Source organism: Engraulis encrasicolus, chromosome 17, assembly GCF_034702125.1.
Source record: "Engraulis encrasicolus isolate BLACKSEA-1 chromosome 17, IST_EnEncr_1.0, whole genome shotgun sequence".
NCBI lineage: Eukaryota > Metazoa > Chordata > Actinopteri > Clupeiformes > Engraulidae > Engraulis > Engraulis encrasicolus.
Genome location: NC_085873.1, coordinates 22875261 through 22940260, shown reverse-complemented (window position 1 = coordinate 22940260; position 65000 = coordinate 22875261). Strand labels below are relative to the sequence as shown.

At 43.7% G+C, this 65000-nt stretch overlaps 5 protein-coding genes across 6 annotated transcripts in view; 4 read left to right on the top strand and 1 right to left on the bottom strand.

Annotated features, from left to right (window-relative positions):
* The window catches only part of LOC134467972 (integrin beta-3-like), a 70299-nt gene extending 68029 nt beyond the window's left edge, over positions 1–2270 (top strand). For both annotated transcript variants that reach the window (XM_063221995.1, XM_063221996.1), the window contains one exon: positions 1509–2270. In XM_063221995.1, the coding sequence (XP_063078065.1) occupies positions 1509–1580 (72 nt within the window). In that variant the 3' untranslated portion in view covers positions 1581–2270. The remainder of the gene's footprint in view (positions 1–1508) is intronic.
* Positions 2271–11206: 8936 nt separating this feature from the next.
* On the top strand, positions 11207–17146 carry mettl9 (methyltransferase 9, His-X-His N1-histidine). Its single transcript, XM_063221228.1, has 6 exons — positions 11207–11352; positions 11518–11676; positions 12838–13028; positions 13297–13506; positions 15316–15500; positions 16916–17146. Exons 1-6 carry the CDS (start codon positions 11335–11337, stop codon positions 17128–17130), a joined length of 978 nt encoding a protein of 325 aa, XP_063077298.1. The 5' UTR covers positions 11207–11334; the 3' UTR covers positions 17131–17146.
* Positions 17147–21489: 4343 nt separating this feature from the next.
* Positions 21490–33744, top strand: kdelr2b (KDEL endoplasmic reticulum protein retention receptor 2b). The gene is made up of 5 exons (XM_063221994.1): positions 21490–21757; positions 24339–24439; positions 27231–27389; positions 30532–30784; positions 31667–33744. The coding sequence occupies exons 1-5, from the start codon at positions 21667–21669 to the stop codon at positions 31699–31701; spliced, it is 639 nt and encodes a 212-aa protein (XP_063078064.1). The 5' UTR covers positions 21490–21666; the 3' UTR covers positions 31702–33744.
* A 493-nt stretch (positions 33745–34237) lies between these two features.
* Positions 34238–51773, top strand: daglb (diacylglycerol lipase, beta). The gene is made up of 15 exons (XM_063221227.1): positions 34238–34864; positions 35039–35190; positions 35884–36058; positions 38046–38325; positions 39271–39393; positions 42781–42908; positions 44127–44253; positions 45056–45139; positions 45663–45740; positions 46243–46323; positions 48451–48575; positions 49376–49444; positions 49666–49738; positions 50408–50661; positions 51521–51773. The coding sequence occupies exons 1-15, from the start codon at positions 34770–34772 to the stop codon at positions 51714–51716; spliced, it is 2040 nt and encodes a 679-aa protein (XP_063077297.1). The 5' UTR covers positions 34238–34769; the 3' UTR covers positions 51717–51773.
* A 5173-nt stretch (positions 51774–56946) lies between these two features.
* On the bottom strand, positions 56947–62813 carry tha1 (threonine aldolase 1). The gene is made up of 7 exons (XM_063221226.1): positions 62439–62813; positions 61326–61409; positions 60325–60413; positions 59762–59947; positions 59204–59341; positions 58272–58464; positions 56947–57606 (listed from the first exon to the last, which is right to left on the bottom strand). The coding sequence occupies exons 1-7, from the start codon at positions 62713–62715 to the stop codon at positions 57293–57295; spliced, it is 1281 nt and encodes a 426-aa protein (XP_063077296.1). The 5' UTR covers positions 62716–62813; the 3' UTR covers positions 56947–57292.
* Between the last annotated feature and the right edge of the window lie 2187 nt (positions 62814–65000).

Here is a 65000-nt window from a genome sequence, read left to right as displayed (position 1 = left end):
GACAGACAGACACACCCTCATATAAACGCACGCATGCGGACACAGACACACCCGCAGACTCACACACAGTATGGTACACAAGCAAACACATAAATACAGAGCACAGTACAGAACTCAGACACAGAGGTGTGTCAAATAGGTGTGTCACCACCACCAGCACCTTGGCAGCTTTTTACCCCATGTTTACTTACTTTTCCAATCCACTTAGCAAACTCTGAGCAAGTCTTTCTTTGGATTTGCAGAGGGACTGCACATTGTTTTTGTGCGGTGTGTGTGTGTGTGTGTGTTTATCCCTGTTTGCTTTTTGTTTGTTTACTTTTGAGTTAGTTTTGGGCAGTGTGCTGTGCTGTTCTCCCCTCCTACGCTGACGAAGGCAAGCCACCCTGTCTCAGTGGAGGGGTTGTGTGTGTGTGTGTATGTGTGCGTGCGTGCCTGCGTGCGTGTGTTTGTGTGTGTGCACACATTCGCGTGCGTGCGTGCGTGGGTGTGTGTGTGTGTGCGTGCGGACACGCGTACTACGGCACCACACACCGCCCTCTCCCAGGAGCATGCTTTTGTTTTGAAATGTTTTGAATTGTTTTGAAGTCCCAGGAGATACACAAACACACACGAACACAGATGTGTGCACGCACACACGCACACACACACACACACACACACACACACACACACACACACACACACACACACACACACACACACACACACACACACACACACACACACACACACACACACACACAGGCGGACACACACATACACATACACACACACAGGCAGATACACACAGGCGGACACTCTCTCACACACACACACACACACACACACACACACACACACACACACACACACACACACACACACACACACACACACACACACACACACACCAGCTGGTCTGTAGGAGGGGCCATACGGTATCTCAGTAGTTCAATAAAGAGGTAATTCCGCCTCCAACCTGCAGGGGAAAATAAAGAAGAAAATGACCTTTGGGTGACATGCGTAATGTCAGAGCGAACCAGATGAAGCAATTGCGAAACGCGTTGTTCACCAAATAAACTACCAGCAACGATACCAGTGTGCGGTGATTCATCCTTCATTTACAAAGAAGAAAATGACTTAGTGTGGCTTTACTGTAACTTGCAGAAGGCCACCCTGCCTTGCAATTCAACATTCCATCCATGCACATTATTTATAACTCTTATTATATTATTATATGCTTACATTTTTCGAAATGTCACATTTACGAACAAATAAAGCAACCCATCATCATCACTTTGGACCATTACTGTAATAGAACTATCGCACACTAACTAGTCACTTAAGTTGAAAAACCTCAAAACATTTCTGACTGCCTTTCCCCCCTCTCTCTCTCTCTCTCTCTCTCTCTCTGTCTCCCCCTCTCTCACTCCCGTTCTCCCCCTCCCTCTTCTCTCTCTCTCTCTCTCTCTCTCTCTCTCTCTCTCTCTCTCTCTCTCTCTCTCTCTCTCTCTCTCTCTCCTTTACAGGGCCACAACCCACTCTACAAAGGAGCTACCTCCACCTTCAAGAACATCACATATCGAGGCAATAAGGACTAATAATGGAGGCCGATTACCATGAGGGAATAGCTTGGACAATTTACCATTTCCGCAGCATTTGGGAGAATGGACCTGTTCAGAGAGGGAGACATCCATACATGATGGATGGAGAGATGGATGGATGATGGATGGATGGATGAAAGATATGAGATTGATGGATGGATGGATGGACTTGTGGATGGATTGATGTGTGGATGTATGATGGATGGATGGATGGATGGATGGATGGATGGATGGATGGATGGATGGATGGATGGATGGATGGAAGATATGAGATGAATGCATGGATGGATGAAGGGATGTGTGGATGGATGGATGGGTGGATGGATGGATGAATGAAAGATATGAGATGGATGGATGGATGGATGGATTTAAGATATGAGATGAATGGATGGATGGATGGATGGATGGATGGATGGATGGACGGATGGATGGATGGATGGATGGATGGATTTAAGATATGAGATGAATGCATGGATGGATGGATGGACGGATGGAAGTGTTGTAGTATCTGCCACTCAGACAGACCAACCTGTGCAGGCCCTACTGTTGTAGGAGGAGGATCATTTGTGTGCCATCACTGTAAATACAAGACACTGAACATTTTATGTTTTTTTTTATTTTCAATGTTGCTTTATTCATTCCCGATGCCTGCTCCCTTCAGATTGCTCTCTCTGTCTGTCTGTCTGTCTGTCTGTCTGTCTGTCTGTCTGTCTCTCTCTCTCTCTCTCTCTCTCTCTCTCTCTCTCTCTCTCTCTCTCTCTCACACACACACACACACACACACACACACACACACACACACACAGAGCCCAATTCCTCTCGTACTCTCTTTCATTCTCTGTTTCCCATAAATTCTTTGATTGTCCACTCTAAATGCCAAAACAATCTGGTGTGTGTAGTCATTCTCGTCTGCACAGAGCCTTAGATGGAAGAGGAGAGGGCCTTGTAAACAGGCTCAGGGCTTCTCTTTTTTCAAATGCCCATTTTTCTCAACCTTTTTCTTCCTCATCTCTCCTTTTTTTCATTTTGAACACACAATCGCTCTCTCTCTCTCTCTCTCTCTCTCTCTCTCTCTCTCTCTCTCTCTCTCTCTCTCTCTCTCTCTCTCTCTCTCGCCTAAGGTGATGGCTAATCATACTCAGCTGAGCCAGCATGACACTTCCTCCTCTCCCCTTCTCCTCTCCTCTCCTCTTCTCCTCCTCTCCTCTTCTCCCCCTCTCTTCTTCTCTTCCTCTTCTCCTCTCTTCTGCTACTCCCCTAACCTCATCTTCCCTTCCTCCTCTCCTTTTCTTCTGCTCTCCTCTTCTCATCCTCTCCCCTCTCTTCCTCTCCTCCTCTCCTCCTCTCCTCCTCTCCTCTCATCCTCTCCTGTTCTTCTCCTCCTCTCTTCTTCCTGTGGCTGTCACTCCGTCGTCCTGTTGAGCGAGAGCCTCTCGGCATGAAAGACAAAGCAAGAGCGGGCCGTAATTTGATGTGGCAGCTAGCCACCCTCCCACATGAAATGAGGATCCTTTTTCAGAGGTTACATCTCAAGCACTGATCGTTACACATGCCAACTAATGCAAACTAATAAAACACAAGTTGTAGCTTCCTGACGCAACAGAGTTGATTTGTCAACATGTCCCAGGCACTATCTTTACGCATATGTTTGTGCTAACTTTACTGTGTTGATCCCCTTGGAGGACCAGTGACTGTAATGTCAACTATAAAAGCACATGGAGTTACAGACAACGACTGCCACATACACAAGAGTTTTGTGGACATTTTATAAGCATATAGTTACACATGCTGTTGACACTGCTTTATTTTATACTTTTACTGTGTAGATTCATTAGAGGACAAACAGTTCATGTCAACATTAAAAGCACAAGTGACAACTGGAGTTGAAGCCATCCACTCCCACACAGGCTAACAAAACTCAGTCCAAAGCACTTATCGTTACACATGCTGTTGACTTGCTATCTTTACGGTGGTGTAGATTCCCTAGAGCACAACAGTTAGCCTAATGTCAATTTTAAAAGTACAAACTGCAATTGCAGCCATCCATGTTGCTGTAACACAGTTTTGTAGACATATTCCAAGCACGTAGGCCTATCGTTACACATGAGTTTACAGGTTTTGATAGCTTTACTGTCTTCATTCAAGAAGAGAGGAAACCAGCCAACCGTACAAGCACAAGGCATAGCTGGAGTTAAAACCTTCCATTTCTACAAATAACAGAGCTTTTCAACATCTCCATGTGAAACGGACTCAAGCAGGCACAGGAGGCGGACTTTCTTTGGACGGCAGTTTATTTCCTTGACAGAGCAAAAGGGCATTACTGCAGCATCCGAGCCAGGGAATCGCTTTTCTGACTCCAAACATTTTAACACAGCAATGAAACAAAATACAATTCACAACTGGAGACATACCTTGACAGAGCAAAAGGGCATTACTGCAGCATCTGTACAATAAAAATAAAAGTAACATTCAGTTTCACGAAGGACCGTATGCAGCGTCATATTTCCAGAGAGGGAGAGAGGCAAGCAGAAGGCTCAGGCATGGAATCATTGCGGTTCGGAAAACCGATCAAACATTCGGAATTCTAAAGTACCATGCCACCAGAATACATGCATATACAGTGCCATATAACAGTGATACATAGTAGACGTAAAAATGATGTGAATTCTCATGCATACTTGCATAATTCATCCACAAAACGAACACTATGCTAACGCATCTACTGCAGGTGTAGGAAGATGCTAATCTCCCAAAAGATCCTCGTGGTTAATAGAAAATGTAAATAACTTTCTTTACAACTTAGTACATTTCTTACATATCCCAACAGCGTGTACACAATTACATCATTAATGAGATACATCAAGTAGACAGTTTACATTGCATTTTACGAAGAGGAAACAATAATTGCAAACAGAGCACATTAAATAGTAAACTTACCCGAGCCAGGGAATCGCTTTTCTGACTCGGCTACGGGAACCCAGAGGGTCAAAACGCAACAGACCTGCAGTTCTCCGAAGTGCCACAAGGTGTCTCCAACGAACAATATTCTGCTCAATAATGGCAAAACTCATAAAACTATATATTTCTCAACAGCATTTTCAACTCTGTTACACATGTAAGCAGTTGTCAGGTCGAGACTTGACTGTTGATGTGTTTATTTGCTAACAGGATAGCACTTAGGCTAATGTCCACCAGTTTTTAGGTTTTTAAAAAAAGTTTAGGACAAAAGCACAAGTTGAACTGGACTTGTAGTCAGGGTTGTGCAGTGACACATAACAGAAATTGTTTATTTGATCAACTCCAGAGTTACATGTGCTGTTGATGCTGCCTGACTTTTTAGGTTTTTTGTTTTTTTATAACAGTCTTTATCAGCTCCAGAGTTGCTGACTGCTGACAGGTTTTTTTTTAATGTATGACTTTATTGTGCACATTCCTTTAGATGACAACCATTAATGTCAACCAGCTTTAATGTTTAGGATAAAAGTTGGGGCCATCCATTCTCTTCCCACAGAGCTTGACAACATGCGTATCCCTGACTCCAAATGGTAGCCCTTATCAGCTCTGAACGTTATACACATCGTTGACTGTTTTTTATTTTTGTACATTCCTTTCAGGACATCCGGCTCATGTCAAAGAGTTTGAATCTTTGGGATAAAACCACAAGTTTTAGCTGGAATTGTCTGTGGGTTTTTTTTTGCATCCCCACAGAGCAGCAATGGACATGTGGCAATAGTCCCTCAAGTGGCCGTCTTTATCAGCTGAGACAGTTCTACACATTGTTGACTGCTGACACTTGCGGATATCTTTACAGTGTGCAAACATTACTCAATGGACCATCCACGCCAACTATAGCTTTCAAAATGGATCATTTCTGTTTCATGTTTTTTGTTCTGTGATGTGTTCATCTGTGTTTTTACAGGGTGTAGTATCAACAAGTCGTCTTTGTCAGCATTATGTTAGAGAACTTTGACCATACTGCACTTGTTTTGACTAGGCGTTGGTAATTACATGTGTTGAAAATTAGACAGCAAAACTGACGGGACCGCAACACTGGGACGATAATGACGTGGTTGGCTGTGGAGGACAGGCCATTGTTGGTGGTTTGCTACATCACACACAAAAGGGAGTACAAAAATATTCTAATGTGTTTTCCATGTCGTCTGTGCTTGTTTTTAAATTATGTTCTGTGTTCTTTTTAAATTGTTTTTATTTTTTTTCCTTGAAGCATAAAACTGATTGAATGATTATGATGTTTGCCGCTTTTGGAAAATAAGTGAATCATCAGAAGAGCTTCTGACAAAAAATAAAATATTTTGTATATAATGTTTTCTTTCTGTTGTCGCAATTGTGTATGCGTTTATTGTGGTAAAGACTGCATGCCATTTCAATGAGCAAAAGAAAAAAATTAAAGAGTAGAGTGGTTCAATGGGGGATGAGTGGTCTGGATACAAAGACTACAAGAATGCAAATGCTCAAAGACACAGGTGTGTTAAATTATTTAAAAGAAATACGTTCACCGCACACTTGTTTGACCTTTTGATCATTTATTCAGAGCAAACAATGCGTTCCGCTTCTGTTTGTCATCATCTTAAAGGGGTATGCCACTATTTTGGGGCTTAATACAGTTAAAATCGTTGGCTGGGGTGTATAAAAGTGGTAAAGTATCTTATTTTTCATGTTAAGCGTTGTCTTGCTTTAAGACAAGTTAAAAGAGGGAATATGTCGCTAAGCTAGTGAAAGTCAATGGATCCGTGTAGCATGCTACAATGCTACATGGATCCATTGACTTTCACTAGTTTAGTGAAAAAAAACATTAACTACATCATCACAGCATTGCTATGGCAATAATGACATGACAAGAGTCCCAGGGGACATATTAAATAATCCTTACCATTTTAGTGACTGAAGCTTATAACAGTTGCACTAAGCCACTTAGCAAAATAGACACGGGGCCCTTTTGAATTATTTTTGCTGGCATTTACCATGACAGGGCCATGACTGTTGTGGGCCCTACATGCAGTTTTGGTGGGGCCCTAATAGTCTCGTCTATGACAAAAAACGGCTCTGTTAAGTGTGTAAGCTTAAAAGAGTAGATCATATGATCGATAGATAGATATTATATATAGATAGATAGACTTTATTGTCCCTAAGGGGATATTCATTCTCACCACCATAGCGGTCTTGTCACAGCCTATATCAAGCATAGGCCTACATAAGGCATCCATAATAGACATCAATACATTAAACACCATTGAATATTGACATATTAGACATGATACATGTATGAACACAACAAAACATTCCTAGAAAAAATGTTTCACTCACTATAGCCATTTTATCAGATTTTCCCCCAGTGTTCACTTCACATAGGCCTACATACATAGTAAAAGCCCTTGCATTTAGGGCAGGGGGGGTTGAGGGTTACAGTTATGGATATGGGTGGTGTAACATATTAACACGCATGCCCAGAGATGGAAAAAAAACTGGACTGACAGAGTAAAGTCCTTGGTTTTCCTTCTGCTTGTGCTCTCAGCACAAGTCATTTGACTAAACCATAGTCAACAACTATAGGCCAATTAGTATCCTGCCTGCTAGGGTTGCACAATTAATCGAAAATAGTCAAAAATCGTGATTTAATCGTGATATTGAAGTCGTGATTTCAATCGTGATTTAATCGTGGCAATAGTGACCTACCTTCGAGCATCCTTGAAGCCAGAATACACTGACAAATTGGTGTTTCTGGCCAGAAATCTGTCCACGTAAGTTTCATGATATCCCCTTTTACATAATTATTACAATTTAGTTTTATTTTGTTCGTCGTGTATATAATTTATTCTTTGTTATATTTCATTTTTTAACAATTTTAGATAAAATTCTGAAAAAAATAATAATTGTGATTAATAATCGTGATTCCAATTTTGACCCAAATAATCGTGATTATGATTTTTTTCCATAATCGTGCAGCCGTGCCTGCCCTATCTAAGATCCTGGAAAAGGATGTTGCCACCCAGCGTATGGAACACCTTGAAGGTAACAAACATCTACACCCACTGCAATTTGGATTTAGAACCAAATAGTCCACAGAGAGGGCTTTCAGGGCAGGCCAACGAGAATGGAGCCGGTGCCCACACCAGTTATGTTCGGCACTAAAGAGGTTATCTGCGAACCGCCCGTGTTCATACTGGACTCTGAACTTTTTCCGCAAGTGACTGTGTTACCCGGATGATCCTGCTGACGGCCACACTGTCATCACGGTTCGCGGAGAAAGACCCAGTATTTTGCGGTTCGCACTGTGAACCAACTTTCTGGTTCGTGAACGCTAAAATCTATGGCGTGAACACGACGGTCGGTTTGCGATTAGGTGCGGGAATGGCACCGGCACGGTTCTCAGTCGGCCTGAATGTGCTAAGAGACTGCAAATTGCTTCCTTATAGAACAGATAAAAGCATCAATAGATAAAGGTAACCTGGTAGGGGTGGTATTTTTAGATCTTATAAAAGCCTTTGACACAGTAAATCACAGCATACTGATCCCCAAACTTGAAAATTACAATCTAACAGAAAAACAGTGGCATGGTTTAAGTCTTACCTCTCAAATCGTGAACAATGTTACTATCAGCAATGCAAGGGCTACAATGCAGGAAACACACACAATAGGCATTCCACAGGGATCGGTGTTAGGACCGATTCTGTTCAGTATGTTTATTAACTGCCTCCCAGGTTGTTGTCAAGAGTCTGGGTTTCAAATGTATGCACATGATGCAGTGTGATATGTCCATGGTAAAACCGCTGTTCCAGTCTCCCAAAAATTAAATGACGAACTGGAGGCTGTAGCTCTTTGGCAGAATAGGTCATGTTTGGCACTAAATGTAAATAAAACTGTGCTTCTCCTCTGGGAGGCACCCCATATCAACCACTTTAAATATCAAAATTAGCAACAAACCAATCAGTCAGGTCACCGAAGTCAAATATTTAGGATTGGTGCTGAATGAGCACCTCAAATTTGACAAACATATAAAGAAAATCAATAAAATAATCAGACTCAATTCATACACTTTTAGATTAATTAGAGATTGTTTGTCATTTGATGTAGCCAAAATATATCTCCACTCCATGGTTTTCTCACACATTGGTTATTGTGTTACAGCATGGTCACAAGCAAGTCTCTCAGTAGTTAAACCTCTGGAGAGACTACAACTGCATTAAATATCCAGGTAAGCAGTCCATAAGAGCGGGACCTGAACGTGTTAAGCTTTCATAACTACATAGCCTTATCTAATGTCATAGTTCACATGTTTGCATGGTCAAGCCCCTCAGTTGCTCTGTGATAACATCCAACCAATACAGGTTGGGCGGTCCACTAGGAGCGCTGTAGCGGGCAACTGGTGCCACACCGCAAAACTGTCTTTGGCCAGTCTTCATTTTTTATCAAAGGAACTAATAAATGGAATAGCTTGCCATCTGATATTGATTGATTGATTGGTTGCTTTATTGACAACACATCAGTTTTTTTTCCTTTACAGCAACACTGTTCTTCCTGTGACCAAGAAAATCATATAGGCCTATTATTGATATTGATATCAAGGCTATTCATAATCATGAGCAGTTTAAAACTCATCTGAAGGAGTTCCTAAAAAGCAACCAGGTATGTGTGAGTGTGCTTATTGGGTGGGGATTGCTGATTCATGTGTGTGTGTGTGTGTGTGTGTGTGTGTGTGTGTGTGTGTGTGTGTGTGTGTGTGTGTGTCTGTGTGTGTGTCTGTGTGTGTGTGTGTGTGTGTGTGTGTGTGTGTGTGTGTGTGTGTGTGTGTGTGTGTGTGTGTGTGTTGGGGGGGGGGAATAGTTGTGTGTTGGTGTGCGCATGTGTGTATGTGTGTGTGTGTGTGTGTGTGTGTGTGGGGTGGGGGGTGGTAGTTGATTTGGTATGTGTCTGGGGGGGGGGGGGGTAGGCCTAGTTGATTTCATGTGTGTGTGTGTGTGTGTGTGGGATAATGTGTAAGAATACATAACAGTAAGTTATGATTGATAGATTTCAAGGAGGAATGATTGGACTGAATGATAGGCTGTTTTAATGATAATATTATTTTATTGTTATTGCTGATAGAGTGTATTGTTTTAAAAAGCCCTTCTAGGGACAGGCAATGGAAATTAACTATTGGCTATAAATGCTATGATGCTTGCTGTTTGGTTGTTATGCAACCTACATGTTATGTATCTGTCCATATCAAATAAACTAAACTAAACTTAACAAAATTAAACTAAACTAAACTAAACTAATTACTGTAGGTCATCAGCGTGGAAATTACGATAAATTGGTGTATTGAATTGGCTGATGGGAAAATGTGGCAGCGTTTTTAAGTGAAGTGAAGTGAAAGCCCAACTGGTCCTCTGACTTGGTCCTTGCCATTCTGGTAACAGCAAATGTATAACTCTGTGTCTTAAAGGGTTAAACTTCAACTGAAGCCCCTGCGCTGTATTTGTTTATTATTTTATTGATATTACGAGGCGCCAAGGCTGTATGTTTTGTCGCCCCACTGTAGCATTTCATGCATGAGATTCCAACAGTTTGTTATTTTATTAATATTGTGAGGCCTCAGACTGCTGACTGACTGCTGTGCTCCCCCCTTGAAGAACCAATGGAAACTTCACATGTCTCTAGTCAGAGCCTGATATCCACAGCTTTGGTTTAAGATGGTCAAGTGCGCCCTCTGCTGTATTTAATGAGAACAAAAACTAGGCTACTGAGGTCCCAACATATTTTAGTCAAATTTTGTCACTTTAATTACAAAACACTTACACTTGCTGTTGTTGTTGTTGTTGTTGTTGTTGTTGTTGTTGTTGTTGTTGTTGTTGTTGTTGTTGTTGTTGTCGTGTGTGTGTGTGTGTGTGTGTGTGTGTGTGTGTGTGTGTGTGTGTGTGTGTGTGTGTGTGTGTGTGTGTGTGTGTGTGTGTGAGTGTGTGTGTCAGTCATCAAAGTGCTTTATTAATATCTCAAATTAATATCTCTGCTGTAGCAACATGAGGACTGATGCGTACTTGAGGGGAGGGCCAGGTCAAAATCATCGACAGTCCACCTGGCAAATGCTGATGGCCAAGATAATGGTTGGTGTAGCCTATGCATGGTTGGGTCAAAGACGTCCAACATGAAATTGCCATTCAGTGCAACAGATAGTTTTGCTTAGGCTACTGTAACTGCAAAAAGCACGATTAAATTTTTATCTTTTTACGAATTGGCTTTCATGCATTCACTTGAAAAATAATAATAAAAAATAAATAAAAAATAAAATCAAATAAATTACAATTACAGTAAGCAAAAAGTATCTGTTGCATTGAATGACAATTTCATGTTGGACGTCTCTGACCCGGTTATTCTGTGTGTGCTGTGCATGACAGGTTTTGTGTATCTGAGTTGCTGTCTATATATATGCGTGCAAGCGCCAATTTTTTGTTATTTTTTTACGTGATATGAACAAGTGACAGCATGTACGTAAATGAATAGACCATGTGTGTGTGTGAACTTACAGGCTGTGGGTAATTGGCAGTCCAAACATACCACTCCAGACCACTTGGTGGCGCTGGACAGTTTGTATGCAGCTATTCAGTGCAGTAAATCTGGAGGAGTCAGTCATATGAGTAGGCTGTAAAGAACACCCGGCGGCCAGTGGCCCTGTAAGCTGATGAATCTCTCTGTGTTTTAAAGTATTTATCTTAAGGATTCTCCGGTCTCTAGCGCCAGTCATGTTATCTCCAAAATGTCACCACACCCTCAGGTTTGTTTGCTCTCTCGTTTCTCTATGAATGCCTTCTATCTTCTGCTGCTGTCCCAAATCTCAATCGACACATCAGCTCTGCACAGGTCAACAGCGTGAGCTCCTTTCCTTCCTTCCTAGACTATAAGTGACTTGCCTAAAAAAACTGGTATGTGTCACCTACAGATGAGGACGCTGGTTTTTGGAGCGTGGGTGGTGTTCTACATTGCTTTCTTGCTTGCTATGCGAAGAATGTGGACAGGGAAATACGTCCGCAGTCCTCTCGCCAGAGCGCTTATCAGCAATATGGTGTCCGACACGGAGTCGTCGAGTTATGACCAGGAGGTAAGTAATTGTCAGTAAGTAGTCCACCTGTCGTGCCATAGCCTAGGGGAAATTATTCACACATAAAAGGCAATGAAACTGTCAGGGAGACGAATTGCTGGCAAGGACCTCATGGGCTCCACAAAGTCCAACGAGACAGGATAGGTTTGGCTGGGCGACTAAAAAGATTTGTCAGGGGAAGTCAAAGACAAAAATCGATTGATTTGTCTGCAGGCTTCCAGGTCTTCATTTAAGACTTACAGGCTGTCTTCTCACTTTTCTTCACAGCTGTTGGTCTATAGGGAAACTTATTTGAAAGGGTTGTTTTGGTCTATCCGCCTTCAATTGGTAGGTCTATTTGCCATTTTCAAGACACAATTAGTTTTCATGGCAAGCAGTTTGACAACAGCTGTTGCCAACACCATCAGCTTCCATAAGCGTGATATAAAACCTTTTACAAAAAGCTAGTTGACCCGGTTGGGATGGATTATTCATGTGACTTCATTAATTCATATGAGTTCAAGGGAACAGGTGTCCTCAACCCCAGCTGGTTAAAGTTACCTGTCTAAGTTATATCTGTGTGTGTGTGTGTGTGTGTGTGTGTGTGTGTGTGTGTGTGTGTGTGTGTGTGTGTGTGTGTGTGTGTGTGTGTGTGTGTGTGTGGTCTTACTAAAACAAAGAAAAGGGACCACATCACTCCAGTGAGATTTAGAATTGACTTTAAAACTCTTCTAATAGTCTATAAGTCACGAAATGGCTTAGACCCTAAATATATTGTAAATATGCTTGAGCAATATCATCTATTCCAAATAGATGTCTGAGATGTCTTCAGTATCTCCTCTACTGGTGTTGCCTAGGGTCAAGTCTAGACAAGGTGAAATTGAATTTAGTCATTATGCTGCAAAATACTGGAACCAATTTCCTGTCCAAATTAGAACTGCCCCAACAGTATCTGGTTTTGAAAATGAATTAAAACAGCTTTATTCTCATCTGCCTTTGGTTATATCTATAACACAGTATAATTTATTTTTCTTCCCTTTTGTCTTTCTCTACTCCTAAGCACATTGCTTGACAATTATGTATGATGTGCGATATAAGTCATGTTGTGTGTGTGTGTGTGTGTGTGCGTGTGCGTGTGTGCGTGTGCGTGCGCGTGTGTGTGTACTACTCCTCCTCCCCCAGTGGTACCGGTGCTGTCCAGATTTGTTGGGGGAGTCGTTACGGCCACTGTTCGTGCAGAGCCACCTGGACCCGGACACACAGGCTTTCCTGAAGCGGAGCGAGGAGAAGTCCAGCTGGATGTTCACACAGCTCTACCACTCCTTCTTCTCCACCGTGTTCAGTCCCATCATGTCCAGAACATCCATCAATGGGTGAGATTTGGCTTGGAAAGTGGTGGGGCGGCTTTGAGTGCCAAGAAAAGATGTACAATTTTCAGTTGGCCTACAGTAAAATGCACCAGGAGCTCTAGCCCGGGGCTTAAGTTATTGGGCTAAAGTTCCTGGGCGGGACAATGGCCCGCAGTATAAATGGGGCTATTACTGTATATGACCCCTCTTTTCTATTCACTGGCTGTAGCTTCCTTGGGCGTGTTTTGTTTTTTCAACTTTTACTTTGACACCTCTGGTCTTCGCTCTGCAGCTTCCTGGGTCGTGGTTCCATGTTCGTGTTCTCCGGTGATCAGTTCCGCAGCCTGCTCGGCGTGGGAGCGGAGTGGCGAGCGGAACGGCTGCTGGACCTGGGCGCTGGAGACGGGGGCGTGACCGACGTCATGGGGGCACACTTCAGGGAGATCTACGCCACGGAGGTCTCCACACCCATGAAGTGGCAGCTGCAGAGGAAGAACTACAAGTAGGTTATAGAGCTCGCAAGTCACCTGGAAGAAGTACCAGTAGGTTCTTGGGTCAGCCGTGGCCTAGTGGTTAGGGCCAGGTGGACTTCAGATCAGAGGGTTGCAGGTTCAAATCCCACCATTACTTCTCCCTGCACCTCTATCCATGGTTGAAGTGCCCTTGAGCAAGGCACCTAACTCCACATTGCACCAGGGACTGTAACCAATACTCTGTATCTACAGGGGTTGGACAAAATAATGGAAACACCTGTCATTTTGCATCCACAGCCATTTTGCATCTGTCATTTTGCATCCACAGTTAATCCTGTTGGATGTGGTTCATCCCTTTTGGTGGCGTGCAGACATGACCTTGGATACTTGCTGTCTCGGTCAAAGACGCAACAGTTACATGCGCACCAAGAATTTCTCTTTCTTTGATATGTCACCCATAATGTTGCGTGTGCATTGCAAGATTTTGAGCAAAACTGTGGTCTTACCCTGCTAATTGAATCTTCACACTTCACCTTATTGGTGCAATGTGCAATTAATGAAAATTGGCCATCAGGCTGGTCCACTTGAGCTTTACACTCTAAAATGACAGGTGCCTCAGTTATTTTGTCCAACCCCTGTAAATAGCTGTGCTTTGGATAAAAAATGTCAGCTAAGTGTAATGTAATGTAATGTAATGTAATGTTCTTACAGAGTTCAGGCCCTGCCGCGGTGGCACTGCTACAATGCCCCTTTATGCTGCATTTGTTTATGCTCTGTGTTCAAGATAGATCCGAAACAGCTCATTTTGAAGATGTTTGTGGGCCTTTTTCCTTTGTTGTGACGGGACAGTGAAGATAGACAGGACGGTAGTGGAAGAGAGAGGCATTGGTAAATGACCTGAGTCCGGAATCGAACCCGGGTCCCCATATGCTGTATATATGGAATGGCACCTTAGCCCACTGAGCCACTGCGCCCCAAAACGACTCACTTTCAGTGTTGCCAGATTGGGCGGTTTCCCGCCCAATTGGGCTGCTCAGGATGACCATTTTTGGGTATAAATGGCACTTGGGCAGGTTTTTCTGCCGAAAATTCTCATAGAAATTGATACAGTTTCGTTCAAATTGGGCGGGATTTAGTGCTTCCAGGCGGGTTTTTAGTATTTTTTGGGCTGGAAATCTTCGGTCTCATCTGGCAACCCTGCTCACTTTTAAGTCAGTAGGAAGGAAGGTGTTAGAGGCATTAGTGTTAGTATTTTGTGTTGCCACACTACCTCCTTGGCTCTTCGAGACAAACGGTTAAACAAATACTGCTCCAGCGAATAGCTCTGCCACTTGGAATCCTGCCTTGTATTGTGTATTATGAATTCTTAGACATCTGAAAAGTTGTTTGTCATGATTTCTTTGGCCCGAGATCAGTCGCGCCACATGTGATCGTTATAGTAGTTTCCACCACAGCGTAGTTTCCAAATGGGACTATTTGCTTGTTCAGTCTGGAGGGCTCTTTTTATGGATAATTTTTATGTCATATAACTTAGTGAAGCCTATGACTTGGGTCAGCCTGTCAATCAGTCTATTACCTACAGTTGATTTTATATGGGGTTTATCGTTCTTTCTCTCGCTCTCTCTCTATCTCTCGCTCTCGCTCTCTCTCTCTCTCTCTCTCTCTCTCTCTCTCTCTCTCTCATTATTTCTATCCTGTCTTGTTCATCTCTCTGTTCTTCTGTCTCTCCTCGTCCCCTTGCCCTCTCTCTCTCTCTCTCTCTCTCTCTCTCTCTCTCTCTCTCTCTCTCTCTCTCTCTCTCTCTCTCTCTCTCTCTCTCTCTCTCTCTCTCTTTCCAGGCTGTTGGCGATAGACGAGTGGCATAGGACTGGTTTCCACTATGACGTCATCAGCTGCCTGAATCTGCTGGACCGTATCGACCAGCCGCTGGACCTCCTGAGGGACATCAGACAGGCCCTCGTCCCCGGCACAGGCAGAATCATCCTGGCAGCCGTACTCCCCTTCCAACCCTGGATAGAATCAGGTATGGGTGTAAATAATAATTGGAATGTATCAATGTATCGGCCGGCGATTTAATCGAATCACATCGTATCGTAGGGCATTCCTATGTATCTAAAATGATCGAATCGCTGGCCCCTGTCCAATGCCCTGGCTCCATAACATCATAGAAGTGGAAAAGTAATTGGAAATAATCCAATCGTATCGTATCGTTCGGAATTCTTAAGTATCGAAAATAATCAAAACCCTGCTTTCAGAAATTGATACTGTATTGTATCGTCATGGAGGCTGTGATTTACACCCCTAGAATCAGGTATATACATATAGAGTGTGTGTGGGGGTGTGTGGGTGTGTGTGTGGACATGGGGGTGAGGGCTGGTAGTGGATGATTGGGGTTCATTCAGGCCATCAGTTACCTTTGTTCTCTTTAAAAACTATAAAATTAAATTAGCTTTTTCCCGTTTGTATGTTTTGTATTGCGTTATGTTTTTTGTGTGGTGCTACTGGCTATAACTGGAAAATGTTTGATCAAGGAGGAATTTGGAAATGTGCAGATCTGGTGTGCAGGTGTGCATGCTGTATTTGACTTGATGGTGTTGTGAGGATGCGGGACGTTGAAAGAAGGTCATTATCATCACCAGCAGCAACAACAATGCAACAGCTGTTTGCTGAATACAGAAATATGCACTGTCTGGTGTTTTGCCATTTAAGCATTTAATTAAAAGTTAGGCTGTACACAGAAACGAGGACATATGGTAGGCTGTCTACTACACAGGATGCCAAAGCGTACTTCACCTATTGGGAATAAAGACACAAGCTGCCTTTACAACATGTAGCTGATGCTTAAGTAGTTATTTTAGGTTACAGAGGTCCCTAGAGCAACGTGGACTTGGACGCCTTGCCCAAGGGCACTTCAGCCATGGATGAGCGTGCACAACAAGGGCATCCCTACTGTCCTATTCGTTCTCACTGTTTTGGCAGTCAGGCTGCACCCCCCACTCCCCAAGCCACTGTCTGCATCTTAATTCATTTGTCCTTGACCCAAATATGCAGTGTATTCATCCAATGCCAAAGATATGAATTTGACATCTAAAGGGGAAAAACGTCAGTTACAACCTGAACCGCTTGCTCCTGCGTGTTATTATTTTTTTTACCTCCGCCAAGAAGGTTATGTTTTCGGTCGTTGGTTTGTCTTCACTTGAACCTGAAGATCTACATGGATGGATGGATGAATGAATGAATGAATGAATGAATGATGCAACCAACTACGTGTACTGTATGTATTCATATTGCCTGTATGATTTGGACTCTGTCTCGCCACAGGTGGGCCTTGGGAGCGTCCCAAGCAGCACCTGAAGATCAAAACAAACAAACATACACACAAATAAAAGAAGCAACTACATGTACTGTATGTATTCATCTATTGCTCTGTCTCCACAGGGGGCAGGTGGGAGCGTCCAAAGCAGCACCTGAAGATTAAAGGTAAGAGCTGGGAGGAGCAGGTGACTCGCCTGTCCAGCGAGGTGTTCCACCAGGTAGGGCTGGAGGTGGAGGCGGTGACCAGGCTGCCGTACCTGTGCGAAGGAGACATGTACAAGGACTACTATGTGCTGGACGACGCCGTGTTCGTCCTCAAGGCTACTCAAGAGAACTGAAGGCAGCTGTCATGAAGGGTATACCAAGAAGCTGGTTCAGGAGTAAACCCGGTTAAGTTGAAAGGTAAATCGTCTAATAGAAGACTCTGGACTCTGAGGACTCTAGCCTCTTCTATGAGATGATTTACCTCTTAACTTAACCTGGTTTACTCCTGAACCTGCTTCTTAGTATAGGCTCTTGTTCTCCAGAGGCCTGTATTTGTCCTGAAGGCGACTCGGAGAACTGAAGGGAGCTAAGACGTTGTCTTTGTTCTTCAGAGGTTGGTCGCATCAAGCACGTTCATATCAGGACCCCGTTTATGAAATGAGCCGTTGCTAACCAGTTAGCAACTTGGTTGGTCGCCAATGGGAAATTGCATTGCAACCAAGTAAGTTGCTAGCTAAGTTAGCCACAACAATGTTGAGAAACGCACCTTAGATGGTTTGGATCATGTGCTGCTTCTCCTGAAGAAGGAGCGGATAAATAATGCTGGTAGTAAAGGTGCACTGTGTAATAACTTTTTTGCCGTTTTTATTGACTGTATTTTGGTCATAATAGTTAATATTAGTGTATTATTATTTAGTACATATTCATGAAAAGATCTAATTTGACAATAGGCAGGACAGTTTGAATGAGCAGCATGGTTGCAATACCCTCTCTGGCCACCATCTTACACAGTGCGCCTTTAAGAGACGATAATATAATAATATGAAGATGAATAATGCTGGTATTACTGTGTTATTGTTGAGCCTGTTTACTGGAGTCAGTATTATGGAGCCCTTGAAATGACATGTGTGACTACAAAAAACCCTGAAGGGTGTCTTGCGTGCACCTTAACCTTTTTAGATGTGTCCTAGCATCTCTATAAGAGGGTCGGTCCATCGGTCTGTCTGTCAGTCAGTTCGTCGGTCCGTCTGAAACGCATTCTTAAAATTGCAATTTCCTCCTGTGTCCACAACGCGGCAGTGCATAGACGAATGCATCTTTGTCCGCCTGTCAGACTTGTTTTTTTCCCTAAAGATATTATTTGGGGCTCTTAAGCCAAGATTTGGACAGACGAGTGAGAGAATGAGACGGGAGAGTGAATGGGGAAAGATTTGTAAATGACAATTTGGGTTGGGTTGGAAATCGAATTGGGTTGGAATCGAACGGCACCTTAGTCCACTGATCCATGACGCCCCCATCACCTGAAACTTTCTCGTGCGTCCTGCAAGTTTCTGGTGAGAGTTTCTGGTGCTCATAAGATTGTTTTGCGCTTCAGGTGCACATCAGAAACCCTTCAGAGGGTTCTTTCTTTCAGCCACACATGTCATTTTAGTGGCTCTGAACAGTATCATGACTGATACATCGAAAGCACAACACACTCAAGTCTAAAATCTTTTTGTATTATTATTGTTATTATTGTTGTTTGGCAGTACAATGTGTCCTGATTCCAAGTGGTCAGCTAAGATGCATTTCAGTAATTCAATATGCATCTCAGCTGAACACTTGTAAATTCTGAAAAAAAAGGTCTTGCAAGTCTCTTGGTTTATCATAGTTTTTCTCAACGTGGGTGGTACAGCCCCCCCAGGTGGCATTGGGGAGCAGTAGGTGGGCGTTAAGAAGGATACAGCTGACTGGGTGTGGCGCTTATTGCCATTGGGGTCATTAGTCCATTTCATTTTTTAATGCTAAGGGGGGCGTTGGCAGAGGTTAGTTGGGCGTTGGGAGGCTTATGATGAGGTTCGGGGGTGAGAAACGCTGGTCTATTGTGTTCTGGTCAAATATTAACAGTGATTGGTTCAGATTCAGAGGCTATAATCCAGGATTCAGAAGCCACAATCCAGTGCCACATATTCCAAACTACCTCGTTTTACTTTTCCAATTCAACCAGGTGTTTGCCGAATTGGACAGGTTAAACTGTAGTGCATCAGTGCAGCGCACTGGCACTGATTTTGAGGATGTGTGGGTAGAGGGTTGTCCATCAAGTGTTATTTACAGTTATTTGTAGAGTATTGGTTACAGTCCCCGGAGCAGTGTGGGGTTAGGTGCCTTGCTCAAGGGTACTTCAGCAATTGATGATGGTGTAGGGAGAGTTAAGTCTGGGATTCAAACCTGCAACCCTCTGATCTAAAGACCATCTCCCTAACCATTAGGTCATGACTGCCCCAAGCATACTATTTAGAGATCATTGCCACTGCTCAGCAATAGTCAGCTTTACCCAAAAGATATAAGCACGGTTGCATACCAAATTGTCCTGTGCAAAATGCATTGTTTTGTTACATAATGCATTGTGTTGTGAACAGATGAGAAGATTTCGATTGGCTAGTGTGAACAGGTTATTTTTGTCTATATGAGGTTGCTGTTAGCAACTGAAATCTACTGTAAACAAATCTCTGGGTGCCTTCTAATATGCGGACTCCTGTCCTCCACTTGTGCCCCACTTGTATTTGTGGCCTCGCATTTTACTGACGCCCCGCCTCCGTGGAGAAAATAAAGTGTCCCCGCTGTCGCAACAACTTTTGGGGGACTGTTCTTCATTCACCATCCCAATTGCAAATGAGAAAATGACATTAGAATTGTGCTTTTGCAAGATAATGAATTAATTTTCTGTCACCGGTGACGTCATCGCGAGGTCACAAGCAGGCAAGTGAGAAAGGGAGGACGGGAGTCCGCATATTGGAATCCACCCTCTGTGAAGTGATTTGGTTTAACAGATCAAAGCTTTATCCGCTGATTAAAGACTTGTGTTGATGAAGCAGATTCTGTGAAACACAGAAGTTGTTTCATTGTGCCATGTTTTGTTTTTTTGACAAAAGATGGTATGTTTTTGTGTACTGTCAATTGACCCCCCTATTCATAAGTGTCAAATGTAAAGTTTTGTTTTCTGTCTGTTCAGATCATTGTCTTAAAGTAGTGCCTTTTTTAAGTTTTATATATATAAAGCAAATAGAATCACTTTTTATTACTGAAGTAATGTCACCTAGTAGAAGACTATGCTGTTGCTGTCTTGGGTGACTATCTTATGCAAGGGATTAGTTGGGAATAACAAATTGTGCTGTCTGAAACCGAATCATACTTTCATTTTTTTTTAAAAGAGATATAATTAATTGCTTCTTGTACGTTTAACTGGTGGTTAGTCGGTCCCAATATTATGTTCAACATGTCATTCAATGGCGTGTAAATAAAACATACCATGTTTTAAAATATACTTCTGTAATCATTTCATTTTTAGGGTGAGAATTTGACACCGCACGCACACACACGCACACGCACACAGGTTTGATTCTCAATGGTTCCAATGCATTATTGAGGGTAAAAAAAACCTGATGTCATTTTGCTAAAGCAACACATTGAAAGCAATTCACAACTGTACACAACACAGTATTATTTTCCTGTTTGCATGAAAGTCTCTGGTGCGAATCTTGACAGGTCTAGTTCTAGACTAGAGTCTTGCAGGCGTGTCTGTCTTGACTCTGGCCCTGCGAACGCCAGCCCACTTCCAACTCGCATTGGGCGGATGCAGATGTGGCCACGCCCCAACCACGCCCACTTCCAACTCGCATTGAGGCAGTCGGTTCATATGCAAAATAGGGAGGCGGAGCACTCGGAGGGTCACAGCAGTCATGACTCTGGTCACAGGCAGCCTCAAAATGAATGGCAGTGAACGAGAAGCCAGCGTATTGAAGGATAAAACTCGCTGTTTTGAACTTGTAATCGCCCGGGGAAACTTCCTTCAAAGTTCACCGCCTGCCTCGTGAATTCAAGGAAATGACAAAAAAGTGGGACAAGCATACGTACATCCAGATGACCACGAGCACTTGTAGAATCCACAATCCCCCCCTATCAGCTCAGTGTGACAGCTGTCAAGACACTCTCGGCGAAGTTCTATTACGAGACGTTCCACTCGCCAGGTACTGCACTGTAGGGGCGCCAACGGAGGACTGCAGACTACATTCAGAATGAATGGGCTGCGCTCCCGTCTCGACAGCGCCCCTAACTGCAGGCATGGCTTAAATAGCGAGAAGGCTGTAAATAGTGTACCCTCCGAATGCCCCGCTCGCTGGGTGCGTTCTGACAGCTGTCACACTGAGCTGATAGGGGGGGACTGTGGATTCTACAGGTGCTCGTGGTCATCTGGATGTACGTATGATTATCCCACTTTTTTGTCATTTCCCTGAATTCACGAGGCAGGCTGTGAACTTTGAAGGAAGTTTTCCCGGACGATTATTAGTTCAAAACACCGAGTTTTATCCTTCAATACGCTGGCTCATCGTTCACTGCCATTCATTTTGAGGCTGCCTGTGACCCTCCGAGTGCTCCGCCTCCCTATTTTGCATGTGAACCGACTGCCTCAATTGGGCGGCCCCATCCTTAGTCGCGCCCCTGGCCACGTCGCGCTCTGGACTCGCCATTTTTCAACCGGGCGTAGGGTAGCCGCTGATAAAGGTGTCGGTCAAGCCTTCAAACGACTGTCTGACTTTATCAAGAGTTGCAGTCTGACCGATTCAATCAAAGTACACCGGGTCTCATCTGACAGAGAGAGGAGCTAGAAGTGCTCTGTCTGCGGTAGGAAAATGAACATATTCCGCCTCACCGGGGACCTTTCCCATTTAGCGGCTATCATCATCCTGCTGCTTAAAATATGGAACAGCAGATCATGTGCCGGTAAGTCAGCAAGCTAAATTTAATTCCACCAACGGCGAATCTTCATTTTTAACACCTTGAATGACTTGGCTTGCGAAGCATGCAAAGCAATGTGAAGTTGCACTGCAGAAGTTGCAGTATCACAGCCTGTGATTTGGTAGTGGGTGACATGTTAGCATGCTACAGCAGCTGAGGAATCCGCTGTTCCAGCGTGCGAGGCCTTGGTTAGCGCACAGCTGACTGACAACCAATGGAGACTCTGTAGCTAGCTGGCTAATGTTAGCCTTTCAGTCAAGTCACAATGGATTGTCAGAAGTAAATATGGTTGGTTGCGGTGCTGATTTTTCTCGGGCATGAGTTTGACGGCAGTATTAAGTGGTCTGTCCTAATAGGCCAAAGGACGTCTGGTCCATATAAAATGGGAGACATGTAGCGCAATCTTCAAAATCATAATAGAAGTTCACAGGGTCACTCAACTAGTGATGATGGCTCACTAGCAAATGTTAGCTGGCTTAGCAGAATGACTGTCAACCTCCTGCCCTAATACCTGAAATCTCGGTACATGTCAAAAGGTCATGAATGATATTAAATCTTCAAAGGCCATTCTACAAGGTTTAATACACTCTGGAGTGGACACACACACCAATTTGTTGATCAGTTCTTGGAACTGGTAGTGCTGAAGTTCTGTGCTTTTGGTGGGATTGAAACGAGCTTAATTTGGTGGCATGAAGGCTAAGACACGTGTCATTTGAGGGCGTTTATTGTACGTGAGAGCAAACTGTCAAAGTAATCGAGCTATCATGTGAATTCATTCATTCGCGAGCAGGTTCCACGTAAAATCTCCTTTCCAGACCGACCTCTGACGTGGCAGCTCGGCGTGAGAAGGCGGATATATTGGTGCAAGGAAGTAAAGATAAAAGCACGGTCACCTATTTAAGAAGTCGATTTCGAACCTTGCAGTGACGCCTAACTAGTTTTTCGCCCACTATTTCCAATCTCGTTTTATCATCTGTTGTTTTCCTTTTGAACCTCTTCAGCTGTCACAGGCATGCCCTTTGAGCAAACTCGTCCACGTCAGTTTGGATTGATAACACGCCTAGCCGGAGTACACTCTGTTTATATTGTGGTGCTAATGGTATCTCTACTATCAGTGATGAACAACGACTTAACCTCTGAGTAACACAATCATGGAAGAATAGTCAATGGACGTCTGAGCTGTCATAACTAAGTCATCGGATCTCAATGGAATTTGACATTTGAATTCCAGCAGCAGCAGCAGCACTCAGGGCATGCTTCCACGTGTGTCAAAACCTCCCGACGGCCAATATATAGATTAGTTTTCTCCACGCCTTTCTTCTACATCTCCAAATGAAGCCGCAGAACCAGCCCTGTGTGCAAACAGTGCGCTATTCCCAGAAATATATTGACAGCAGCACCGTTTGCTGCATGTACGTGGAAGTTTTGCGTCCTGTCTCTCTTCTAGACCAATCAGGGTGCTCAGAGTGGCAGACAGGCATTCTGATTGGCTGTCTAGAGTCAGATGTTAGTACACTTCAAGGGGCACACAATCAACTGAACACACTTTTTGCCACTTTGATCTTGTGCACAAAGCTCCTTGACACATATTTTATATAGATGAGGTTGCAGAGAGATATTTAACTCATAATTTTTAGTATGCTACCTTGTCTCCCATCTCTGCTTTATTCATCAAAGATGGATGGAAGGTGTGCAACAGTATTGACTGTAAACACCATAAGTATGTTCTATGTTGTCACATTAAGACGATTAAGCACATTGTAAAGACACACAACACACTTAACTGGTAGCTACACATGCATGCAGGTACATTCCCATATTAAGAGATTTTTTGTGTCACCTGTGGAAGGTGAGGATTTGGGACTCCAGATGTCTTATGGTGCCAAAACAGATAACGACCTACAAGAATGAGTTAAATAGCACAACTCCTCTTGACCTTTTATTGTTAGCGCCACCTGCTCACCTCCTCTGCTCCACTGTGTACGATTCACATACACCTGTTCATCGCTAACAACATGCTGTTTCCTCAGGCGTCTCTGGGATGGTTTGAAGTTGTGCAACATCACCACCATCCATGGCATACACACATTATTTAGACGCCATTGTCCCATTTAGATGAAGTGTCGATGACGTTTCGGACCTAGTGCATTTTCAATGTCTCCAGTGGACATTAGTAACATTGAAAATGGACTAGGTTCGAAACATCTGTTGCTCCAGTTTTAGCCTCTGACTTCTGATGTAACTTCTCGGCTACAATATACGTTTCTACACAAGCCTTGTGTACGCCCTCCTTATTCATTGCCTCAAGTGATTACAACTTTTTGGGAGCGGATGCACCAAGAGGCAGACGCTGACCATTTTTGGCTTTTCTTTAGTGTTGTAATTAAACCATAAAGTTACCTTTGCTTTGCACTTGAACATGCACACGGTTCACCTCTAACGACGTGCCATTTTTTCGCTCTAAATACTATGTAATATATCATGTGCTAGTGTCTGCTTGGCCATCTGTGCACTTGAATGTACACCTGTTCACCTCCTAACGACGTGTCGTTTTTTTCCCCTCTAGGCATCTCGGGGAAGAGTCAGGTGCTGTTTGCTCTGGTGTTCACCACGCGCTACCTGGACCTCCTCACCTCCTTCATCTCCCTCTACAACACCACCATGAAGGTCAGTCAAGGACACCATAGGACATTACATTACATTACACTCAGCTGACACTTTTAGGGGTTTTTCAACTTTATTTAGACAGGACAGTGAAGAGTGGGTCAGGAAGCAAGAGACGGGGGAGGAATGGGAAATGAACCCGGGTCAGGAATCGAACCCGGGTCGGCCACGTAGCAGTCCATTGACCAGCCAATTAAGCCACGGCTGGGTCTCAGCTGACACTTTTATCCAAAGTGGCTGACGGTTATTTACAGTGGGTATTGGTTACAGTCCCTAGAGCAGTGTGGGGTTAGGTGCCCTCCTCAAGTGCAACTCAGCCATGGAGTGCGGTAGGGAGTTGAAGGATGGGTTTGAAACCTGCAACCCTCTTATCTAAAGCCCATCTCCTTGACCGTTAAGCCACGGCTGCCCCGGGTGACCTTTCCATATCGGAAAGTCAACCCAGTCCACATCGAATGTAGCTTCATGTAGATGTTTCAGTCGTTGACACAGCCGACAGAGGGGCAAAGGGGAGAAGGCGGCCCAGAATTGATGACGTTGTCCTGGGCCCAAGCAAAGCTGTCAGGGGCTGTCTGCATCGCTGGTTGACGTCTCCATATGGGGAAGTCTTCCCTGCTTCCCTGTCTCCATTGAATGTGGCATCATGGTATGTGTCAGATGGACAACATGTGGATGGATGGACAGCATCTCCATACGATGCATTTTTATTCAATATCTTACAGGACAGTAATCTAAAGTAAAATCTAAAGTCTTTCATTATGGTATCGAAAAGGTAATGCCCCAAAAAGCCACTCCGAATCTGATGATTACTTTTGCAAGATATTGAATAAAACTTCAAAGCACAATTAAAAACACATCATTTCATTTGCAATGGGGATATTGTAGCCTAGCGAGCTAAACCCCTCTAGGCTAGGGATATTGAATAGTGGGGAAAATCAGACTAAAGGCTGCTCAGCCAACATTGACAGCAGGAAAGACTTATTGCTTTCTATACGGAGGCGGGAGACACTGAAGCAAGAGACAACAAGCAGCTGGAAAGGACGTGAGGAAGTATGACTGACTTGTGCCCTCTGTTTCATCTCAGAGACTGGCCTGATTAGAGGAAGAAGAGGAGCAATTGCTGTTTTGGTTTACTGGGGTGCATTTCTGGAGAGCGTAGTTTTTAGCAGTTAGTAAGTAGTTGCCAATGGGAAAATGCATTGCAACCAAAAAAGTATCTAACATAGCAACTTCACTTTCCAGAAATGCACCCCTGGTTTGCTTGTTCCTTTCCTTCCTCTCAGTAGTGTTGTAATTATTACACCACCAGTGTTTCCCCCCAGAATTTTCACAAGTGGTGTGGGTTAGCCTGATTATCATCGACTTTCAAATCTCTTGGAGATTTGGTCTGACCTAGAGCATAACAATTAACATTTCCCAAACGGTCGGCATGGTTGACCCGCCTCCCGTCGTTTGCCACTGTTTGTTTTTTTTCCTCACAAAGTGTGAGGATTTCCCGATTTTTCTGGAGCTCAGAAACGATATTTGTATTGCTCCTGGCCTGACTAGAAGCAACGGTGAAGGTGTTCACTAGTAGGGTGCGGCCTGGCTAGGTGTGGGTGATTGGACGGCAACAGAGACAAGTGATTATCATCATTGGAGAAGCCACATTGTGCGATTTCAAATGAAACATGATATGAAACCACCTGAGTCGGAATTGGGACCCCATTACATTGTCTGAATTGAGACGGGTGGGTGGGGGGCTTTCAGTGGATTTTGTCCTGCGTCTGGTCAATGATGTCAGTGGCTCTCCCTGAAGCCTTCATAGCCAACCCTTTTTTGCTGCTATTGACCTGTAGCTGTCATGTATCAAAACGGGTTGTGCTTCACGTTGACACATGGAGCAGCAGTGGTGAAGAGGACACACCCTTATTAACAGGATGTACCGTAGTAATTGCATCACCATACAGCCAATGTGGCTAGCTTTGAGTGACAGCAGATCTTTGCACAGCTCTTTTCCTTCTTATCTTCACCTGGTGTGTTTGCATTTACACAGAAACGTTACAACACGCCTACTACTACAGAGTACATTTGCATTGGTATGTGCTCAGTGTGTCATTTAGGAAAATGTACTGACTCCACGTTTACCATTTCTACAGTATGCATTTTCTTAGATCAGTGATTCCCAACTAGGGATAATTGAGCACACATCAGGGGGTAAGTTACGTGGGAAAATATCATGGGCCTAACAAATGTATGAAGCAGCATAGTGAGATGGGGATAGAGGAGGAGATGCAGAGCATGAACGAGAGGGTACACATGGCATAACAAAAAGGCTTTTTGGGCCTTTATTTCAGATAGGACAGCGACGAGTGACAGGAAGTGAATGGGGAGAGAGAGATGGGGTAGGGTTGGGAAATGACTCAGGCTTGTTTTGAACCTGGATGCCCCTGGGCATGCAAGCCCATATATGGGGGGCTTCGCACGCTATGCTACAGCACCCCCATAAACTACTTTTTGTGTTTTGCGCTCTTCAGGTCATCTACAGTGGCTGTGCATACGCCAATGTGTGGTGCTATAATAATGTAAATGTTATCTGTTGTATGCCACAGTGTTCCTAATGTAATATAATGTTATAATAAATGTATTCATGTCATGCGTTTTCCTCCCCTCAGGTCAGGGTGTGTGTATGCCACCGTGGCGTGTTCCTAATGTAGTAGTACCGTAATAATAATAATAATAATAATAATAATAATAATAATAATAATAAATCAGATAATGTTTTAATAATGTACATGTGTTTTGCTCTCCTTAGGTCATCTACATTGGGTGTGCGTACGCCACCGTGTTCCTCATCTACTCCAAGTTCAAGGCCACGTACGACGGTAACCATGACACCTTCAGAGTGGAGTTCCTGGTGGTGCCAGTAGGGGGCCTAGCGTTCCTTGTCAACCACGACTTCTCACCCCTCGAGGTAAACACATACAAGATGGTGTCTTTTGTGTAACACACACACACACACACACACACACACACACACACACACACACACACACACACACACACACACACACACACACACACACACACACACACACACACACACACACACACACACACACACCATTTACTGTCTACTTGAAAGTGTCCTCCTCTGTCCATACCCAGTTTTTTATGTTGATGTGTCAGCATCACCTCTCTTCTATCTCCAGAATGTCCTTTCCCCCCCATTATGTACAAAAAGCAAGGCAAAACAGAAGTACAATTGCGGTTACATTTACGTGTGTGTGTGCCTGCGAAGAGCTTCTTCAGGCTCTAGTTGATTCCACTTTCCTCGTCACTCTTGTTTGTCCCCAATTACGGTGAGCGGTTTTCTTGTCATTAGATTTCTTAACTGACACTCTTAGGTGGTTAGTTTGTGTTTACATGACTGCCTGTCTGGTTTATTTGAACTGATCAGTGTCTCTCAGATCGCTAATCACTGAGATCAATAGAGGGCCAAAGGGCTAATCAATGGGTGAATGGTTAACACAAAGGACCAACACAGTGTCATGGTAGCCTGGTCCTGACCATCCCATAATACTATCATTTCATTTCGTATTTATGGTCTGGCATTTGTTTGCTCTGAAGCGATTGTAGGAAGCAGGAAGTTTGCACTCAGTTATGGTTTGAAATTATTGGACACCTCTCACCCAATCGTTGGCAGTTACTCAACAACAACATAGCGCAGACCAATGGCTCTGCCGCAGATGTGTACGTCATTGTCACGAGCGTCCTCCCCCTTTCGCCCCCACGTGGGGGGCGCATTCGCTTATTGGCTGTTTTCTGGGGGGGTGGGGGTGTTGCGATCAAAATTCTACTGATCCAAGCACTCCACAGAGAAGCACGGCCAGACTACAGTAGTGGAGCCAATCCTTTGGCGGAAGTACGTAGGATGGCTCGCGAGGCTTGTGTCATGGTAGGCACCAGCAGTGGTTTTAGACATATGGGGTATCTAGACAACAGAAGGGCATAACGCCATACAGTGTCATGACCTTGAGTATCGCAATTTCTGAATCCCATACAATTTACAGTTTGTAGGTGGGTCAATAAATGCTATTTTGGGCTCAGACATCAGGTGGTACAAACGGCAGCTAATGCCCATAATGTCTAGTAATTAATAGGTTATTGATGCACTGCTATGGGTATGCCACTAAAGACACAAAATATATAATTTAATCCATACAATAGGGACAATAACTGTTGTTGTACCACCCTGCCGTGTGCTACTACTGAAAGGTCATTGACCCAGGGGTCAGATGAATAACATAAACTACATGTCTTGTGAGAGAATTCTGACACGCACAATTGAATTAACGTTTTTGCAGTTCATTGCACTGAATCAATCAGTTGTATGGAATGGACCTTCAAAGGACTAGTAAGCTGGTTGACAAATTGGCACAGATGTAGGGAAGGTTTAAAAGTCCCTGCGTTTCTTGTAGTGTTTTGCATTTCTAGTTCTTTGTGGCTCCTTCCCATATTTTAAGTGTACACTACTAGGTGCTCTATTGCCAGCTATATTGCAAGTTAACAAGTTTATTTATTTAACAAAGGGACAGCATATATTACCAGCATTTAAAACAAAATGCTAAATATACAAGATTGTAGCCATGAGGCTAATTTCCATCTATTGTCCCTTGACGGGTTTGATCAATGAGATACTTCACAGTTTTAATTTTAAATCAATTAATTTCAGATTAAATGGATCTTAGATCATGAGGCAGTATGTCGGGTATGTGCAAAGTGTATTTAAGGGATGAAATGGGGTGAATCATGGCCCTGCTGTGGCCAAACTGTAGGGCACTCGTTTGCTATGCGGCCGACCCGGGTTCGATTCCTGGCCCGGGTCCATTGCCGACCCTTTCCCGTCTCTCTCTCCCAACTAACTTCCTGTCCTATCATAAATAAAGTCAAAAAGACCAAAAAAAAATCAATGTAAGAAAAAAAGAAATGGGCTGAATTTTAGGTGTAGCTATTCTTACTGAAAGCTCTGAATGAAAAGGGACCTTGCCTGTATTGGAACAAGTGTATTTTTAGGTCTTTAGGGTTTTTTTATTGTATGCTACATCAGGTTGGCAGTGGTCATCACACAGACACAATTGGCCGATCTCAAGGGAGCTTAGCTTTCTCCTGGACGCACACAAGCAATGTAGATAACATCATTCCACGCTGGGCTCCCTTCCCAGGCAGGGATTAAGTCCAAATTTGGCCCGTAGTGAAGAGTTCCCATTCAAACGTCCTCCTCGCTCCACTGCGTTTGCCTTAATTACCTTTTTATATCCATCAGATGGGTCCCCTCCCTTTGAACCTAATAGTGAGATCTTATTTCAAGGCTTATTTAACAATCAAGGAGCAGACATGTTTTTTTTTACCTTCCAAAGACCTACATAACTTGTCCTGAAACAGCCTAAACCTAACCTACTTTACCAGTATTTATCTTGTCCTAACATTCTTTATATCTCTATATATCTATATCCTGTCCTAACATTCTTTATATATATCGTTACATTCTCTTACATACAGTATACAGTATTCCTTCACCGATGCATTTACGCACAATTCAATGTTTGACCTCTTTAATTATTTTGAACCTTTTTTTGCTGTCCCATCTCCTCTCCTCCATTATTTTGACCTTTTTGTTGACCTCCTCCACCATGCAGATTCTTGCCTGACTAATCTTCTCCAAATTGCTATTCGCTCTCGCTCGCTCCATTCCTCCTCCTCTCTGTCCTCTCTGCCCGCCTCAGTACCATGGGGAGTAGAGCTTTCAGTTGCTCTACTTCCCAATTCTGGAATGCACGCCCCCCCAACCCACCACCACCACAAGAGTCTGTTGTGTTTACATTCTCTAAGCTTTTAATGTGTGCTGAGGTTTTTTTGTTTATCTTTGTATATAGTCTATATAAATGAAATGCATTATTATTGCTATTATTATTATTCTTATTAGATCCTGTGGACGACGTTCTCCATCTACTTGAGTCTTTGTCCATCCTATTCAAATCCCGACTCAAAACTCATCGGTTTCAGTTTGCATATTCATTATGTTTTTTCCCCCCTTGTGTTCACCTTATTCTTAGATCCTGTGGACCTTCTCCATCTACCTGGAGTCTGTGGCCATCCTGCCACAGCTGTTCATGATCAGCAAGACTGGGGAGGCGGAGACCATCACCACGCACTACCTGTTCTTCCTGGGCATGTACCGCGCCCTCTACCTCATCAACTGGATCTGGCGCTTCTACTTCGAGGGATTCTTTGACATGATCGCCATCGTGGCCGGCGTGGTCCAGACCATCCTCTACTGCGACTTCTTCTACCTATACGTCACCAAGGGTGAGTCACAATTAGTCCCAAAAAAGAAACTTGCTCCAACCTCTCCCAGCACGTACCTGTGTGTAAACAAACCTTCCCGGTCTCTAGCGCAATTCTTACAGCTCACAATGCACTTTACATCATGACAGTAGCTTATTTACTCCGATACAACGTCCAATTCGTATGTGCTGTGCTAGTCGCAACACAAGTAATGACTCCTTTAGAAGTTACCTCGTCACTGACTGCTCGCGCCTTGTTGGCTTAAACATCCACATACACAAACAGACAGTGCAGACCCTAAAGAGTGAAGACTTGCCGTCCTGAAGCGTGTGCTGGTGTGAAAAATAGAGATCCTAAAAAGTATACTTGTTATGCTATTTTGAGAGGGAATAAGCTGTACCTGAAGCATAGATGTTTGCGACTTCTACCTATACGCCACCAAGGGTGAGTCACAAAACTAGCTATACAGTTCGTCACCAAAGCAGAGTTATCCTTGCAACTAGAGAACTAGCAATGGGCCATTCAGACTCTTACGTCATGAAAGGTGATCAGGAGAGGTGATCAGACCATCCTCTACTACTGCGACTTCTTTTACTTAAATATCACCAAGGGTGAGTTACAAAACTAGATATAAGTCACCATTCAGACTTGTACATCACGAAAAGTGAGCTATTTACACCTCCAAAGGTGAGCTACAGTTAGTACTGTGACTTCTTCTTTTACCTATACTTCACCAAAGGTGAGCTATCCTAGCAGCTAGCTAATTAGCAATGGGCCATTCAGACTTTTACATCACGAAAGGTGAGATGTTGATATTAGACTGTGGAGAAAAGGGATGTTAATCGCAATAGTTATCACATGTTTTTAACACGCACCCTGTTGCCATCTGTTTTTATTTTCCAGTACTGAAAGGAAAAAAGCTGAGCTTGCCAGCGTAAAGTGCCAATCCCTGGCCCCTCAGCAGCGTAGCGAGCCGCACGGGCGGGCGGGCGGGCACAGGACATCACAGTTGCCACGGCGCCCAGTGCAAGATGCCTGAGACGGAGTTCGAATAGCAACACCAACAGCAAGACCAACACCAGGGATCCACCACTCTGCTTCTTCTGATGTCTCCTGACATGGCGACACACACCAGAGGGGTATACCAAGAAGCTGGTTCAAGAGTAAATCAGGTTGTTCAGAGGTAAATAATTTCTAATAGAGGAGCCTGGAGTCCTCATGTTCTTGAACATGAGGACTCCAGGCTTTTCTATTAGATGATTTACCTCTCAACTTAACCTGGTCTACTCCTGAACCAGCTTCTTAGTAAAGACCCCAGCGGTCAGCGGCTCCAGAACCAAGCCAAGGTCATCCCCAAAATGGCTTATCTCAACTCCACTCTTCTTTTGTAAAATGTTTCGTTTTGTTTCATTTGTTTTATTTTTTTACCCTTCCCAGTCCTCTCCCACTACAGCAAGCCTTCGGGTTCCCGTTTTACGCATCTTGCCTTAACCTTTTTATTCTTCTGTACAAAGGAAAATAATGAACGAAGCAAAAGTGTTTTTTTCTACATGAAAAGATGTTCACTCTCTCCACAATTTGAAGCGCATCACTGTTTAAAACCAACAAAAAGAAAGAAAACAAAAGGAAAAACTCTTTAAAACGCCTTGAAATTTGGCATTGTACAACACTCGAGAGGACTTCTTCACTTGTTCTTATGGTGGATATATTGAGTATGTTTGTCTGAGGATTTGTAATCAAAAAAAGTATACATGTGCATTGTTTCCTGCAACGACAGAGGGGGACGCGACTGTCGGACTGACTGACTGTGTGTGCGTGCGTGCGGTTGTTGTGTGCGTGCGTGTCTTGAGTGTGTGTACTTGTGTTTGTGTTTGTGTGTGTGTGCGTGCGTGTTTGTATGTGCGCTTGTATGCACTCCCTTTCCTCAAACCCCATGACAGTTATTTGAATGGCTGTTGTTTTTCTTACGAGTGCATTTGTCACCCCCCCTGTACATTCCTCCTGTAACGAATGCCAGTCATGAAAGGATGGCTCCATCACCAAGCTGCTCTGCCTTCACTTTTTGTTTTAGTTTTTTTTCTCAAGTCAGTAAAGGCCATTGTTTTTTCATTCATTCAATCAATGTTCTGCTACCTTATGGAAATGTTGAATACCCTTTTACCCTGCTCACGACAGTGTTGGGTGACATCACACCATGTACCTGTAAATCAGTTGAAATGGAATCATCTGTTTACCGATATGTTATGTACCGTCATGATGTCTAACAGGTGCCTATACTAAGAAGCTGGTTCAGGAGTAAACCAGGTTAAGTCAAGAGGTAAATCATCTAATAGAAGAGTCTGGAGTCCTCATTTAATGATAACTAGACTCCTCTATTAGATGATTTACCAGGCTCTTCTATTAGATGATTTAACACTTAACTTAACCTGGTTTACTCGTGAACTAGCTTCATAGTATAGGCCCCAGGTGTCATAACACTGCTGGATTTCCATTGCTGTAGATGACCGTCTTCATGTAACTGGCTAATAACTTCTTTTTTAAATTTAACTTTGTCTACCCCCCTCGCTCTCTTTTTGGAGGCCCATATCAAATTCGCTTTCTTTAAATGGTTCTTTCATTTCAAGATTTTGCCAACAGGAAACAACTGATGGAATACAAGTGTTGATGGTCAGTGTTGTTTTTTTTTTTTTTTAAGTGCTAATACTCTTCTTACTAAAAGATCAGTTGTACCTGGACCAATATCAACATTATGTGCATATTGATGGACTCAGACGGGTTTTTTTTTACCTGATAAGTTTCATTTATTATGAGCAATGTCACAAACAATACATCAATACTCTTGTTTTTATCAACATACCCCAATCATTCCTCTCTTCTTTTTTGTGTCGTTTTATTTTCCTCATTTATACTTTTTTTCTTTTTTTAAATAGAGCTTTTGCATGATGTGACCATCTTGAATAAAGATTTTATGGGAAACACTGTTCCAGCATTTAGCGTCTCTGAACCGTGGGTGCGGAACCTTATGGCCCTCTGAGGCCATTTTGTCTGGCCCCCAATATTATTTTATGCTATGCAGTTTCACATCAAATATGACTAGTTTTGTAAAGCAATCTTAGAAATTATACTTCTTGCAATACAATTCAGGTGTACAGTATTGTCAGGAGAGCCGATGAGGGGGGGTGGGGGAGGGGGGGGGGGATGAATGAGGTTCCTCACTCCTGCTGTAAACCGATGTCACACACCTTTTATATAGCCAAGTGAGCCTTTAATTTTGAGAACCTTGTCTTCCAAGTTTGAATTCAAATAACAAATGAATAAGATACATCGATGAGTATTATACTGTATAAAATACTGATATGATCGATAATTGACAATACAATATATCAATATATTAAAAACAATGCTGATAGGTCATAGGCGGAACCAATGTGATGTGGTCTACTGTACACGGAAGTCTGAAGAGATGCACAGAGAAGCAAAACAATTTGGCACTGATGTGTCAGACCACCCATGTCAGTCAGGTATTCACGGTAGTCTTCGCTAGTTAATTAGTCTCTTTTTTATTTTTGCAGTTATGTAGTCATAGTATGTACTCGGATCCAACGATCAAGAGCAGACTGACGACAATGAAATGCCTGCCAGCTGACAGGCGACCACATCGAGGTAGCTAGTGGTCGTTAGCTTAACAAAGCATAGCTGACTTGACAGCGTTAGCTAGCATCGTTTTGTATTTCGATGTAGTGCCAATTCCTGGTAGTCACATGTAGTTAAACGGTGTAGTCTTTCCGTTCATCGCTAAGTATACTTTCTTCTTAGGCAAAACAGCGAAGACGCCAACGCGTGGAAGCATGCCAGCTGTATTCGTCTTTTCAGGCAGGGGGTAGCTGGCTAAATCGATTAGCAGGACATTGGCAAGGGACCATATCCTCATTTGGATGGGGTGTTGGCTGTATTTCGCAAAACCCTTTTCTCTCGCTTGGAGCATTTGAGCGACAGCGGTGTCAACATGCCTGGAATGGTAGTGTTTGGACGGCGATGGGGTATCGCCAGCGACGACCTCGTCTTTCCAGGAGCATTTGAATTGTTCATCAGAGGGATATGGTAAGCCAGCCTATGGCCCGCACTGTTGATATGACAGTGACAGACGAGATAGTAAACAAATCAGCTTGTCGCGTTTTTTTCTATATCCAAAACAAAACCATTCTATTGTCTGAATAGCCTGAATAGCGGTCAATCAATGCGAATTATTCAACCCATATGTGTTTGTTATTTCAGTTGGATTGGCACGGTGATTCTGTACAGCATTCACAAGGGCCACTTCGACTGCGCTGGCGGGTCAGTGCTCCACAGTTACCTCGTGGTGCTGCTGGTGCTCCTGGCTGTCATCATCCTGTCACTATGCGCCATTGTTTATGTCAGTGGACAGGGTGAGTAGTACTTGGCTTGCTGTGTCCTTACTGCAATCTAGATAAGATGCTTTTATTCATTATCACAATGTCTGCAGACCATACTGTCTATCAAAGACAAAGTGCTGTATATTTTTGTTGACAGAATTGAATTTAGACTGAAAATGGTCTTCTTTATCTTGTGGCGAAGTCATATGGTCCAAATGTGTCAAATGTGTAGTAACTACAGTATCCAACCTAATGCCAAGGCTTTGGAAGCTTTTTTCTCAGTTTCAATGTAGGCATAGTTACTGCACTTTGCCTTAGTAGGACAGCCTGGATGTGTGCCGTTCATTATCTAACTGTTGAATCAAGTCTTTTCTTTTGTTTCTTCAGACATATTACGTTTTATCCTTTACATGTCACTTAAAGGGTAACACTTTTACATGTCTGAAGCAAAAGTGGTACTTGCTGTGCCTAAGCTGCAATTTACACTTTTTTATTCATAATCATAATGTCTGCGAACCATAGATGTATGTAGTTCAATTATGTCTAACTGTTGAATCAAGTCTTAGGATTTTCTTTTGTTTCTTAAGACATGTAAACGTTTTATTTTTACATGTCGGGTAAAGGATAACACCTTTACATGTCTGAAACAAAAGAAAAAACCCAAGACGTGGTCTGGGACCCAATATTGCTAACTTTGATATGGTATCCATTGTCCTGTCTCACAAGGCACTATCATGAACCCTGGTCCTCGGCGCTCCATGCCAGCGCTGGTGTATTTCCGGGCTCTCCTGTACGTTCCAGAGTTGGTCTGGGCCTGTTTGGGAGCAATCTGGGTCAACGACGATAGCAGGGGATGTGACCCCGCGGCCGTAGGGGCAGTCATCGGCACTGTTATCTCCAGGTGAGTGGTCTCTGGTTTTCCGAGTGAGGAGTCGGCACACTTAACTATTTTTTATTATTTTATTATTTTATGGCTGGATCCAAATGCAAATGCAATTTCGTTGTGTGCAGTGTGCAGTGTTCACTTGTGCTGTGGAGTGCTGTGTCACAATGACAATGGGAGTTGGAGTTTCCCAATGGAGCTTTCACTTTTCACTTTCACCATAGTAACAAGCCGCTCTATCGCAGACTAATGCTACATTTATCAAGTTTGGATTATCCTGTTTCAATGTTCTTGTCTTGTCAACAATGCTGTATCGTGTCTCAGCCCTACGAGTGGAAACAGAAGACCCCACACTCACGTTCCTTATTGATGTTTTATTTTGAACGTTGCATTTCGCAAGTCACGGTTGCAAGTGGCACTGAATTCAGTAGCACGCTGGTAGTTCAGCAATGAAACTAATACTGTGTTGTGTGTGTTACTGTGTTGTAAGTTAGGTCTTTCTTTAGTTTCCTGCTGTTCTCCCCTGAGCTTGAACTTCTTCCTCCCCCCTCCACCCCCTTTCCGTTGCACTCAGTGACTGGACCTCTTTATTTAAAAGTATTTACCGGTATAAATTATGTACGTACATCTACTGTTACTACTACTTGTAGTAGTACTACTAAAATGAATAGGCAGCCTATGATTACACCTTTTTGGCTTGTTGTCTTCTACTGAGACGTTGCTCAGCAGCAGCAGTCACCCTTTTTGAGTCGTCCTGCTCTTTACTGAGACGTTGCTCAGCAGCAGTAGCAGCAGTCGCCCTTCTACCGAAACACTTTTCCTCCGATTATCTTCTTCACGGTGGTGGAAGTCCTGGTAGTATACAACCCTCTTGGTAGTCAGCGCCATTTGGCTACATTGGATTAGATCAGATTAGATTAAATGAGATTAGATTAGATTCTTTATTCTGGCCCGAACCCCCCTCTGCCTCATCACCCGCTTGTGTTCGGACCCTATAATAATGATAGTAATAATTGAGTTTCAATGCAAAATGGTGTATATCTATACTGGAAATTGGGAAAATTACATTTTTGTATTGGGCATTCCATTACATTGCATTGCAAAATACATTTTATATAGGTTTAAAAATTATGTTCTCAATAAATATTTGAATGGCAAGAATTCACACAAGGATGGTAGGACTTCTGAAAAGTCATTTCCAATAATAAAATGCAAAAGTCAAAGAGGGTGGGATAGTGCATCACTTTGCAATGAAAGTCTTCAATTATAATTAATTTTGTCTTTTTCATCCAGTGACTCTTTAGCAGTAGTAACTAATATGCAATCTACATTTCTCTTTCTCCTCTGTGCAGCTGGGTTATAATTTTCTTCACAGTGGTCGGTGTGCTGTTAGTATTCAACCCGTTTGGGTAGTCAGCAGCACTATGCAGCAGCAGCAGAAACGTTAATTCACACTCAGTGTGGCGGAATGGCAGCAAGACGACTGAGGTCTTTCTGCTTAATTTCGGCCGGTGTGTTCTACTCGGCCTTTCACACCGACAGTGTCGGCATGCGCGGCCAGTCCTGTTCAAAATCCCCCCACAATCAAAGCTAGTTCGCTACTTTGCCATTCATTTGAATGGGACACCGCTGTCCGCTGCCGTCCAAAATCCGCTCCAGTTCTATTTTCCAAATGCAGCGCGAGCGGAGACGGCTCCCGCGCCGCCACTGTCCGACTACCGCCAGTTGGTGTGGAAGGACCGATCTGTTTCCATGTATTTTCGCCACCACCAGTAAAAATCTATTCCGTCCCGCCCCTCTTCCCCGCTCTGGTGTGAATTAGGCCTAAGACTTTCTCTTTTCCTCTTTTTCTTCCATGCAGCTGGGTGATCATCTTCTTCACGGTGGTGGGTGTGCTGGTGGTATTCGACCCGTTAGGTATTCAGCAGCACTATGCACCAGCAGCAGCAGCTGAAACGTTATTCCTTAAGGCTTAATTCTCTTGTCCTGTTTTTCTTCCATGCAGCTGGGTGATCATCTTCTTCACGGTGGTGGGAGTGCTGGTGGTGTTCGACCCGCTGGGTAGTCAGCGCCGCTCGGTTCTGGCCCAGCAGCAGCAGCAGCAACCTCTTGGCTTGCGCGACCTGGAGAGCAGTGAGTCGGCCCAGTTCCTGTCGACGGCGCGGTCTCTGGCGGTGCGCGTGTGGGAGAGCCGTCTGCGCCTGCTCTGCTGCTGCCTCCCGCAGGACGACAACCACCGGGCGGCCTTCAGCGGCATCGCACAGCTGTTCACCGGATTCTTCTCGGTACGTATGTCAATCAACTCCGACTCGGACTCTCTCTCTCTCTCTCTCTGTGTCTCTCTCTGTGTCTCTCTCTCTCTATCACTCTCTCTCTCAGCTCTTCAGCTGATTCTTCTCGGTACACATGTCAGTCAGCTCGGACTCTCTCTCTCTCTCTCTCTGTCTTTATCCCTCTCTCTCTCTCTCTCTCTGTCTTTATCCCCCTCTCTCTCTCTCTCTCTGTCTTTATCCCTCTCTCTCTCTCTCTCTGTCTTTATCCCTCTCTCTCTTTCAGCTCTTCACCTGATTCTTCTCGGTATGTCAGTCAACTCAGACTCTCTCTCTCGCTCTCTCGCTCTCTCTCTCTCTCTCTCTCTCTCAGCTCTTTACCGTATCCTTCTTGGTATGTCAGTCAGCTCGGACTCTCTCTCTTTCTTGATGCGCTCTTGATACATTGCAAAGACTTGCTGTAGTGTCTCGGTCAAAGATCCACCAGTTTCACACACACAAAGAATTTCTCTTCTTTTGAACTCTGACACGTTACCGATAATGTTGTGTGCATTGCCAAATTTTATGCAAAACTGTGCCCTTGCCCTGGTAATTGAAACTTCACGCTTCACCTTACTGGTGCAAAGATTGGCCAACAGGCTAGTCCATGTGAGCCATAAAACTTCCCACACTAAAATGACAGTAATTTCAGTTTCATTGTCTAACCCCTGTACTTTATATGATATATCTGGTCTGATCTCAAGGATACAGACCTGGTACCCACTGACATTGCTGTGTGTAATGTATATGTATATGTACGTATAATATATGTATGTATACATATACTGTATGTGTACTGTATATATTTATTATGTATGTCATCTCTGCAGGATACAGACTTGGTGCCCAGTGACATCGCTGTGGATAATGTAATGTAATGTAATGTAATGTAATGTAATGTAATGTGTGTTGTGTCTGCAGGATACTGACCTGGTGCCCAGTGACATCGCTGCTGGTCTGGCTCTGCTGCATCAGGAGCAGGACAAGATGGAGCAGTGCAGAGACCCAGACGACGTAATGGCACACAGCCCCTCCTCTCCCATAGTGAGTAGAGAACCCATACCCTTCTCTCCTATAATGAGTAGAGAACCTATACCCTCTTCTCCCATAGTGAGTAGAGAACCTATAGCCTCCTGTCCTATAGTGAGAAGATATCATATCCCCTCCTCTCCCATAGTGAGGAGAGATCATATACCCTCCTGGCACACAGCCCCTCCTCCCCCATAGTGAGTAGAGATCTTATACCCTCATCTCCTATAGTGAGTAGAGATCTTATACCCTCATCTCCTATAATGAGTAGAGAACATATACCCTCTTCTCCCATAGTGAGTAGAGAACCTATTTCCTCCTGGCACACAGCCCCTCATCGCCTATAGTGAGGAGAGATCATATACCCTTCTCTCCTATAGTGAGTAGAGAACCTATACCCTTCTGGCACACAGCCCCTCATTGCCTATAGTAAGTACAGATCATACACCATCCTCTCCCATAGTGAGTTGGGATCACATCCTCTCCTCTCACACAATGAGTCTGTTTACATCCCATTTTGACCCATTAGGATAAGGGAATAGGATCACAGCCCCTCCTCTCCTCCTCAATAGTGGCTAGCGTTGATAGCCCCTCATCTCCCATAGTGAGTATTGAGTCTAGTGTTCATATCCCCTCTTCCCCATCAGGGAATTGGATCACATTTCTACTCTCTAGTAGTGAGTGAGTGCATTAACCCATTGACGCCTAAGGCGCCTGCAGAAAATGCTGCTGAATGCCTGAGCCCTTTTTAAGAAAAGCTGCCCTCAGCCTATAAAAACCTAAATATCTCAGCTTCTGAAGCACATACAAATATGCACTAAGTTGAATTCAAATGCTAAGACCCTCATCTTTCTTTAGAATGTGTTCATTAATCTCAAACAAACCGAGATTTTTAATAAAATTGTCTCAAACTCATGAGACTGAACGTTGCGTAATGCAGCTCCAGGCGCCAGGGCCAATGTTGCACAACGCAACATCAGGCATCAATGGGTTTATCAAGTTTGACAGCTTGAATAAATGAGGTTGCAGTCTTGTCTGCGATGTGGTTTTAAAATGACAAGAGTGTTCCTTCTGCCTTTGAATTAACGTGTTTGTTTGCACAATGGGCACTAACTGAAGTCCTTGAAGGTGAATTAGGCAGCATTAGTTGGTCCAGTATGCTCTGAAAGTCACAGGAGTGGGTGTGACTAATAACCGAATGAATAAACATAACGGCAGTACCATGTACATACACGTATGTCCCTTTTAGACATTTCTTTGTCCCCTCACAAGAGGAAAGAAAGTCACTTTGGGTAGATGACGATCAGATCCCTGTTGCTATTTGTAATGCCCGTGTTTGTGTTTGTTTGTGTTTGTGTGCGTGATGGGCACTGTTTCCAGGCAGCGCAGCTGGTGCTGTTGCGGTAAGGGCCAAAAAGGCATTCTTAACATAGGGATTAGATTACGTGTCATTTCGGAGATCACAAACCCGATTAAGCAAGCCCCTGAGAAGGCCATAGCCCCTCTCTCTAACTCTGCTGAGTCTTTCTGGCATCCAAGAATTATGTTTGGTTTCCCTGTCAAAGTCAAAGACGGATTTGGACACAGGCCCCTGGGCCAAACAACAAGAAAGGGCCCCCCTCCATGGGGCCCTGGGCCAGACAACAAGAAAGCTCTCCCCACTTCAACGGCCCCTGAGCCAGACAACGAGGAAGGGCCCCCTCCATGGAATTGCGAGATTTCAAAAAATGTGGGGGTTTAGCGAAGAGCCTTTGTTGTTGGGGATTTCTCCCCTGAGAAAGTTAAAATCAGGTTGTTAAAAGTATAATTTCAATACAATATGTGGACATAAATTTAAAGTGTTTTTTGTAGTAGTAGTAGTAGTTGTTCAGAGGCTTGAGCATCAGGGCTACCCTGGTTCTTGGGCCCCTGGGCCTGGGCCCGGTAGGCCCATGCAGTAATACGGTAAAAGTCACTCAGTGTTACCTTACCTCTACATTGCCTGGAAGCAATATGTTCTGGGTGGCATAATGTTTGGGCAATACCAGGAGCAACAATATGGTGTCTGTAATAGCTCTCTAACCGTCACTACTGTAAAAGAAGCGACAACCGTTATTGCTGTCGAAACATGTCAGGAAAAAGGTTTCAACTTTATTGTCCCCAAAATGTGCCTCAAGACAACATAAGCAAGCACATATAGACAACAACAGCAGATACCACAGGACAGGCATGAAGTGCATCTGTGAATCTGTGTTGGGCAATACAAGGGGAAAAGGAAACTAGTTGGTATCCTTTCAGTGTTGACTGCAAACTAAATGTGTTTCTTTCTGTGCATTTTGTACACACAAGCCTTTTAGACAGTCTTGGTGAAATCCAGTAGCAACAAGCTCATTCCAAAGGCAGGTGTGGACTATGACCAAAACATGTTGGAATGTCATTGATAAGATACACACACTATTGTGGACAAAATACATATTGGCTAACCACTGGCACTCAATGTTTTTTTTAAGACCCGGACCAGTAGGAGCACACAACTAATATAAGCTCTGAATGTATTGATTTTGATGTAGGTGTCTACAGCAGAAGTGAAAAATGAAGAAAAGAAGTGAAGAAGGGTGCAGACCTCTGTCAAGGACGCTGTTTGATAGAACATTTGACTATGCCATAATTTTTTGTCCAAGTCTTTCTGCCTTGTTTTTGTGTAAAATGTCAAAATACGCCCTATCCCTCAATGGTGAAGAATCCTTTTTAAAAATCCTGGATCCGGATCGTGATCTATCTCTCGCTCACAAAATGCTATGACTTTTGCAGTGTCATTTGTTCACTTTAAGACTTAATTTCTCTTACTGCGACCTAGTTCGCTAAAGGGGAAAAAGGCACTCTGAGCAATGTGTTGGAAGCCATCTAAACAAACAGTGTAATGATGTAATGAAACTCAAGTAGACATTTGTGAGTTTGCTACTATTGGTGGCTTAAACCACTGCCCTCCCACCTCCTGCTTGCAGTAAGCACAAACCAATCAGAGCCCTGCATGCAACCTGACCACCAATGGGGTCCTCAACCCAACTGAACATGCTGAAAATCTCCCGACGGAGACCCACGAGCACTAACATCCCCCAACTCCCCCAAACGCACCGAGACACACCAAGCCAATTCTGTTCCAACTGTCCCCAACGCCCGACAATACCTAACTCCATCTCCAACTCCCATTGTCATTGTGACACAGCACTCCATAGCACACAAGTATTCACTGCACACTGCACACAACAAATTTGCATTTATGCCTCATCCGTGCAAGGGGGCAGCCCCCAATGGCGCCCCACTAACTGTCAGTCTGGTGTGGAGAGCCCTTGATGCAGTGTAATGTAAAACATTGTAATGAAGTGTAATGTACTCTTATGTACTATCATTTGTTTTCTACAGAGAGAAGATCTTGAGATTGAGCTGGAGCGTGCTACCCACTGCATGCAGTTTGCTGTGGCTGCGTACGGGTGGCCCATGTACATCTACTCACACCCCCTCACCGGCCTCTGTAAACTCAGCGGCGACTGGTGAGTACGCCGGCAACTCTGGGGTGCATTTCTCGAAACCGTAGTTGCTAACTTTGTTAGCTACTTTGTTGTTTTCAAGGCAATTTTCCATTGGCAACTACCCAAGTTGCTAACTGGCTAACAACTATGCTTTCTAGAAATGCACCCCTGCTCGCTTATCAACGTTTATATGCAGTTCACTATCCTGAATATGAGGCTTGTGATCTCGGTAATGAACAAATTTGGGATAAGGTGTTTATATGAGTACAGAGTATTACACTATATCCTAGTCTACATTCTTCGCCGTTTTTGAATTCTCTTCAAATGCGTGTGACCTGGATACCGGCAACAACATTATATGGCAAGCCTCGGTATGCGGGTATGTTTCCATGTGTCAATATCCTGATTTCTTTCAGAATACTCCACATACTGTAGCATATCTCGATATCTCAAAATCCCAAATAAGGGCTTATCCGGGATACTGAAGTCGGGAAAAGGTGTTTATATGTTCAAACCCAAATTTGGGATACTGTAATATAAGTCGCTTTGGATAAAAGTGTAATGTAGAATCTTGTAATATTTTGTGCTGAAATGTAATGTCATGTAATGTAATGTCAGCTACAGTAACAAGTGTAATGTCGTGTAATGTAATGTAATATATCATGCAATGTAATGTCAGCTAATAAGTAAGGGTTAACGTTCGGCGAGAAGGTCGCTACCGTGGAATAGCAGCACGACAGAGAGAATCTTTAGACCCCGACGCGGAGCGGAGAGAGGTTCTCTCTGAAGTGCTGCTATTCCACAAAGCGACCGACTCGCCGAAAGTTAACCCGCTTATTATATGGATATACTTAAATGATTCACACATGGCGGGGACATTTCTTTAGGCCTATTTAATGTGAAGTCTAGGCTATTATAGTTTTAAATGTCAAAAGATTGTTGCTGCGCAAAACAAAACAGTGCCGTTGTGGAACACCGCTAACAGCTAGGTAGCCAGGACAACAGATGTTGTCTATCACAGCAGCTGATTAGAGTCTTGTTGAAAAGTCGCTTTAGCAGTGAAAAGTCTTGTTGCCATTGACAGCGGTCTGTTATAGACCAACCCGTCCGTTATCGTAAAATAACAGACGTGCGAACGTTGGGGAGCCCCGTTGAAATGAATGGAGCATTCGACAGATGACGTCACAACCATATAATAAGTGCGTGTAATGTAATGTAATGTAATGTAATGTGTTTCAGCTGCCGTAGTCGCAGTGCCCAGTATGACATTGTGGGAGGAGACCACCTGGGATGTCACTTCACCTCCATCTTACAGACCACAGGCCTTCAATACAGGGACTTTATACACATCAGCCTTCATAACCAGGTGACACACACACACACACACACACACATACACACACACAGGCCTGCAGCACAGATACTTTCTACATATCAGCCTTCATAACCAGGTGATGCGCACACACACACACACACACAGTTTTTTTGTTGGGTTTTTTTTGTATTTTTTGGGGCCTTCCGGCCTTTATTATTACAGGACAGTGGAGGACAGACAGTAAATGATTGGGAGAGAGAGATGGGGGGAGGTCTGGGAAATGACCACGGTCGGACTCGAACCGGGGTCCCGTCGGGCATGCATGCCAGAATGTGGGGGGCGTAACGCGCTGCGCCACAGCGCCCCCGACACAGACACACATGCATACGTCATACAAATGCACAAGCACACAGATGCTCTCTCTCTCTCTCTCTCTCTCTCTCTCTCTCTCTCTCTCTCTCTCTCTCTCTCTCTCTCTCTCTATCTCTCTCACACGCACGCACGTGTGACATGTACGTATATAAACAAACATACACATAAGAGAATAGAAAATTAACAATGCCGGTGTCCTGTCCTGTCAGCAGTATCAGGGAAGCCCTGAGCCCTCACTGACCTCAGCATAACAGCAGAGGTCGTTTCCATAACAACAGAGGTCGTTGCCGTAACAACAGAGCCTGTGTCCACGGCTTTGAAATATGATTGTATTTAGATTTTTTGTGAAGAAGCTACTGTTTTTATTTATCCTCTTCTTTAGTGAGCGTGTGTGTGTGTGTGCCTGTGTGTGTGTGCGCCTGTGTGTGTGTGTGTGTGTTTTTTTTTTTAATTAACCATAATGCCTTCTTCTCTTCTCCAGATCTACGAGATCCCTTTCTTTGTGGCTCTGGATCACAAAAAGGAATCGATCCTGGTGGCCATTAGGGGAACCCTCTCGCTGAAGGTATCACTGGATCACTTTCTCCTTCACAATATATCAGTGGTGGCTGACTTAGTCCTATTCTCATTCTGCACATGGGCAGCTATGGCTGATATGGAAGGCCGTGGCCTAATATGGACAGCCATGACTCAGCTGCCTCTTTTTGCTTTACGATTGAGCTGTGTCGTGCCTATTTGAAAAGTAAAAGGTGTCGGCCGAGTCGCACTGTGTCGAGCTGTAGGCCTACCAGAAAACCGGCAGTGGAAAAAATGCATAAGTGTCTCATCTGCCAGGGAGTCCTGGTCAAAAAATGGCAGCCAACAAAAAGTTCCAAATGCAGACAACACATTGACACATAATAAGGAAACTAAACTTCACATAAAGCATGAATGCATGATAAGGAAAATAAGCTTGCATAAAACAACAATACCCCTAGTATCACCTGTTACTGTATGCCCTGTACAATGTCAATGTTTTTCGTTTAGAGATTTGCAGTTTCATGTGGTGATTCATTGTCGTGTTTCTGTGTGTAATGTCTGTGTTTCAGGACGTGTTGACGGATCTGTCAGCGGAGTGTGAGAACCTGCCTATACAAGGGGTATCAGGGGCCAGCTATGCACACAAGGTCTGCTGTGGCTTACTGCATCACTTTTTAGAAAACATCTATTCATACTTACAGTACGTAGTGTCTAAATGTAACAAAAAGGGGGCACATGCAAGGGTTGATTCGAAAACTGTATATTACATCCAAAAAATAACAAANAAGTATAAAGACAGTGTGAAGTAGGATGACTGGATGACTGGAGCACTCAGCAACAATTTAGAAGTTTTTTTTTATTTTGGTGCACAAAGTGACTGACGTTTGGAAGGCGCAGAAGTGCTCCAAGAAGCTCTTCATATGTATTTTTTCAATATTTTTTGGGGGGGGCTTTCACCTTTATTATTAGGATAGTACAGTGAAGATGGCAACAGGAAACTAGCGGGAGAGAGAGACGGGGAAGGGTCGGCATAGGACCTGGGCCAGAATCGAACCCTGGTCAGCCGCGTAGCAGACAAGTGCCCTACCGTTAGCGTCACGGTAGGGTCAGCTCTTGATATTGACATGTTTTATGTATCTGATTCTGCAGGGCATCTCCCAGGCTGCCCAGTACATCTACAAGAGGCTCGAGAACGACGGCATTCTGAGACAAGCCTTCTCCATCGCTCCAGTAAGACCACTCGTCATTATATTTATTTATAATTATTTCCTCCGACAAGGAGGACATGTGATCGAGTTTCTATGTTGGTTTGTTCATTCGCTGCCGTGTGGGTGGCCTTCCACCAGGGGCCACCAAGGAGGTTGTGCTCGTTTGTGTGAGCTTAGTTTGCTGGTGTTCGTGGTGCGTGTGTGTTTCTGTCCACCAGAGGGCGGAGGTGCATGTACTCTCTGGGCACATACAGTTGAGGACGATATTATTAGCCTCCCTCCTGAAATTAGACATTTCTCTTGATTTCTCAGTGAGAATGACCATTATGAACCGTTTCTGTTATTCTGGAAACAAATACACTGATGGAGATAATGTCCAATGAGTTGAATTTGCATTTTTCTATAGTTACAATGAGTTTAAACAAAAAAGGGCAAAAATGACAAGGACAAAATGATTAGCCCCCTGATCATTAATAGTCAATATGACGCCATTTATGAACCAAAACTGACAACAGGCACTTTGATCAGTTGTTACCTAGGTTGGCACATGCCCCACTAGGGATTTTGGCCCATTTCTTCACTGAAAAGTGTTCTAGCTGGTCCAAATTGCATGGATGCTGAGCATAGACATTTGCCACAGACTCTTAGTGGGATTGAGGACTGGACTAATGGTCATTCCAGTATCATGGTTTTAGTGTCCTTGAAGAACCTCTGAACTAATTTTAAATGTTTACTTTGGGTTACAATGTTGTTGGAGGACCCAGCAATCCAGATCCAGACCCAGACTCCCTGTGTCTGAGGCTGAATAACAGTCTAAAAACTTGATGCCCCCACCACTATGTGTAACTGTGGAAACTGCTTAGTCTCATTAGACCAAAGAAGCATTGGACACCTGCCTAGATGATTGTTATTGACCTGGCCTCACCTGGAGTTTTTATTTCAAGAAAGACAGCTGTTAGGGCTTGTCATCGTATTGGGCTTTGGGGCCATCATCACAGAAGAACCCTTTTACTAAAGGCGGTGCATATCAGAGTGTTATTTAGCTTTGCCTATGAACATTTGAAAGTCAAAAATGAAAAGTCTCTGCTTTCATCTGATGAGATTCAATTGCACCTGCTTTGATGCATGAATTCTGCTTCTGTCAGGTGAAGAAAGGGATAGTCCTTAAAACTTTATAACATGGTTTCCACAATTAAACATGGTGGTGGAAGCATCATTCTGTGGCAGCCTCAGCCACAGGAAACCTTGTTTGGGTGTACGGCACCATAAAAACAGAAGATTATGATAGAATGTGGAAGGTGACCATGCAAAATCTTCACTGGATCTTTCAATAAGATAATAACCCAAAACTTTCATCCAAAATTGTTCAAATGTTCTTCAAGGTTACTAAAACCATGATCATGTTGTGGTTCAGATCTCAATCCTTTAGATAGTCTTTGAGGAGTGCTGAAAAAGAATGTCCATCCTCAACATCCATGCAATTTGGACCAGGTTAACTATTTGCAATGAAAAAATGGGCCAAACTCCCTGGTAGGTAGTTAACAACTAATCAAAGTGCCTGATGTCAGTTTTGGTTCATAAATGGCACTCCTATTGACTATTAATGATAAGGGGGCTAATAATTTTGTCCTTGCCATTTTTACCCTTTTTTGTTTAAACTCATTGTGAAAATGGAAAAATCCAAATTCAACTCATTGGACATTATCTCCATCAGTGTATTTGTTTCCAGAATAACAGAAACGGTTCATAATGGTCATTCTCACTGAGAAATCAAGAGCGATGTCTAATTTCAGGCGGGGGGCTAATAATATCGTCCTCAACTGTATCTAGTTGTGTTTTAATTATATCCAATGTAATTGCATGTATACTCGTACTTTGTTTTTTATTTGTAGGACATATCAAAAATACAGTCCTAGGATGTCCCTTCATGTTTATAATCTCTGATTTAATTTGGCTTGGACTGTTATGATTAGATTGTATACTTTGAATTGATATCATTTTGTTAGTGCTGTTGCCCATTCACAACAATTTTGTTTTTCTCGGTAAACTGTTATTTTGCCACCATAATTGATTGTGTGTGTGTGTGTGTGTACGCACTGTCTGTATTGTGTGTGTGTGTGACGTCTCTCTCTCTCTCTCCGTGCTGTAGGAGTATAACCTGGTCATCACTGGCCACAGTCTGGGTGGGGGTGCTGCTGCCATCCTGGCCGTGTTATTGAGGAGTCATTATCCCACGCTACAGTGCTACGCATTCTCACCACCACCACTCATGAGGTAACTTGATGCAGATGCACATAGAAAGTGTGTGTGTGTGTGTGTGTGTGTGTGTGTGTGTGTGATGGCTGCTATCTTGGTCGTGCTGCTCACGAGTCACTTTGTACATTACATTACACTTAGCTGATGCTTTTATCCAAAGCGACTTACAGTTATTATTTACAGGGTATTGGTTACAGTCCCTGGAGCAATGTGAGGTTAGGTGCCTTGCTCAAGGGCACTCTAGCCATGGTTGCAAGTGTAGGGAGAGGTCAGGGTGGGATTCGAACCTGCAACCCTGTGATCTACAGTACAACCAGAGAGAGTAGATAAGAGAGAGGTTCCATTGGCCCATTGTTTCCGGGTTCTATTATTGCAAGGGGGAGAGGGGAGAAATCCCCCTTTAGGCAGACCTAGGCAGACCTAAGGACTGTTCTATTCAATGCTAGGAGTATTATGACACGGCCCTTTAGGCAGACCGGAACCTGGTCATGTTAGGTGCCCATAGCAACCTATTACATTGGCATATCTCTATACTTAAAGAATCTCTGGTACAACTCTCTAACCATTACACCGCGGTTGCCCCCCTGATGCAGAGAGGACTATTTACAGCTCATCAGAATCTCATAAACACTCTGATATTATTTTTTTTGTCCTATGGATTTTTGCTGTCTCTGTCTGATGTGTGTTATTTTGATGCTCAGGTTTGAATGAAATTATGCAAAATCGTGTTTTTCTACATTATTTAATCTCTAATGTCATATTGTGATATTGTGCTGATAATTTTGAAATTCATTTGTTGTTATTTTTGTTGTTTTCAGCAAAGCTCTTACTGACTACTCCAAGGAGTTTGTGGTGTCTGTGGTGTTGGGAAAGGACCTTGTACCCAGGTAAGCCAAGTGCTGTGTGTGACTGTGCCGCCCCCTAACTGTCAGCTGGCAAGAACCATGGACAACTATCTACCTATCCAGATATAGCTGTGATATTGTGCTAATTAAATATGTGTTGTGGTTGTGGTTGTGGTTGTTGTTGTTGTGGTTGTTGTGGTGGTTGTTGTTGTCGTCCTGTCATCTCAGTCCTCACCTCTGTGTTCCTGTGTCCCGCTCCGCAGGTTAAGTTTACCCAACATGGAGGACCTGAAGAAGAGGATACTGAAAATGGTCTCAAATTGTAACAAACCCAAGGTAATGAATAATAAATATAATAAATAATGAATATAAACATTTATATATAGTAATAAGCCCAAGGTAAAGACATGTATAGGGCTGTGTATCGCAGCCATGTTCCGGAATCGATTCGATTTCGATTCTTAGGGCTTTGAATCGATTGATCACGATTCGATTCGATTCGATTCATTCCGAATCGATTCAATCCGTTCCCTTCTTGGTGCCAGGATTTCCCCCAAAAGATGCTGTTACCTCTTTTTTTATATACAAATGTCAAAGGGCTGAAGCTTGACAGTGTTAACAGATTGCTAATTTGTAATAAGTAGGCCTAGGCCTAATTGACTAATACCTACTGGGTATTTTCCATAGACCTAAATTAAACAAAAAGAACAAAGAGAAAAAGAACCAAAAAATCGATTTTGTGCCCTGTGAATCGATTATATGAATTTCGATTCGATCGATTATCGATTAACTCGATTACTTTACCCAGCCCTACACATGTACTGCTGGGAAATTAATGTTTGCTTGTTGAAGCGTACTTTCTGTATTTACGTTGTTTTAAATCAAGGAATACATGGAAACAAAGTAGGCTTTAAATACTACATTCCATTGTGACACGTATTCCGTTAATATTAAATACAGTCAATTCTATTTGTATTTTATTCTATTTTCTATGTTCCCTCACAGTACCGCATCTTGTTGCATGGCTGCTGGTACGAGGTGTTCGGTGGGGAGCCGGATGACTTCGACACGGAGCTGGAGAACAGGGAAGAGGAGCTGAGTGCTCCCTTGCTGGGGGAGGAGAGCCTGTTGGTGCGTAGCTCAGCATCGTACCAGAGCCTGGCCTCCGACGAGTCGCCCACACACACCACCACCACACACCTGCCCCTCTACCTGCCTGGCAGAGTCATGCACGTCACCGAAGATGGACCTTCACGCAGGTGAGTTGGGAAAGGGCTACACACACATACACACATGTGCGCGCACACGCCCGCGCACACGCCCACACTCACACACACACACATACATACGCCCTTGTAGCTGCCTGGCAGAGTCATGCATGTAACTGAAGATGGACCTTCAACTTCAAGAGGAAGTTGGAGGAACTTTGCTTAACTCGACTGACATGTAACTCCTCTCATGGTTCATGGTTTATCTCTCTCTCTCTCTCTCTCTCTCTCTCTCTCTCTCTCTCTGTCTCCATCCCTCTCACGTTTTTCTCTCACCCTCTCTCTCTCCTTCTCTCCCTCACTTTCTCTCTCTCCTTCTCTCCCTCACTTTCTCTCTCTCTCCCTCCCTCCCTTCTCTCTCTCTCTTCCTCTCTCCCCCATCTCTCCTTCTGTATCTCTCTCTCCTGCTTTCTCTCTGTCTCTCCTTCCTCCCCCCTCTCCCTCCCCCCTCTCTCTCTTTTCCCCCACCTCTCTCTCTCCCACTCTTCCTCTCTCTCTCTCCCTCTCTTTCTCTCTCTCCCCCCCTCCCTCTCTCTCTCTCTTTTGCTTTTTCTCTCTCTCTCTCCTTCCTTCTCTCCCCCCTATCTCCCACTTGCTCTCTCCCTCCCCCCTCTCTCTCTTCCCTCCACCTCTCTCTCACTCTCGCTCTTTCCTTCTCTCACCCTTCTCTCTCCTTCTTTCCCTCTCTCTCCCTCTCCCCTCTACAGGTCCTGTTGGTCTAATGTGCGCTACCGTGCCGAGTGGTCCAATGAGATGGTGTTAATAATCACAAACTCTCTCTCTCCCTCTCTCTTTCTCTCTCTCTCCTCTCTCTCTCCTGCCCCCCTCCCTCCCTCTCTTTGTGCTACAGGTCCTGTTGGTCTAATGTGCGCTACCGTGCCGAGTGGTCCAGTGAGATGGCGTTCCGCAGCGTGCTCATCTCCCCCCGCATGCTGGCGGACCACATGCCCGACGTGGTACTGCGGGCGCTGCAGAGCCTGGGCCAGGACCGCATCACGCTGCTCTGCCCCTCCTCCATGAGCAATAGCCACCTCAACGTCATCTGAGGCACACACACATGCTTATACATAGACAGATACACACACACACACACACACACACACACACACACACACACACACACACACACACACACACACAGGCCAGGACCGCATCACGCTGCTCTGTCCCTCCTACATGAGCAATAGCCACTGCAAGATCACACACACATGCTTATGCATAGACAGATACACACACACACACATGCACACACTTATACATAGACACACGCACGCGCACACATACACACGCACACACATACGCACACACATACACACGCCCGATGGGGGATCCAGGGAAACCTGTCTCCATGAAGAGCACCTTAATGACATGGAGCAGACACAGTACATCAAACAAATGCAATTACAAACACATACTGATACAAACACATACCAAGACAAACACATGCATACCGATACAAACACATACTAAGACGAGCAGATGCATACAAATAGAGACAAACGCATACTTGCCGCACGAATGCACCGCCCGCGACGAGATTCAAGTGACAGAGATTCGCTGCTGTGCAGCAAGAGCGATGCTAGCGATGGAAGCGACCAGAGTATGTCCGTTAAAAGGCGGCTGTCGCTGAGCCACATCATAGCTAATGTGCATAACATTGCCAGGAGTGCAACTACAAGCTTGAGTTGAGCAAATCGACTCTAGTCTCCTGAATCGCTTTTGTCGTGCGACTCAATACAAAGTCAATTACTTCCGTCGCTCGCCTCGCTCAGGTCGCGGCCGGTGTATTTGTGCGGTAAGAATAATAAACACATATCAATACCAACACATACAAACGCATAACACTACATACACATACCCATACAAACAAGTACTGTACGTACCAATACCGATACCAACACATACAGATACAAACACATACTAATCCAGATGTCTGTCCACATGTTGATCTATGCCCTTCAAAGTCTGGGCGAGGACCATGCCAGCCAGCTTTGCTCTACTACTACACACACACACACACACACACTACACGCACACACACAAACACACACACACACACACACACACACACACACACACACACACACACACACACACACACACACACACTACACGCACACACACACACACACACACACCCAATGCACCCCACCCTTTCCTCAACGCCACTTTGCCAAATCGCCTGCCTCTGAATTGGAACTCAACAATTGGGAGTTGACATTCAACAGCAACAGGACATGTTGGGCGAAAAAAAAAAAAACTGTACAATGCTGTATCTTACTTTTATCTTTGTTGTTTTTGTTTTGTTTTTCCATATGTGTCTTGTCTTGTCTTGTCTTGTCGCATAATTATTTATTAATTTATTATTCTCCATCCCGTGTTGAAGGGATCTCAGCAGCCTCTTGACCTGTCTTGTGTACCTAAATGTGGACAGGAGTTGTACATTACAAAGAACTTAACCTGTAGCCATTTGGCCTCCCACAAGTTAAATGTTATTGTACATATTATCTATATCATCACTTATTTTGATGTTTTTGATGTTTTTCTTTTTAATGGCCAACAACGTAGAAGAGAGCCACATTGTGAAGCTGATGGAATGAACGATGAATGAATGCTCTATTTCAGGGGTCAACCAGTGGTCCATGGCCCACTAGTGGTCTGTGGCAATATTGCTGGTGGTCAGAAATATACAGCACCAGAAAAAAGAAGACATCACTTCAAAATGATCATTTTTCAGATTTTTCTGTCGATAGGTAAGTGTTTGGGTAAAACGAACATTTCTGAAGTGCTCTTAAGTTAAAACATTACTATTATGTTGTTTGAAACTGAATGGATTTCACCTGGTTTTCTTTGCCTTTTTGAGGTCTGAAAACATTGCACATTTTGTGTTATTTTGACCATTTGTCTTTTTCTGCAAATAAAAGCTGTAAATGTCAATATTTTCATTCGAAAGAGGAAATGTCAGTAGTTTATAGAACGAAACAACAATGTTCATTTTATTCAAACACATGCCTATAATAAGTAGTGACATTAGAATGTAAACCTATCATTTCGAAATGGTTTCTTTTTTTTCCGTGGCTGTATATATGGATACTCAATCTGCACGGTGGCTCATGGGCCAGAACCAGTAGGAAACCCCTGTTATATTGGGTTGGAAACCCCTGCTCTATTTGGTTCCAGCCTCTTCAGTTTTGATGATGTTTTTTGCTCTTCTTAGAACCCATGTGATTAGTGCCCATGTGATCAGTGCCTATGCATCGCCACCAGAAGCAGAAACGGGTCACCAGAAATCACATGGGGTGCATTCCAATATGCACACTCCCGTCCTCCACTTGTACTTGTGGCCTCGCCCCGCCTCCTGGCCCCTCCTCCGTGGAGAAAACAATAAAGTTTCCCAGCTGTCAGCCTAGCCACAACAACTTTTGGGGGATTGTTTTTCATTCATTATCCCAATTGCAAATGAGAAAATGACATTAGAATTGTGATTTTGCAAGATATTGAATACATTTTGTCGTCAGTGACATCATCATGAGGTCACAAGCAGGCAAGTGGGCAAGGGAGGAGGGAAGTCCACAGATTGGAATCCAACCCTGGTGATCTGATCTGAACAACGAACAAGGCTGTGTCAATTAGCTTTTTTTCCCCTTCTTTTTTTTGTCTTGTTTCTTTTTTTCTTCTGCAGTCAAAATGAGTGCAGCAGGAACTGTTCTGTTGCATGATGTGGAAGCCTTTTACTAAAGCATGAATACATTTAGTGCTTTCAGGAGCAGGGAGGGAAGGGGAGGTGGGGTGCTTAACTTAAAGGTGGTGGTGCAGACAGAGTAAGTAATGCAATTATTCTTTCCCCATAAAGCAGTGCATGACATCACGTTGGGGACTGGAGACCCAAGATTCTATAGCCTCTCAGCTGAGGGGGGAGGAGTCCCTTATGTGACATCATCACCAAATAACGTTTAAGTAAATAAATAAACCTCAAACACCATTTCAGAGATTTTTGCAATTGTATACAATACATATCTTGAGTGCTAATTATCAATGGCGGTTAACCTGCTGCACCACTACCTTTATGCCACCTTGCCATGTGTGTCTCCGCTCATCCTTCATATTGCAGCATAAAGAAGTAATTGTGTCCATAATGTTGGGATTTTATTTTCAGTAAACCATTAAATGCACTGTGAATAATGACAGTCTGGTAAATATTCCTGTGTGTGTGTGTGTGTGTGTGTGTGTGTGTGTGTGTGTGTGTGTGTGTGTGTGTGTGTGTGTGTGTGTGTGTGTGTGTGTTATGCACTATGCTTTGCTTTGCATTGCATTTAAATGATTACTCCAGCCAATTTCAACATGCAGTTGAAATGCTCACACTTCGCTGGACTTGTCAGTACCTGAGGTTTTTTTTTTTCTTTCTTCAGCCTTTTTCCGAGATCCTGGTCATTGTAATGGGGGCAGGTGTTTGTTTACATTTCAAAAAAACAAATATCCAAAAGGTTATCCAACATCTGCAGACAAATAGCAAACAGCGATACCTTTTGGGAAAATATTTTGAGTAGGCCTATGTTAAGATCTTTTTAATGTAAACAAAAGCTGCCCCCATTAGAATAGCTCATATCTCTGATAGGGCTGAGCCAAAAAATGCAGCATCACTGGGTACTGACAAGTCAAGGGTAGCGTGAGCAATACAACAATATATTCCTCCTTTAATGTCAGTGTACAAACTTGTCACCATCTGCTGTCAGCTTTTGGTTTTGCTTGTTTTGCTCTTAAAGTGGTTGCAGGGCTTCAGTGATGTGAAGTCTCTCATACTTTATATTAACATATATCCATTAGAGTAATCGTAGTAGTGGCACAAATCCAATCTTTATTAATAATTCAATCTTTAGCAAGAAAGTCATGAGATTCAATAGCTTCATTTTTCATGTTCCGCCTACCTGTGACAACACATTTTGAACACACATGTGTTCTCTTATTAGTGTCAGTATCTCACTGAAATGTAATATTATCACATGGCATTTACCAGTTTTTTTTTAAGCTACGAGGAGTATTTTTGTGAAATCACAGATGTAATTAAAAGAGGCATTTTGCATCCATTTAGTATACATACCGTCATTTGCTATGGAGAGATATTGACCATGAAAGTGGGGCATACACTTTTGTCAATAGTATAGCTCTGTTTCCATCACTCCAAACCATTATTACAATTAGTAAAACTCCATTATTACAATTAGTAAAACTCCATCCTTTGATCATGTTATTTTGACTGGCATTTCCCACTACTAAAGAAAACACTGTTTTACAGTATTCTTAAAAAATATATTCACAGCAATACCAGAGGCTTTAAACTAAAACCAGTCCTCTGTTGAACACCATTGGGATGTGGAGTTGTGCCCTGTCCTCAGAGCAGTACAGTATGCTTGATGTGTCTGGCAGTTCAGTCTTGGACTTCTCAGTAACCCTGCAGGAGCAAGTGTGATATGATATCAACACTCAGGTGACCACAACATTCCTGATCGTTATCTACAGCACTGCAAGCAACAGTACAACAGTCTCAAACTCTCTTCATCGCTGGGTCAGTAAACCATGAGCCATATAAACATAGCATAGTATGTCTGATTTGACTCCAATGTTCAGGAACATGCATTTGGTCGTGAAGCATTTGTAGATTATCATGTCAACATGGGCCACAGTACATTATGACAAAAGACTTCAAAACAGAAGGGCTTTTTTGTCCAGTATAGGGCAAAGCGGCAAGTGCTTTAGCACCACCTCGTCCCTAATCTGTGCACACCTATGGTTATCATCACTGTGCTTGTGTCTTTTCTCTGACCAGCTGCTGGGCTGCAGTATGAGATTCTCCTCTTAACCCATTGATGCCTAAAGCACCTGTAAAAAAACGCCTGCTGAATGCCTATGCCCTTGTTGGGATAGTTGCCCTCAGACTATAAAAACCTACATATCTTAGTCTCTGATGCACATAAAAACATGAAATAAGTTGCATTTAAACCCTAAGACCCTCATCTTTCATTAGAATATGTTAATTCATCTCAAACAAACGAAGATCTTTATTAAAGTTGTCTCAAATCTCATGAGCCTGAATGTTGCGTAATGTAGCTCCAGGTGCCAGGGTCATGTTGCGCAAATGCATCATCCAGCATCCTGGAGCATCTTAGTTCTGTCCTGTTCAGTTCATGCTTTGGTTTCAGCGGTGAGTACTGTAGGTGTCATTGATATTGCTGCGACCGTGTCTTTTCCCTGACCAGCTGCTCGGCTGGGATATGAGATTCTCTTCTTCAACGTCGTTAGTTCTGTCCTGTTCAGTTCATGCTTTAGTTTCAGCGGTGAGTACTGTGCCACCCTACAAAGGCAAAGTACAGTAACTTTTTCATATTTTACATATTTTTTTCAAGGTTGAGTTTAGACTGAAAATAACACCTCTTTTGTCTTGTGACAAAACCTTATGATCCAAATGTGTCCCATTTTAAACGTATTGCTATGTCAAACTTGCAATAACTAGAAAATCCAACCTAATGCCAAGGGGCTTTGAAGGCTTTTTTCTCAGAGTTTCAATGTTGGCGTGGATACTGCACTTTGCTTTTGTAGGGCAGTGTAGGTGTTATCATGGTTATCATCACTGGGCACGAGTCTTTTCTCTGACCAGCTCCTGTGCCACCAGCTGCATCTTGACCGCGGCAAGCCTGGTGTCCTCCTCAGAGATGTCCACGTGCCACACGGCGCGCACCGAGCCCCCCACGTGGGGGAACATGAGCACGCGCACCCCACTCCCCCCTAGGGCCCGCTCCTCCCCCTCTGACACGTTGGCGGCTCGCTCGCACAGCCCTGCCGGACTCAAGCCAGCTCCGGCCCGCAAGCGGAACTTCAGTATGTTGGTTTCCACGGCGTCCAGGTCCACCTCGTAGACAGGCGGGTCACACTGCAGAAGAGCTGCAAGGAGTACACATAACACACGCACACACACACACACACACACAGACGCAATGAATATACTGTATAAATGCATTGGCAATTGCACACACACACACATGCACGCAGGCATAGCACACACACACACATTCATGCACATAGGGACACACGCATGCACACACACACAATGGATGTAATATACACATGCATTTGCAATTGCTGCTATTGACATTGACAACAGCTTAATGTAACTTAAAAGCAGAAAGGCTCCTAGAACGCAATCATCTCTGTAATATGTTTATTACAGGTTTTATTTTGTTCTTCCTTTTGTTCTTTCTGTCTTTCTGTCTGTCTTTCTTTCTTGGGATTCAAAGTTATTCAAAGTTATGATTCTAAAGGCTCCGCATGGACAGGGGCCAATTTGAAGGCTATGAATAAATTATTTTCAAACTATTGCCTTGCTAAATCTGACATCTTTCATGGGGCCCAAGTTTGTCTAGCAGTGCTCCTGTCGGCAGTCTCTGGTCACCGTCAAGGTCAAGGTCAAGGTCAACTTAACTATCCCCCAGGGAGAAACTCAAGTGGCCAACATTACACATCTCCTCACAACATACTATAAACATATAGACAACAGACACAGGAGGGCATACCATATTAAAATAAATAGACGTAAATAAACGTGTCACCTTGTGCGAAGCTCTTGGCGTTGCGATGGTCCTCCTGGAGTCTGCCCACCATGTCTGACAGCGCCCGCTTCCCCGCGGCAGCCAAGATGCCCGCCTGCCTCATGCCCCCGCCCAGCGCCTTGCGGGCACGCACCGCACGCGCCACAAACTCCCTGGAGCCGCCCAGCATGGTACCAACCGGCGCCCCGAGACCCTGCCAAGCACAAGTCATGAGTAAGCGGTTAAAGTGTCAGACTTGTAGCCCAAAGGTTGCCGGTTCAACTCCCGACCCGCGAGGTTGGTGGGGGAAGTAATTAACCAGTCCTCTCCCCCATCCTGCTCCATGACTGAGGTACCCTGAGCATGGTACGGTCCCGCCGCACGACTCCCTTGGGCCACCATTGGGGGCTGCCCCCTTGCACGGGTGAGACATAAATGCAATTTCGCTGTGTGCTGTGTGCACTTGTGTGGTGTGGAGGGCTGTGTCACAATGACAATGGGAGTTGGAGGAGTTTCACTTTCACAAGTGACAGCAACACATAGTATGCCTCTTTGCCACTGCAGAGTTTCTGGTAGGCCTACAGCTTGATACAGCGTGACTCGGCCGCCACTTCGAATAGGCACGAAACACCTCAATCGTAAAGCAAAAAGTGTCGGCCGAGTCGCGCTGTGTCGAGCTGGAGGCCTACCAGAAAAACGGCAGTGAAAAAGAGGCATTAGTGTGTGTGTGTGTGTGTGTGTGTGTGTGTGTGTGTGTGTGTGTGTGTGTGTGTGTGTGTGTGTGTGTGTGTGTGTGTGTGTGTGTGTGTGTGTGTGTGTGTGTGTGTGTGTGTGTGTGTGTCTGGGGCCTTACCACCAGACCTAATCACAAGTGCTTGTGCAACTATTGTGCAAAGCAGCATGGGATTGCCCAGGCTTAATCACTTAGTGTTCCTTTAAAGCGGAGTACGTACTTTGGACAAGCATACGCTGACAGTGTCACAGTGCTGCAGGATGGTAGCGGGCGGCACGCCGAGGGCCACCGCCGCGTTCATCACGCGCGCCCCGTCCATGTGCACCTTCAGCCCGTACTGGTCTGTTAGCGTCCGCAACTGCCGAACAAAAAAGCGGAATGTTTACATGACACTTAGCTGCCGCTTTTTTAGCCAAAGCGACTAGCTATTTCGATACAGGATATTACTGTAGTTGCAAAATGAAAGACATTATTCTCTTCTCAACTCCTTCAGGAAGGCCAAAGGTAGCACTCGACCTCCCTGGATGTTGTGGGTATGTGTGCCAATATATACTTATCAGTACTTATATCGTCTTTTTCTCTGCAAAATGAATGTCATTGTTGATTTCGCCCTTTTCTCTGCACAATTAAAGACATTATGCTTCTGCTCATCTTCTGCCCCACCTTCTTCTCCCCACCTTGTGGGCGTGTATGTGTGCATTACTCATAATATATACTTACATATATTCTTATATCATCTTTTTCTCTGCAAAATGAAAGACATTATTCTTCTTCTCACCTCCTTCAGGAAGGCCAGTGGCAGCACGCGTCCTCCCTGGATGTTGTGGGTGTTCTCCACGCACACCAGGCGGGATCGTGGGTAGTGGGCGTCTGGATAGCCGTGACGAATCTTGGACTCCACCTGGTCCAGGTCGAAGGTGCCGTTGGCGAAGGTGTTCACGGTGGTGGAGTGGACGCCGGCCAGCTGCAGAGCAGGGAGGTAAAATAATAAAATATTACACAGAGCACCTTTGAAGACATTGAAGGAGTGGTGGAGTGGACACCGGCCAAGTGTAGTGCAGATGAGAAAGAAATATGTGATATCGAGATGTTATCCAAGTTTCTTGACATTACCGCTACAGGGCAGGGAGGTACCTGTAAGAATACCTTAAGAATATGGCTCTTTGAACATTTTGGGTTGCTGACCCCAGCCTTAAGTTTATGAAATGAACAATATTAATGAAATAAGATAGAAACGATAGAGGAGAAAGGGCACAATAGACACTTTTCTATCACAATAACGATATACTGTATATATCGTCATATTGCCCAGCCCTACCCGAAGCTGTCATGGCGTCTCACCTGTGCACAGTTGCCCTGCTCGTAGATGTGCACGTGAGACAGGTCGCCCACAATCATCTCATCGCCCCTCTCCCGACAGTGGACCATGACTGGAACGCAAAGACAAATATGCAAATACAAATGTGTCTATTTATATAACTGTAGTAATAATAAAAACTGAATAATGGCATAACATGCTTATAATAACACAATAGTCACCAGGGGTGGAAAGTAACTAATTACTTTTACTCAAGTATTGTACTTGAGTAGCTTTTATGAATACTTTGTACTTTTGAAGTCATTTTTTTTAATTAATACTTTTACTTGTACTTGAGTACATTTTGACCCAAGTACTTTACTCAATTACACTGGAACCTGGCCTGAGTACTGAGTAAAAAAAAATGACTGAGAGACAAAATGGCATGCACAATAATGCCACAATCCGCCGGAAATGAAAGATTGTGCAGGATGGCACACAGCATTTCCACTATTTTACTATCTTGTATCAATGTATTGGATGATGACTGGTGCCGAGCAAGAGATAGAGGTTATGGAGGACGATATTCAAGAAAAATAAACATGACATTCTCAAGAGGAAAGCTAATTAAAAGTAACTAAGTAACTTTTACTCAAATTACATTTTAAGTGAAGTACTTTTTACTTTTACTTGAGTAGATTTTTAGATAGGTACTTTTACTTGTACTTGAGTAGAATTTAGGCAAAGTAAAGATACTTTTACTTGAGTACACATTTTCTGTACTCTTTCCACCTCTGATAGTCACACAGTTAAGAGTGCAAAGTGTGAAAACAAGGTGTGAAATGTCTCTCTTTCTCTCTCTCACACACACACACACACACACAAACACACACACAATTTCGTTGCCTTCAATGTCAATGACAATAAACTCTCTCTCTCTCTCTCTCTCTATCTTTCTCTCTCTCTCTTTCTCTCTCTCTCTCTCTCTCTCTCTCTCTTTCTCTCCCAAATACTAATGATAAGAATGGCAGTCTTTATTATTTACCTGCGATGAGGTTGCTCATGGTTCCTGTGGGGCAGAAGAGGGCTGCCTCCATGCCAAAGAGCTCCGCTGCCTGTCGCTGGAGCTCTGACAAAATAATTACAAGATATAAGTGAAAGCGATAGCCCAACGATCGACCAACAAAGCGATAGACCATCTCCCACTGTCATTAAGACATAGCACTCGACAGCACACAAGTGCACACTGCACGCAGCGAAATTACATTTATGCCTCACCGGTGCAAGGGGGAAGCCCCCAATACTGCCCGAAAGGGAGCAGTGCGGCTGGACGGTACCATGCTCAGGGTACCTCAGTCATGGAGGAGGATGGGGGAGAGCAGCACTAGTTAATTACTCCCCCCACCAACCTGGCGGGTCAGGAGTCGAACTGGCAACCTTGCTGCCAAAATGTATTTCTGGAAATATCCAAATGGCTGAGAAGATCCCCTTTTCATGTATGAAATGTTTAATTTTCCCACAATAGGCTAAATACAATTTGATGGTGGTGGTAAATATTCATGCAAAATGTAACATGCAGCATTCTAGAAAAACTACTAAAAATATCCCACACAGCGTAGGCCTACCTATACGCTGCATTAAGGCTCTTGAGAGTTGAGGAGGTCTTTTTAATTAAAAATGTGGGTATGTTTGAGCTGAACGAACTAGAGCAAGATGAGGGTCCACGCTTTTAAGGAGAATATCATAAAACAGTATGCGGATAAGAAAATTTGAAATGAGCAGATTAGAAAATCAAAACCCAGGTGTCATCAGCTAATTTGTAAAATCACCCATGAGCTGTGGTTTAAGGACATGGACTAGGACTGGACTGTGGTATAACCTAAGGATAAGGAGCACTGGTCGTGAAATGTAACACATTACGCAAAATTCATCATAGGCCTACAGTACCAAAATAATGTGCACTGATTGAACTTACTTTGGAGCAGACAACAGTGGCAAATGAATCTAAAAAGAGGCGTTTGTTTAATTACATCACCGGCTATTCCAGTAGGCCTGGTAACAACAGCAACAGGTGTAGGCCTAAGGTATACTACAACTGCATTCTTTGACAGCACTTTGACAAGCATAAGAGGTTGAACTGGTTATATTATTCTCACACCGTTCACAGAAGGGTCCTCTCCAAACACATCGTCCCCAACCTCAGCCTCGGCCATTAGTTGTCTCATCAGCGGTCCTGGCTTCGTCACCGTATCGCTCCGCAAATCGACCGTTCGCGCAGATGCTGCCTGACTCCCAGCTGCAGGTTTTCCACTTTCATAGTAGTATCTCACAAATTGTGTCGGTCCAGCATGCTGGCGGGGTTTGACTGAGGCTGCACCCCGGCGTAGATGGTGCAGGAGTGAACGAGCAGGGGTAGAAAAGGCCACAGATGTCATGGTTTCAGGCGAGAGAAAAGAATGCAAAGCGTGATCAACAACAACATCACACGAAGTTCATGTTTTCAATGGACTTCGAGCTCTCGTATTCGGTAATCATTCACTTCAGACTACTTTCGGAGAAGACACAGCTAATGGAACGCGCACAATCGATAGACCGGCCTTTTTTTCTAACTATTTATTTAATCATGTATTTATTTATTTATTTTTGGTTTAAGAATTTACCGAAATTATTCAGTGGTAATTTGGGCTCCCTTAGTTTGGATGGTTATAGCATAGTCTACGACAGTGACAGCCCGGTACTTAAAATAATAATAATAAAAAAAAAAAAGTCAGCCTTGGCGTTAGCCCGGCTAGGTGTTCGTAGATGTAAAGTAATTTCCTTGCCCATTATTCCATTTAATTAATATAATAATAATAATTATTATTATCAAAAAATGCCTCGCACACCGTTGACCTCTAGGCTTTGTAATTTTGGCCGTGGCTCATTTCGCCCCCTTGTGGTTAAAATAGGCCCCAAGACTAAGTGGAGTTGTTTAGGATAGGCTATCAGTTAGGCCTTGCTATTGAAATAGCAACTTTGCCATTAAAAATTGTTATGGATGATGTATAATATCAGAAGTGCAGGGCAATTAGGAATAGGCCCATGACTTCACACATCAGGTGATACTGATTAAGCCAATGATTACGTAAGACAATTGTAGGCTAGGCCTGTAATATGCATCACAAAATGTGTATTTGCTTGTAGCATAAGACCCAATGTAGGCTAGGCCTATAGCCTAATTGGAATAATGAGGAACATCAAGAAATTATTTTGTATTTCATAATTTCACTGTTTCTGTTCTAAATAAACAGGGCTCTAAATTAACTTTTTTTCATTAGCCTACCAGCCAAAATTGCTTGTAGATGTTAATCTTACTAGCCAAACACTCACTAATGGGTCAAAGTGGCTAGTAAGTTGGTCTTTTCTACCAACCACACTGAAATTTCACCAGCGTTTGGATGGTTGGCTGGTGTTAATTAAGACCCCTGCCTCTAATTCTACACATACAGGTACTTGCAAAGGGCTCTAAATTACTTATTTTAATCACCAGCCAAAATGGGTAGTAGCCTAAATGTTAATCTCAATAGCCAAACGCACACTCACTAATGGGTCAAAGTGGCTAGTAGGTTTGTCTTTTCTACCTGCCAAATTGAAATTTCACCAGCGTTTGGCCGGTTGGCTGGGGTTAATTTAAACTCCTGCCTCTAATTCTGCACATACTTGTAATGCAATAACATGCACTGCTATTTCAAAGGCTTGCTTGCAGTTCTATCTCAGTCCACTAGATGTCCGTCTATTTCAAGCTAACAGGCAAACGTCAGGCTGGCTGGTATGGAAGTGATGCCAACAAGCACTGTGTGTTCAAACCAGTCATTGTACTTTTTTAACAGTCATCTGGTTCGACATGAATGCAGCATTTATGACCTCTTCTTTTATGGAGTTTCGAACGTGATGAAAGCCTCGGTGGTTTTGCCCCGTCGTGCCAGAGGCCTTTTAAAGTGGTAGTTCGCTATTTTGGACATTAAGCCCCGTTTGTGTGACTTCTGGGGTGAAGTAGAGATGTTCTCATCACAATTTTGACATTTGGTGCTGAACGGAGCATTTGGGTATCCAAGACTGCAGCCCCCCCACCTTTACATTGACTCCAATAGAGCACTCAAGCAATCGATTATAAAATGGCATTAAACTTTTGTTTGAGAAGACATGGAACTCACCGTGTGGTCAGTGGTAGACAGCGATAAATTGACCCGAAAATTGCAGCGAAATATGCCTTCTAACTGTTGTTTAGCATTTGGGGACCTATTTTTCCCCAGACGCCGTTAAATAGCATTAGACATCCAGCCAGTAGGTAGCGATAGTGTGTTATTTATGTAGACATCGGGAGCGAGGTAGAACGGCTATCTTTGAGCGGGACTGGCTACAAAAACTACAGCTTGCATACAAACCATAGATAGTAACGTAAACAAACGCACCCCCATTTCCGGTCGCGCGGAGTAATACTAGTCAAACCAATACAATCAATGAAGACGGACAATAATGAATATATCTTCTCTGGAAGCGTATTTCGCGGTGATTTTCGAGCCAACGTATCGCTGCCCACCTCTGACCACTCGGTGAGTTTCATGTCTCTGCAAACGAAAGTTTAATGCCATTTTATGATCGATTGCTTGAGTGCTTCATTGGAGTCAATGTAAAGGTGGGGGGGCTGCAGTCTTGAATACCCAAATGCTCGGTTCAGGAC

Bases quoted from the DNA above. Each gene is read 5' to 3' on its own strand.
- mettl9 (XM_063221228.1), top strand. The intron at 13,029-13,296 runs GTGAGATTTGGC...TTCGCTCTGCAG, and splicing joins TCCAGAACATCCATCAATGG to CTTCCTGGGTCGTGGTTCCA. The intron at 13,507-15,315 runs GTAGGTTATAGA...CTCTCTTTCCAG, and splicing joins CTGCAGAGGAAGAACTACAA to GCTGTTGGCGATAGACGAGT.
- kdelr2b (XM_063221994.1), top strand. From the start codon at position 21,667: ATGAACATATTCCGCCTCACCGGGGACCTTTCCCATTTAGCGGCTATC. The intron at 27,390-30,531 runs GTAAACACATAC...CCTTATTCTTAG, and splicing joins ACGACTTCTCACCCCTCGAG to ATCCTGTGGACCTTCTCCAT. The intron at 30,785-31,666 runs GTGAGTCACAAT...TTTATTTTCCAG, and splicing joins CTACCTATACGTCACCAAGG to TACTGAAAGGAAAAAAGCTG.
- daglb (XM_063221227.1), top strand. From the start codon at position 34,770: ATGCCTGGAATGGTAGTGTTTGGACGGCGATGGGGTATCGCCAGCGAC. The intron at 34,865-35,038 runs GTAAGCCAGCCT...TTGTTATTTCAG, and splicing joins TTGTTCATCAGAGGGATATG to TTGGATTGGCACGGTGATTC. The intron at 35,191-35,883 runs GTGAGTAGTACT...CTGTCTCACAAG, and splicing joins TGTTTATGTCAGTGGACAGG to GCACTATCATGAACCCTGGT.
- tha1 (XM_063221226.1), bottom strand. From the start codon at position 62,715: ATGACATCTGTGGCCTTTTCTACCCCTGCTCGTTCACTCCTGCACCAT. The intron at 60,414-61,325 runs GTAAATAATAAA...TTTGCGTTCCAG, and splicing joins CATGAGCAACCTCATCGCAG to TCATGGTCCACTGTCGGGAG. The intron at 59,948-60,324 runs GTGAGACGCCAT...CCTGCTCTGCAG, and splicing joins AGCAGGGCAACTGTGCACAG to CTGGCCGGCGTCCACTCCAC.